At 44.6% G+C, this 72,089-nt stretch overlaps 1 protein-coding gene across 1 annotated transcript; it reads right to left on the minus strand.

Moving 5' to 3' along the window:
• Positions 1-14,304: 14,304 nt before the first annotated feature.
• Positions 14,305-43,770, minus strand: Hapstr1 (HUWE1 associated protein modifying stress responses). Its single transcript, XM_051167241.1, has 4 exons — positions 43,372-43,770; positions 42,629-42,709; positions 31,113-31,388; positions 14,305-16,688 (listed from the first exon to the last, which is right to left on the minus strand). The coding sequence occupies exons 1-4, from the start codon at positions 43,595-43,597 to the stop codon at positions 16,444-16,446; spliced, it is 828 nt and encodes a 275-aa protein (XP_051023198.1). The 5' UTR covers positions 43,598-43,770; the 3' UTR covers positions 14,305-16,443.
• Positions 43,771-72,089: the final 28,319 nt, after the last annotated feature.

Consider the following 72,089-nt stretch of genomic DNA (forward strand, 5'->3'; position numbering starts at 1 on the left):
TGGGGACATGGCTCTGGGGAGAAAGTGTGTGCCAGACACGTACAAGGATAAGAATTTTAATCCCTAGAACCTAAATAAACAAGGCAGACCTGGTGGCCCACCTGTAATTACAACACTCAGAAGGACACAGGGGTCTCCAGAGCAAGTTGACTAGCCAGACCAGCCCTATTACCAAGCAAAGGTTCATTTAAAGACCCTGCCTCAGGGCCAGAGAGATGGTTCAGCAGTTAGGAGCACTGGCTGGCTGTTCTTCCAGAGGACCTGGGTTCAATTCCCGGCACCCACATGGCAGTTCACACCTGGCTGTAACTTCAGTTGCAGGGGATCTGATATCCTCACATAGACATACATGCAGATAAAACACTGCTGTGCATAAAATAATAAATAAATAAATCTTTAAGGGGAAAAAAGGCCCTGCCCCAACGAGTAAGATAAAGAGCAATTAAGGAAGACTACTACCTCTCTACATGCATGCACAGATACCTGCACATGTGTGTGCCCACACTCCCACCCCCACCCCATGCAGACACAAATCACTGCAAAAGAAGCCCAAAACTCCAGTTGAAAAAGAAAGAAAAGAGAAATGACACTTGCTTTCCACACTGCATCTGTGGGTTGCGTTATGAGCCTCTGCATGGCTCAGGGAGACCAGCCCTACAGAACTAGCTCATTCAGACTTCAACTGTCTTAACACTCAAATCCCTGCTAGTTTTCTCAAGTTGGAATAGTCAAAGAGCACCCATCCCTGCGGCAAGAAAGAGGATGCAGAGTGAGCTGGAGACAGCTCTGCTCATGCTCAGAGTGTATGTGCGTGAGTCTCCCACCCCCAGGGGCTCACTGGGGCTCTGGGTGTAGTGCTGCTGTCCTCTGCAACCACCTGGAACCCAGACACAGGAGGCCAGAGGGAACTGGAATATCACAGCAAGTATCTCCCCTTACAGAAGCCAGTGAGCGTAGGCAGTTATTACAGCTTTAAAACTGCAATTTATCCTAAGAGGCAACAGTCTGCAAAGACAGTTGGGTTAACATCCTAAAAGCTCTGTCTTCCATCTTATCTCCAGCTGGCAGGTGACAGGGGCAGAAAGGAAAGAGACAAGGGCCATCGGCCATTATTGCAGAGCTCAGTCCTACCTGTCTGCTTCAGTCACATTCTCGCGCCTAGCCTTGTGATCGCTGTGTCACTCCTTTGCATCTTCCCTCATTCAGTAGGTGTTAGGACTTGGGCATTTCTGGAAACACTGAGTCTAGTTAGTTCCTTCTGGTACCAACTTTGAACTCCTCCAGGGGCATCTGGCTGGGAGGGGGCTAACTCAGAACAAAGCAACCATGAACAGGTATGCTCCTTAAGCTGTTGATAACTTGTGTGTGCCCGCAGATTGCTTTTCATACCAAGAAATACAAGAATGTCTTTATAATAGAGAATAGGAAAGTGCCGCTATCGCAACCACAGCCATGTCTGCACCAGGGCCCCAGAAATAAGTCTTTCATCTCCACTCTGCCCAGTATACTGGGCAAGAGTGCACTAGGTGGAGGGATGGAGAGAGGGAGGGAGGCAGGGAGGGAGGGAGGGAGGGAGGGAAGGAGGGAGGGAGGGAGGCGAATGGAGATCTTGTCTGATCCTGGAGGTCAGAGGAGCATGTGCACTTGCAGGCTACCTGCTCTGCATGACAATAAGCACTATCCCCCTCAGTCCCCTGCTCTGGCAGACCCCAGAACCCCATTTATTCACCAGTACCAGCCAACCCCTCTCATATGGAGTACTGTGTGGGGTATGGAGGATGAAGTAAAGAAGAGAGTGGGTTAGCCCCCACCCTCCAAAAAGAGGTAAATAGACAAGAAACAAAAACATCCAAGAAAGAAAGGGATAACAAATTTGGACAGGAGGAAGACAAGCAGGAAAGATGTGGAAACTGAAGCCGGCCACAGCGGCTCAGGCCTGTAATGCCAGCACTCAGAGAGGCAGAAGCAAGTGGATCTCTGTGAGTTCGAGGCCAGCCTGGTCTACAAAGTGAGTCCAGGACAGCCAGGCCTACACAGAGAGACCCTGTCTCGAAAAACCAAAAAAAAAAAAAAAAGGCCTCTGCACAGGCAGGAAGCGAGAAAGGCAAAGGGAGCCCCAAGACTGAATCAACAACCGTCACAAACGGTGAAAACTTAAAAATAAAAGTGGGGCAGGGTGGATACACAGCTCATGCCTTTGAGTGGCCAGTACACAGTGGACATGCCGAGTGTTCACAGGGAGGGCCCCACTCAGACTCTTGTTGTATTTGTTACATGTTTCATTGCTGTGATAAAACACTTGACAAACGCACCACAGGGAAGGAAAAGGGAGCGAGGGCTGATTTCGGCTCACAGTTTGAGTCCACTGTAGTGGGAAGTCAGGGCAGCAGGAGCGTGAGGTGGCTGGTCACACTGGGTCCACAGTCAGTAAGCAGAGAGATGAATGCGGGTGCTCAGCCACAGTCTCCTTCCTGTTCCACGTGGGGCTCCATCTGGTGGACTGGCACGGCTCACGTTTAGGGTGGTGCATCTCACCTCGATTCACCTCATCTAGACAACTCCTCACATGCAAACCCAGAAATCTGTTTCCATGGCGACTCTAAAGCCCACCAAGTTGACAGTCTGGGGTTAACCATCACAGTGACATTAGTTTAGGGTTATTCTAACCCTAGCTTGGATTTAAGTAACTTTGCTCACTACATTTTTTTTTTTTTCAGGCATCCTCAAGGAATCCAGGCTAGCCTCAAATGCCATACATACCCAAGGAGTCTCTTGAATTCCTGATCTACCTCCGCTTCTCCAGTGCAGCCCAAAGAGACTCCATACCTCAGATCCACCTGAGGTGTAACCCCTCTAGGCCCGTGCAAGCGTTGCTCTTCCAGCTGTCAGCCTGCCTTAGGCCATTGACCTCCACAGCCATAGCAGCCACACCCTGGCCCCTCCATCCTATGTTCATTGTGTCCCCAGGCACAGTGTGTAGGCCATAATAAGAGGTCAATTAGGACTTGACACTCCTCCTTTGATCCTGGAGTTCAATGGAGCACAGACCTGGCTCAGTGAATACAGAGTGAGTGTGAGAGACTCAAGCTAGCTCCTGCGGTGTGTCTGTAAGTTTCCAGGGAAGCCTGAGCCAAAACCACCACCAGACAGTGTTGTCTCACTGGCCTAGAGCTGTGATTAACAAACTTCGGTGCTTCAAAAATCACACAAAAAACTTAGGACCACTGAGACATTCAGAACCTTTCTACCCTGCAAGGTCTGATTAGGGGGGTGCTGAGGAGGGCACCAGGTGGTCTCTAAAATAATTTCCCACCTGACAGTTATTTCAAAGAACCACAGATTGAGAACTCTCTTTTTCTTTCTTTTCTTTTCTTTTCTTTTTTCTTTTTTTTGTTTTTTGTTTGTTTTGGTTTTTTGGTTTTTTGGTTTTCTGGGACAGGGTCTCTCTGTGTCAGCCTTGGCTGTCCTGGACTCGCTTTGTAGACCAGGCTGGCCTCGAACTCACAGCGATCTGCCTGCCTTTGCCTCCCAAGGGCTGGGATTACAGGTGTGCGCCACCATGCCCAGCTATAGAGAAACACTACTCTCAACATGGACACCACACCTCAAAGGAACTTTCTAGTACTGGCTTTTTCAGAGGCGTCTAGAAAGCAAGCAACCCTCCAACAGGTCATTCCTGTAATGCCAGCCCCCACCCCCCCCCCCCCCCCCCCCCCCCCCCCCACTGAGGCTGCCGATCAGTGAACAGCGAGGGATGGCAAGGGTCAGATGCCATGCACCCCAGAAGCCTCTAGATGGCAGTGCTCAGCCAAAATCAGAACCCAGAGCTGTTCAAAGATCCGGAAGAGGCCACCAGGGAGCCGGCCTGCACCCACTAATGAACCCAGTGAGGGGAGGAGGAGAGTTTGAATTGTCCATCAGATACTAAGGGGCATTTATTGAGGCCCTGCTCACAGGCACCATCAGACAGGAAGTCCACACTGTTCAGTTCTTAGCCTACTTTGAATACTTCCCCACCTCGTGAGGTTTTCTTCCATAGCATAAAGGAACTGATACATTTAGTTGGTCCTTTGGTAGAAAGCACTTACGGTCGCTAGTCCCATCCCTACACCACGAGCTACACCTGATACCACTGCGTAAGAATCAGCTTCCACCATTATTTCTTTGAAATGTAGAGGTAGAAATTAGATGAGAGGATCAAAGGCTAAGGTCCTCTTGTTTTCCTTTGAGTTTTTGAGTCAGGGTATCAGTAAGTAAGCAAGAATCGCTGACGATGATGCTCCTGCCTCGGCCTCCCCATCAGGTGTGTTGGCTGGTTGGTTGGAAACAGTCTCACTATGTAGGAAGCCTGTCTGGCCTCAAAGTCCCAGCAACCTTCCCACATCTACCTTCCAAGAGCTCTGCTAATAAATGTCTAGTGACCAACAAGATAGAGCAGGAACCTTCTCATCTACAGATTGTCTGTTTGTGTTTCTAGTTCTGCGCCCCCATCCACAGCCTTGTAGTCACTGGGCTGACTCACTTTCTTACTCACGTACAGGAACTAGTGTCTGTGTTTGAGGACTAGGGAAATACATTTCTCGTTCTTTGTGTGTATGTGTGTGTGTGTGTGTGTGTGTGTGTGTGTGTGTGTGTGTGTGTAGGTTGTCGTGCCCACTGAGCTCTGAGAATCTGGCAAGTGCTTTCCCACAAAGGCCATTTCCTTGCCCCAAACCAGCCCTTGTCATAACTCCATTCCCCTCAGTTTTTGTTTGGTTGATTGGTTTGGTTTTTTGTTTTTCGAGACAGGGTTTCTCTGCGTAGCCTTGGCTGTCCTGGGATTAAAGGGGTGCACCACCATGTCCGGCCCCCTGAATTTTATATTGTGCACAAAACTTTACATTCATGCTGTATTTCAGAAAACTATTGTCTATTTCCCCCTAAGTTTATAAATATTTACATATTTATTTCCTGGGCTCAGCAGTTAAGAGCACTGGGTGCTCTTTCACAGGCCCCAGGTTCAATTCCCAGCACCCACATGGCAGCTCCCACCTGTCTGTAACTCCAGTGCCAGGGGATCAAATGTACTCTCCTCTCCTCTCTAAGCAGCGGGCAAACACATGGCACACAGACATACACACACTTACACACATAAGACAATAAGCTAGAAAGGTGTCTATACACATTTCTATCATTGCCCTTATTTTATTTTAGACAAGCATCGTGCAGTCCAGATTGTCCTTTACTTCCTAGGTGGGGATTACATGCCCATGGCACTGCCCCAGGCTCAGTGTCCCACGGCGCTGCTGCCAACTGAGCTACGTCCCCAGCTCATGAGTTCTACTGTGACACTGAAGCTGTTAAGTTCACATGAGCCTCAAAAGAACTTGAAAGAGATGCCATTAGTACATTGTACAGACACAGAAGCCGAGGCAGGAAGTTAACTAGGTTTGCTCACGGTCACACCACTCATTAAATGCTGAGCCAGGATTCAAACCCTGCAGTTTGTCTTCAGAGACTGAATCTCAGCATTTAGTCCTGTCCGGTTCATGTTTCTGATCTACATAATGGTGCTTAATACTCCGCCTGATAAGTTTGTTTGGTTGGGTTTTTGTTTTTGTTTTTTGTTCTGTTTTGTTTTGTTTTTGACTCAACCTTGGCTTATCACTTTAGGCTTCAGCAAACCTTGACTCTCAGTCTCTAAGGTACACACAGAGTGTGATCCCTTTTCACCCCTCTGATGCTCGGTGGTAGGAGCCACCAGTATCCCTTACTTCCAAATACACCTCTATGCTTTTCTCTCCCACCCCCACAGCCTGATCTCCAACCGCCGTCAAGACCATCCTTCTGAAAATGAGGTTGGGGCTGGAGAGATGGCTCAGTGGCTAAGAGCACGTCCTCCTCTTGTAGAGGACCTACCTTCAATTCCGGGCATCCACTTCGGGCAGCTCACAACTGCCTTGTAACTAACTCTAGCACTTCTAGCCTCCATACATTCAAATATACAAAAAAGTTAAAATTAAGCAAATAAAAATTTCCCCGATCAATTCTTTCCAATGATTCTTTACCTCACTCAAAAGCATATATATATATATATATATATATACACACACATATAATTTATGAGCACTCTATCTGCATGTACACCTGCATCCAGAAGAAGGCAGTATAGATGGTTGCGAGCCACCACGTGGGTACTGGGAATTGAACTCAGAACCTCTGGAAGAGCAGATAATGCTCTTATCCGCTAAGCCATCTCTCCAGCCCACTATCTGATAAATTTTTATCTTTATGTGTGTAAGTGTACCCCTTCACAAGTTGAGGGGGGTGGGGGTTGGGTCAGAGAGCAGCCTTGATGTCAGCACTCATCTACCAATTTGTTTGAAATGGGCCCTTTTTTTTCCCTCCTGTTGCATACATACCAGGGTCTCTCAAGCTTCTAAGCACTCTCCAGTATTCCTACTATAGTCATCTGAATGAGAATGACTCTCTTAGTCGGGGCTTTATTGCTGTAAAGAGATACCATGACCACAGCAACTCTTACAAAGGAAAACATTTAATTGGGGGCTGGCTTACAGTTCCAGAGGGTTAGTCCATTATCATCATGGCAGGAAGCGTGGCAGCAGACAGGCAGACATGGTGTTGGAGAAGGAGCTGAGTTCTACATCTTGACCCACAGGCAGCAGAAGGAAACTGTGTGCCACACTGGGTGTAGCTTAAGCATGAGACCTAAAAGCTCACTCCCATAGTGACACACTTCCTCCAGCAAGTCCTCACCTACTCCAACAAGGCTACACCTCCTAAGAGTGTCACTCCCTATGGCCCTGTAGGGTCCAATTACATTCAAACTACCACAACGACCCCCACAGGTTCATATGTTTGACTGCTTGGTCCCCAGTTAGTGGAAATTTTTGGAAGGTTTAGGAAATATGGTCTTGCTGGAGGAAGTTCGTCACTGGGTGGGCTTCGAGGTTTCAAAAGCACATACCAAGGCCAGGGTGTGTCTGTCTCCTCTTTGTGAGCTAAACAGGTGCACATTCTTGCCTCCGGGGTTACCAGATATTGTGTGTGTGTTCAAAGCACCCAAGAGGGTTCAGGTAACTGGTAACTGGAACCTCTGCACCTCCTGGCTGCTGACAGACACTCTTGCTTCCTGTTTGTTTCTGCCCCAACCTACAGAGCCCAGAGACCACGGAGCCTGTTTTGCTTAGGACGCTGTGAGTTTGTTCTGGCCAATAGTTAACAGGTTTGTAATTATAGCTGGGATCTCTGGAGGGACTTCCTAAACAGAAGCTCTGGAAATAGCCCGAGGGCACCAACACCTCCCTCATCCAGGAATGAGAAGTTAGAGACCAGAAGCAGGACCTCAACCTGAAAATCAGTACCTGAGGTAACAGCACACTCGCTCAGGAGTGGGCTGCCAGCCCAAATCCAGGAAGGGAGGCGGGAAGGGGTGGGGCTTAAAAGCCAAGTGGCTTCCTGAAACTTCCAGCACCAATCCTCTCTCCAGGTTCCTCCAAGCCAAGAGGGACCCAAAACAGAACCTCCCCATATTACTTTTTTTTGTTTTTTGTTTTTGTTTTTGTTTTTCGAGACAGGGTTTCTCTGTGTAGCCTTGGCCATCCTGGACTCACTTTGTAGACCAGGCTGGACTCGAACTCACAGCGATCCGCCTGCCTCTGCCTCCCGAGAGCTGGGATTAAAGGCGTGCGCCACCACGCCTGGCCTCCCCATATTTCTTGAGTCAAGGTGCTATGAACACTCACATGAGCATGGAATTGAGACACATATCAGGAATCTCCGATGAGCCTAACTACAGTCTGAGTCTCAAAATGCTGTGTGTGTGTGTGTGTGTGTGTGTGTGTGTGTGTGTGTGTGTGTGTACATACACATATAGGTGTGTGCTTTCCTCTGGCCAAATAGCAGAGACAGGAACAGGACAAATCCACCTCCCCCGAAACGTTGTCTCAAAACATGATAAACGGGCAAGTGCGTCACCCATTTGTGCCACTTACCTGCTCACACCCCCTCTCCCCTTGGCTTAGTACTTGATAGACCTAAGACTACATAGCTTTTCGTGTCAGAGTACTGAGATCCAGTTTGAGATAAAATGCAACGAAGGACAAGGTGAGACCACCAGTGCAGATTCTTCTGGCGAGGATCCTGGCAATTCCTTGGGCTCTGGGAGTTGGAAAACAGTGTAGCCTCAGAGAACCAAGTCTTAATGAAGTAACGGGAAGCACCTGGACCGTGGGTTCTGCCAACAGTCCCACTGGATTCAAACCATGCCTCTTCCAAGCTTTTACCATGCCTCTTCCAAGCTTCATTACCGCCGAGGCAGCGTGCCTGGAAGGACTATTGCTTTAAGGCCCTGGTGGGCGGGCCCCACTGTTTCCCTGAAAGCTGCCCAGAGATGTTTTTATCACCGCATGCCTCCGCCCAAACAGGAAGTGAGTCACAGATGAAGAATGTAGGGTTCCAGGCTGTAGGGGGATTCAGGCGGACCTTGGACGTCTCTGGTGGCGAATCGGGCCATTGTAGGGGCTCCTGGTTCCTGGACGAGAAGAGCTCCAGCATCCGCTTGCCTCCCTGAGTGGTATGTAGCTTCCGGAAAGGTCTAAGACTCATCCAGGTGCAACACACCCAAGATGTCCGGGGTCATGTTTGTGCTCAGGTCCCTGTCACTTAGCGGTGAGGCACTGAGGCACCCCACACTCCCCAGTGATGAAGCCCTGACACGATCCCAAACTTAATACAACCATCCAAAAGTACTTTCTTAACAGACCAGAAATTGGATAGACCTAGGTTCTGATGATTCAGCCGTTCCCTTAACCCTTCAGTACCTCATTCTTTCCCTTAACCCTTCAGTACCTCATTCTTATCTGTAAGATGGGAATCCCACCATTAACAAATACTATACGAGTCCAGGCCTACCAGGCTTATGCATATACATTAAAACTGAACCGGTAAGTAAAACCACCACAAAACAATTCAAAATCCAGGAATCAGAATTTTGCACTACGCCTTGCAACTGGGATGAGGGAAGACTCCAATGGATCATTAAGACATCTCCAGTCACCCAGAGGGAACTCAGCCGTTACCCTCATGCCTCAGAAAGGTCAGCTGGACTCCAGGGGGATAGAAATATCCCATAGCTTACTTTTTAAGGGGCCTCCACCCCCAGAGACTGGACCCCTCAGTACCCTGTGCAAGCAGGTTAATCAAGTCCTCAGAGACAAAGTAGAGGCTTCAAGAAGCAGGTTTAAAAATACTAGATGCACTGGCTGTAGTGACTGTGCCACCCACTCCACCGTGCTAGCAGTGTCCTGAAGGCAGAGGCAGTGCTGGAAACGAAGTCCACAGGACAGAGCTTTAAGCAACCTGTTCATGGTCGTACCCCATCAGGCTTCCCCCAGACAGCTCTAAACAAGCCAGGACTCTCATCTGGGAACATGCTCCACCTCAACTTCTCTTGGAGAAATGTGCCAGGGCCATCTTAGGGGTGGTACTCGACTAGGACTCTCATCCCTCAGAAGCACATTCCATCCTCCTCTACAGATGGGAAAACCTGAAGCATGGGACTTTTGGATACCCACCAGCAAGAACAGCTATTTGTATATGGTCAGTAAGTCGATCCAGCCCATAACTGAGGAGGATGTGGGGCCTGATGAGCATTAACTTCTTCTGTATCAGGACTCCTGCTGAGTTTAATGTAATGGCTGGTACACTTGAGAAGCAAGTCTTCTCCGCTTATCAGGCAAGTGCTTAATCCAGTTTCCCTCAGCTGCTGTGGCTCCAGGTGCACTCACACTAGATGAACTGCAGAGATCTCACCTGTACCTGGCCGTACACACCTCCAAGTGTAAGGTCATTTAAGAACTTTTAACACATAAATGACAGGACTCAAAATTTTCTTTTACTTAATTTCTTTATGGGGAATGCCTAATCATAGGCAATGAGTCCAGGAACTGTTTTAAACTCCAAGGTGACACAGCATTGCCAGGTCAAGTCAGGTCAGGTAAGTCTTGACTCATCACATCTCTGTGCCAGTCCCAACTTCCTCCTGCCCAACCCAAAGATTAAATCTGCCCCCAGAGGAATGCAATGGTCACACCGGCTTCCTCAAGCCTGGGGCCTGAGGAGCCAGCCTAGTGCTGCTGGTCAACCTGGAAAGGGGACAACCCAACATTCTTCTACAGAACATTTCTGCAGCTCCTGAGTGGTGGTTTTCTGACAGCACTTAGTGCTGTAGTATTTTGGGGGCACAGTTTGAGAAAGGCTGGCTCTAATATGCAAAGTTAAAAACAGGAAATTGGAGAGAAGAGGGTTCTGTAAGAGTTGGAGGCTTGGAACTGAAACAGAATCCAAGAAAGCCCCCAGAGCCCAAGGAAACTTCAAAAAGCAAGAAGGGATGCCCACACCTATGAGATGGGGTCCAAATGTCTGTAGCCATCTTCCCCCATGTAACAGTATCTAAGTAGGGCTGAAAGATAGGCAGCTAGGAGCAAAACTGAATTCTCATCCACACCCTACAAGCCCAAGCCCACACTTGTAGCACCCTCACTGTTTTTCTTCATAATCTAAAGGCCCAAGAAGGAACAGATTTTGTCAATCTTGGGTTTGGGGGAAGTGTTTTGGTTTTGTTTTGTTTTTTGGCTTTTTGTGTTTTGTTTTTAGATAGGATTTCTCCATGTAGCCTTGGCTGTCCTAGACCAGGCCGGCCTTGAACTTAGAGAGAATCACCTGCCTCTGTCTCCTGAATGCTGGGAAACGTGTTTTTTGTTTTTTATTTATAGTATTCTGACCGCTTGTGTGCCTGCACACCAGAAGAAGGCACTGGATCTCACTATAGATGGTTGTGAGCCACCATGTGGTTACTGGGAATTGAACTCAGGACCTCTGGAAGAACAGTGCTTTTAACCTGAAAACTTAAGTTTTTAGAAAAAAACTTTTCAATCTACTTACTCATCCAGGAAATATCCATACCTACCCTCTTCTGGATGCTGCTAGTTCATGGTCCAGGTTCTCACAATGATGGTGCTATAGTATCAGGCAACATGTTCAGTAAAGTAACCAGGAAACTACACATAGGTGAATGCTGATGTCTAGGGTTTATCAGTAGACCATGTGTACACATACCTATGTATTCTCGGCAGTCTTGGAGGAGATACTATTTTCACTTGAGGTCATTGGTCCAAAATGTGAAAAATGGAGATGAACAAGAGGCAAGCAAGCCTTCATGTACTCAGTGTAATGTGTAACCCATAGTTCTATGCAACCTTAAAACACTTGGCAGTTAACACAATTCTAGTGCACCTTGAAATCCAAATGTTCCTGCGGCTCATCACAGTAAAGAGCAATCCATCTCTTACCTTTACAAGCCAGGACTTTAACAGGGGATCCCTTTCTGCCAGGATTTCAGCCCTGACACCTCTACCCCAAAGACAGAGGGCAATGGTCTGAGAATTTCCTCAAAGCTTAACTACAGTGGCCCATTCCTGGGTGGACTTAGGGACATGTGCATTCTCAGTGCACAAGTAAATACTGAGGCTACTGGGTCCCAGCCGCTGAGGCAGCCTAAGTAACTTTAAGACCTTCCTGGGGCAGGATTTAAAACACCCCTCTGAGTAGGGCGGTGGTGGCACATGCCCAGCACTTGGGAGACAGAGGCAGGTGGATCACTGTGAGTTCGAGGCCAGCCTGGTCTACAAAGCAAGCCCAGGACAGCCAGGAGTACAGAGAGAAAACCTGTCAAAAACAAACAAAACAAAAAACCAAAAAACACTCCTCTGTGCCTGCACTATGCTGGAACTCTCCAAGCAGTTGCAGATAATCTGAGTTCAGGAGTTCCTGTGCCAGCCAGACCCGGAGTACAGGAATGCACCACCACCACCAACAGCTTCATCTGTGGTGCTATAAACTGTCCACGTGTCCTGTTCAAGGCACACAGGACTCTAATCTCCTACACCTGGGTCAGAGGCATGTCCTTCCACCTGAAGGTGAGTACTAAAGTGAGGCAGCCTGTACCAGCTCACCCTTGGCACCTTCCTATAATGGCATCCAGTCCCTAAAACTACTTAATATATGGGGGCAAGCCCTTGTTCTGAAGACCAACTCTCCACAGCACACAGTACCCCCTGCTGCCTGCCCCCCTCCTCTTTCCAATTGCCCCCGGGGCAGGATAAAGTAAAAATCACCCAATTGGAGTTACTTCAATGGCTATACACACAGGAGTGATTTATAAATAACCCAGGAGTGGTAGCTCTACAGTGAAGCCTAGATCCCTAACGCTGCCTGATACAGGGCCACAGATACTGTGACAGTATCAAGATTAACCTGTTGGGAGTTTCCTTTTGTGGTGGTTTTTATTTTATTGAGCAATGGTTTAACTTCCTAGCTCAGGTTAGATTGAAACCCACTACTACAGACTAGGCTGGTTTCAAATTCATGGTGATTCTCCTTCTGCCTCAGTGTCCCCAATACTGGGATTACAGGTGTGAGCCCATCCCTGGCCTGAATGATTTCCTCTGCAGAAAATCTTGATAAAGATTAACCAGAGTATATTATGCACATAGTAGCTACTATGCTATGACTAATTATGAAAAGCTGGGACTTGCATAAAAAAACACTCAAAAGATTTCCGCTATGCTGATAGAAGACATGACAAACTACATTCTGTAGCTTCCCACCTTTACTGAAGCACTCAAACAACGTAAGCAAAGCTACCAGAGACCTGGAAGAGCAGCCATGAAACTACAGCACCCACACTGGAACCTCACCGTCCACAGAGCACAAGCTGCTGTCTACTGATTTCACAAATAGTAAGCAGATCACAACCATGCCAGCCACACAGGCCTCAAGCCTGCTCCTCCCTCGTGTCATGTTCCCGCATAGACCTCACCCACCTCAACTATTCTAGACTGCAGTGCAGGAGCTCCCTTTGCCAGGTAAGGCACCTGAACTCAAAGTTTTAACAGCTTTCCAAACTGTAAGAAATCTCTATACATGTGTAACAAGGCTTTCCTTTGTCCAGAACCTCCTTTAACTAAGCAGATGGACATTTAATTTTAAACAGGATGCCCATGACTGAATTCCAAACGGCATCAGCTCTGAAGATTCCCAAACTCTGTAAAATAAAATCCAAGTAATGTCCTTCACAGTGGCACAGGCCTGTTACCCCAGAACTCAGGAGGTAAAGCCAAGAAAACCAGGAATTCAAGGTCGTCTGCAGCTCCATGAGAACCTGCCTCAAATAAGTAAATAAATAAACGAAAATACTAACCAGGCTGCCCACATCTCCAACTAGAGGGTAGCATGAACCCGAATACATTCGCACCTTTGGTCACATGTTTAGCCATCCCTTCTCACCTCTAAATTTTATGTGATTATATCAAAGTTACTGTGACATGATGACCAAAACAAAACTGCAGACAAGCCCATTGTCTTTTTGGTATTTTCAATGATTTATTCATTTTGATTTAAGGTGTATGTCACTACTTTAGTGAGGTAAACTCCACTGATGGTATTTAGATTTAGCCAAATATTCTATTAATTCTTTTCTATAAAATACTAAGCACTATAATAAAGTTCTTGAACCCCTCAGCCATGTTCAGACTGCTGGCCTATTCCTATCAGGTTAGTGACAGAATTCAGGAGCTACGCTGTCTAAAGAATCAGACTCTGGCTGGGCGTGGTGGCGCACGCCTTTAATCCCAGCACTCAGGAGGCAGAGGCAGGCGATCACTGTGAGTACAAGGCCAGCCTGGTCTACAAAGTGAGTCCAGGACAACCAAGGCTAACAGAGAGACCCTGTCTCGAAAAGCCAAAACAAAACAAAAAACAAAGCAAAAACAAAAAATCAGACTCTGACTCATGACTAAGATCCCCTCCCCCATATTCAAGCGCTTAGCTTCAAGAGCAGCCTATTCTGTTCTTGTGTCAGCTGAAAAGGCCAGACAAGCACCATGCCAGTAAACCACAGCACTCAGGCAACTGAAGCAGGAGGATCGAGTGCTCAAAGTCAGCCTGAACTACCCAGAAAGACGTGTATTTCAAAAAAGAATAAGAGCCAAAACCCGTCAGTGTCCTTTTAAAATACTGCACGAGTATATAGTCCTCTTTCATGTTCTACATCTAATGAAAACTTCCAAAATATTCTGAATTACATCAGTCTAACTTTGTACTGGTGTGTCTCAGGGTTATTCTACTCTGGTAGAATCTAGAAAGAAAGGGACAGAAGAGCAAGCAAAATTGCTACTAAGGTGTGTGTGTGGTGGTGGGGGGGGGGTACTAATATTGAATGTAATAGAAAAAAGTAACAAATGCTAAAGTTTTTAAAAAGTTTAATGGAGCCAATAATTCGGCATATAAATTGTGTTCTGGCAGACATTAGACCTGCTTTCTCTTACCAAAGAAAATGGCACGTTTTATCAAAATTTGACAACTGAGAGTAAAGGGCACTGAGATTCAGCTTCAGAGCACCAACTTAAAACCAAACAACCGAGAACATCGTTATTCAACTTGGACAGAGGAAACAGAACCAAGGCAGGAAGGGAGATGAAACGTTTTCCTTGGTCTCAAGTCCCTTAGGAATGGGAGTTCTGGCTTCTTATCAGCAGCTGTCAGACCATCAAGCCCCAATTCCATAATCTATATTCACAACCACAGAAAAGCAAAAGTGAACTCCATGCCTTGGTATACCCCAAGGGAAGCCTGGAAGTACTTGTGATGCACAGGCTTGTCCATTTAAGGTAAAATGGCAGATTGCTGTAATTCTTCCTGCTTTTCAAACAAAAGAAAGCTCCACTTTTGTAAAAATTGAGAAATATCTTACTTTCATTCCTAGTTTGAGTATGGATTTCACTGTTTTAAATAAGGGCTATATCTATAATGAATACAGAACTTCAATTCACACAACATTTCTAACATTTCCATTCACATCCCACTCAGTCAGTAATGGTTAACTTAGCAAGGTTTCTTCACAGAAAGATATTAAATGGCTGACAAAATTGCAAACTTTTAACAAAGTGCTGTAATTACCAGAAAAACCCTTACACTGATTTGCAATGGTTATTAAGGATAAAAATAGAATTAACTGAAACTGGACTACAAGTTTGCAAGGAAACATTTTCACTGTCCTACTTGATATATAATATAATAGGATAGAATGAATTACAGTACCTGGCAGGCTGACATCAGTCTTCTAAAAAAAAAAGACTACCATTCAGTTCAAGGTAGTAAAAATGCAGATGAAACATGCTCTAAGTGTTATAGCTACAAGAGGTCTTATATTTACCCAAAGAGAACTCTTGAGAGCTGTTGTTTGGGTCTACCTAACATCTAGAGAACCTCCACGCGATTTCATCCTTTCCAGAATGAAATCCCAAACTGCACATCTGAGAGGAATGAAGGGACAGGAAAAGTTGGGTTTTGTTACTTAAGTTATGTTCACATTAGTAGCAGATAAAATATATTTATCATCTTCTGCCCACTGTGACAACTACACACAGTAGGGCATCCATAAAAATCAAAGAAAAACAAAACAAAAAATTAAAGAATAAATACCTATTCCCACCATCCATTTCCTCTCACCGCTACTAAACCAAAAAGGAAGCCCACTCTCAAAAATCATGACCCGCTCTTCAGGTCATTTTGAATGCAGTCTCTGTTTAACCATAAGTAAAGTACCCGGCATAGGAAGTAGTACTTGTTTTAAAACTGAGTATCTGAAGCCTACAGGGTTATTCTGGGGACAGTTTAATAATAATATTGCTATTTTCAGAGCACTAACACACACAAAGTGAATCCAGTAAGTTCTGTGTATTGATTCAATATTAAGTATTACTTGCATGACCATCATAGCACCTCTTTACATCTCACAATCACCAGAGTTAAAAACTGTTTTGAGAACTGAAAAACTGGGCATAATCTGATAATCAGAAATTGCACACTATCACTATGGAAACCAGGTGTGTGGTTCAGTGTGGCTGCAAAACTGGAAGCCTGCAGATCTGGCTTACAAGCCAAATCAAAGTTTTAAACAATTGTAGGAAACTGGCAATACTGTTTAAGCAAAAATACTCAACACAGCAGGAAATGGACCAAAAAATAAAAATAAGAAAGCATTCTATAACCAAATAAACATCTGATATTTCCTTTCCCTTTGAGAATAAATACAGTTAAGGTCACTTTTAGCCTTGGAACGGGTATATGCCTATGATGATCTTGCTAATGACTACACAGTATCTCATGTCCTCTGCTAGGATTATAGTTTGAGAAAGCCATAGTTACAGGAGGCATCTACTGTAAATACCTAGAACTTCCTTTTATGGCAACCACTAGAGAATTCACTTGTATTAAACAGTGAACAAGGGAAGATGGCCTCATGTTTCCTTTGCAATAATAGTATATGTTGAGGATCGAGTGGCTTTCAAGCAGCATGGTGGATGTGAAAATGTCTGCAGCTTAGAGCATTCTGTTGCGTTTATGGGTTGGTGAGTCTGTAATGACATCGCCACATTGGGCTGAGGTACGCTTTCTAGTTCCACCATTGTCCAAGTGGAGTGCCATTTCTTCTGTTATGAAAGTGTTCAAATCGACATCATGGAGTCCATTTCTCCTTCGACTAGCATTCGGTCCACTGCTTACATGTGTAGGAGAGCCTGGGGTGCTCGAGCGCACGCTTATACTAGCCATTGCACCACTAAGACCTAGGAAGAAGAAAAGAGGTTTTAGACTTGCTCCATTATTTGACCCCTTTGAAAGCAACCCACTCTACTTTCCATGATGCCACAGTGTCAAGCGGTGCCTGCCGGTTTTCTTTGTAAGTTTATTCTGCAAGGACCAACCACACGCTTTGACCTACACTCTATTGGCAATATAACCATTATCATAATGGCGACTTGTGACAGTGGAAAGCTAAATGTACCAAACATTGTACTAGGAATGGAAAGATAGGATATTCTCCCATTTATTCTATTAGGCAAGTGCTACATACAGTTCACAGACCAGGACAGATGCTTGCTTCTTAGAATTCTCTGATGTGTCTGCCAGTGATATAGGTAGAGAAAGCAAGAAAGCATTTCCAGGTCTGAGTAGGCTTACAACCCTTAGGTTGTATATAATGTAGCACCCCAAATACTCCATTATTACGCCTGAAAAATCACTGTTAAAAATGCTGGACCACTGGTGGGTGTGTCCTGGACAAACAGCTCTATCATCATCTGAGGTGTATCTGGCAGACACCCTTTAAGATAAGAGAGTCCAAGTCAATACCATGTCTAATCCTTCAAAGAGCAAGTAAGGGATAGGGCAATCCTGCTTCATGTTTCAGTTCTTAAATCCAGGGTATGTCCTAGCACTGACTTCTGAACCCTCGTTGCTTAGAATAGTACCAGTTATGAAACGTACATTTCACTCTGAATGTTCAGGATAAGCCAGTGAAAGGGGTGTATCTGGCCAGGTCACAAACTGCCATTTCCCACCTCATGAAATTCTCCCTCGCTAGATTTGGCCACTGCCTGACTAAAGAGAATGATTTAGTATCACTGGTGTTTCCAAGAGTAGGAATTCTACCTGATCTTTTAAAACAAAACTTTAAGGTTTGATCTGGTGGGGGCCACACTCATTTTGAACTTTTAAAAAAATGCTTCTAAGGAAAAACTCTGCACCTACCAAATCAAATCTACTAAATCCCAAAGTTGTTCTTACTGTATAAAAGCAGTTCTTGCAGACAACATGCTCTACCCTCAGCCACTTCCCACTCTCCAACCAGGTCCCCTCACGGTTCTACCCCATCAAAATGCACCCTTTTTACAATGGTGGTCCAGGGGAAATAAGTGCCCCTCTTTACCTCTCCACCTTTCAAAAACCATCACCTGTTTGGTTTTGGTTTTCTTTGGGGGTGCGTGTGGGAAGAATGCGTCCCAGATCAGGCATTGTTACTCCTCAAAATAACGCTGTGATATACAGCTTTGTGACTTCATTCTGCAAGCTAGGACTATAATACAAAAGTTAAATATCCCCCTCCCTGCCCAAGGTCACCAGGTAGTAAGCAAGAGCTGAGTTTCCAGAAGGCAAGGAGTCGAAACACTGCCTTCTCTTAAATATACAACTGTTAGGAGGCTGAAACAGGAAAACCGCCATTGTTTTCCAGCCAACTTGAGCTAGAAAGACCCTATTCTCAAAAATCCACACATTTTTTAAAAGTAGTTTTAGAGTTCAAGGCCAGCCTGCCTCTTAGGCCTCGCCCTGACAGCTGCTCGTCCTGTTCTAGCCAAACAGTGGTGGCACAAGCAGGCGATTCTGTCAGTTCGAGGCTAACCTGGTCTACAGAGTGACAGCCAGGGCTACACAGAAACCTGTGTAAATGAGAAGCCCTGTCTCAAACAACTTCAAAAAACAAAAAATCTTACTCTAAAACAAAAACAAAACAAAACAAACAAAAAACCTTACTCTATATCACTAATATCAATGATTAGTGGTTCTTCTCAAAGTCAGACTGTACTTTTTGCACTTTGCTCAGCCTGAGCGCGTAAGACTCACAACTCTGTTACTAGTTGTACTTTTCCCCTTTTGCCTAGTGATGGTGCTTCCCTCCCACTTAACTTTCTACTCCTTCCTGTCCAGTCCACCCGCTACTTCCTTAGCAGCCTATGTGGGCTGCTTCTTCTTCTGCCCTTTTGACAGACAAGTGTCAAGTGGGAGCCCTTTCACCACTTAGCTTGTAATCTCTTATCTTGCACTCAAAGGCCCACCACTCCTGTTTCTAACTACTTTCTGCATAGCTCAGACTTAATAGCTACAAAGAGGAACACTTCTTTGTCTTCAACACATAGGCTTAAACAAACAATGCTCTGCCCACTTTTTGTAAGTAGACCAGGCCGCCCCAAACCCCACTGCAATTGAAGACATGCAAGGACATAACCTCGAAAAGTGTGTGTGTGTGTGTGTGTGTGTGTGTGTGTGTGTGTGTGTGTGTGTGTAAGTAAACAGGGTTCTATTGTGTAGCTCAGACTAGCCTCAAACAGCAATTCTCCTACTTCAACCTCCCAAATTACAGTCAAAAACTGCACTGACAGCACGCTTTTAATCCCAGCACTTGGAAGGAAGAGGTAGGCAGATCTCTATGAGTTCTATGCCAGCCTGGTCCACAAAGCTGGCCAAGGACAGCCAGGGCTACATAGAGAAACCCTGTCTTGAAAAATCATAACAAAAAACACACTGACCAGTTAACATCATTTTTATACTTGTCCAGGTTGCAGAGGTTCTTCAGTAATTATACTGTAAAACCTGAGAGCTAAGCAATAAACAGGGCTACTTTTATAATTCAGGATCGCTTTTGCAAATGAAACTATAAGGGGATTTTAATTAGCCCAACCAACCCATGTCCTTCATAAATGTTCATAGTGGTAGTGACAACTACCAAAAGACCCAAAGCACTCCATTAGGAAGTGAACTGGTCACTTCCATCAATGTTTTTTATTGATTCAACTTCTCCATGAAAAACAAAATACATTATGAAGCAATTTGGCCAATCTGAAAACCCCCATAACACCTGAGAAATCATCTTTTTCTACAGAGCACTAGGTTTTAACTTTATGGTACAGGGAACCTAGTCTCAGCCATAAGAATCTTTTCAAAGTCTGACTCACTAATCTTTCCCAAAGAATTTTCACAAGTGTCAAAAACAAAAATTAAGATTACAACCATCAAAAAAAAAAAAAAAAAAAAAAGAACAAACCAAAAAACCCACACTTTAAACAGCCCAAATTTTATTTTGAAAAACCAGAGACAGCTGCTGAAGCTGCTTTAGAAATCCTTACTAAAGCCACATGAGGACAATCAGGCTACACAAGTACAAAAACTCTAAACATGCTTCAGAATTTAAAAATTAAGTTGTACATCCTTAGGACATGCAACTTAATTTCTACCAAAAACATGTTTTCAAAAAAAAAAAAAATGGAAATATTTGACAAAAAGCAACTTAATTTCTACTAAAAACATGTTTTCCAAAAAAAAAAGTATGGAAATATTATTTGACAAAAAGCAACTTAATTTCTATCAAAATCATGTTTTCAAGAAAAAAGTATGGAAATATTATTTGACAAAAGCGGAATATGTAGCACTAGACAAAGTCTCAATTGCTTAACATAAGATAAACTCACGTCTTAATGTTTCTGCATCCATTTGAAATAGTGTAGATTTTTCATGAAGCTCAAAATGATTGAAAACTCCCAGTGGAATTAAAACAGGCTTACAGTCCAGGTTACAGGAATCCAAGTTACATGGAAATAATTAAAAATAGCACACCTCTATTGTTGGCAAACTGTGTTCATCACGTCATGCTTGCTGTAATAGGAAAATGCTGTTGCATATTCAATTACCTAACACTCCAGTTTCCCAGCATTAAGTCACACAAAGAGAAAGAGCAAATCCTACCCAGGAAACTGCACAGAGAGAGACCGGAGGCTGCCATCTACGCTCTCCTAGCTTTCAGCACCTCAGGTCCCCCTGAAGAAAGCCAGGCCTAGGGATGCACAAGGTGATCCACCAGCACAGCTTTCAGGTCCCTTTTCAGACTGCTCAGCTAGCACTATCTTGTGGGGGGCAGAGGCTTTGAAATCCCCTACACTTGGAAAAAAAGTGGTTATCACTCTGCCTGGGAGCCCTAAGAAGTTGGCGTTTTTTTCTTTCTTGAAAATGAGTTGTGCCAGGTGTGGTGGCGCGCGCCTTTAATCCCAGCACTCGGTAGGCAAAGGCAAGGTGGATCGCTGTGAGTTCGAGGCCAGCCTGGTCTACAAAGTGAGTCCAGGACAGCCAAGGCTACACAGAGAAACCTGTCTTAAAAAAAGAAAAGAAAATGAATTGTACACTCAAGTATGAATGCTTCCAGTGTAGTGTGCTGTGTGAGGTGTAAGGTGTCAAGTTTTAGGGTTCAATCATTTTTAAAAAAATCTACTAAGAAGGTCTGGTCATTTAAAGTAGATACCACTCCCCACCCCAATGTGTAAATTGTAATACTGAATTTTTATTGAAGTAAAGCACACTAAATCAAGCCAATTACAAAGGTACATGTGTCACACCAAGAAAACATTTTCAGTTATACTGACAGCCCAAAATGCTTTCCATTTATCAAAAACATCCATTTTTCAAACAGTTTTTATGCCACAAGAAAGGTTCACGACATTGAGAAAAGCAAGATACAGTACCATATATGCAGTATGAACTCAACTGTGAAATAGTATTTATACATTAAAAAAAAGGGTCGAAGGAAAAAAATGCATCGTTTAACTGCATTTGTTTCTATAGAGTGAAATCACAAGATACTGAACCTTCTTGTTCTTATGAAAGTTCTCCAAATTGAAACTCAGATAATCCAACTGTTTAATAGCTACCAACAGATTACTAAGTAAGTATGAGGGTAAGTAGACTGGCTTTGAAACCAACATAGCCTTTTAATTTTTCTACTGTTAATATCAAATAAAATGTTATTATAAGGTCCAAGAAAAATCTGTGTTAACTAATATTGGAAGGTTAATCTATCTCCAGTACCTTTGGTTATTAACATCTAACCTTAATGTACAGAAAATACGAACTTTTCATGTTAAATTAATGCTATTGTTAAGTGCCCTGCTGTAATTTTCTTGGTCTCAGGGGCTGGTTTGAAGGAAAGCCAATGATGTAAAAGTTCCTTCAAAAAGAATGTAAAGGCATTAATATGCCTAATAAGCATAAAGATGCTATAATCACATATAAGTGATTAAAAGAGTGCCTTGGCTGTGAAATCTCTTATATCAACTTCTAAGTATGTTTTTCAGACTGTTGAATAGCTATTAGCAGTTCTTCAAGACTTTAAGAAAGTTGGGCTTGGTGGCGCAAGCCTTTAATCCCAGCACTCGGGAGACAGGGGCAGGCAGATCGCTTTGAGTTGAAGGCCAGCCTGGTCTACAAAGAGAATTCCAAGAGAGCCAGGGCTATTACACAGAGAAAGCCTGTCTCAGAAAATCAATCAAACAAACAAAAAACCACAACAAAACCAAAAGACTTTAAGAAGATGCACTGAACTTCAATATTCAACAAGCATTACAATATTCCACACACCTAGGCCTCTGCCATCAAGTTGCAAGCAGCTTCTTCTATACTATCTCATCACACTTTAAGAACGTTTAAGCAAGCCAGGCACAGTGCTGCACGCCTATAATCCCAGCATTCAGGGAGGCAGAGGCAGGCTGTGAGTTCAAGGTCAACCTGTCTTGGCTACACAAAGGAAAGAAAGAAAAAAACTTTGAAGCACTCGTGTTAGCTCTCAAGATAGTTCTCATGTTTTTCCTAAATCATAAGAAGGGATGGTAGAATGAGGCAAGAAAATAAGAGAACTAAACAAAATATCAAGTTCCAGTGGCTACATTTTTTTAAAAACAGGCCCCACACCCAGATTTTCTAGATTCAAGGAGCTGCCAAGGAACCTGACTGACTTAAGCTAAGGATGTGGCTAGAGATGGAGCTCAGTGCTAGAGTGCTTCCCCAGCACATACAAGGCCCAGATTCATTCAGAAACAGCAAGAAAAATAAAGTAAATATCACAAGGCTCAGACTCACCACCACCACCACCAAACATATGAAAAACACACATGACTCTGTGCCTCAGACTGATTACTTAGGCTTACATGCTTCAGGATGGCGGTACCAAGCTAGGCATTCCTTAAAATTAGTCATCTTTATAGTCACCTGTTCCTGTTTGCAAAATAGCACCTGGTATTCACTGTGAGTAAATACCATCTATAGGAAGTACTAAACTACAGAAAGGCAGTGTGTGTGTGTGTGTGTGTGTGTGTGTGTGTGTGTACACGTACGTGCATACATACATACACCTGGGTTTGATCTTACGCACCCACGCACACAGGCAGGAGAAGGGCGAGGCAGGAGACTCTGAACTAGAGAAGACCAAGACCATTCTGGTCTACACAACAAATTCCAGGACAGCCAAGTATGTACAGTAAGACCATGTATCCAGAAAAGAAAAAAGGGAAATATAAAAATTGCCCCCCCCAAAAAAAGGGAATCTGTTTGTTTCTCTCTTTTAATTTTCCAGTGTATCATAAAGGGCTACTGTCTGGGTTTACCCAAGTCCTTCTCCCAAAGCTCACACTGACTTTTCAACACAAAAAGAACCTAAGAACATGTTATCTTAAAGCTAAATGCTGATTAAGAGCAGTAATTTTCACTGTGCCAAACAAACATCAGACCCGGCATGTATAGGCCTGGATCTGTAATAGCAAATACTTTTATAACAACTTAAGCCCTGTGGGTTTAAGTCTAGCCCAAAAGTCAACAATGTCATCAAAATAATTTTTGGAATGAAAGTATCTTTGGTTTAAGAGTCAGTGTGGATCAGAGTTAGCAACCGACAAAAAACACTTGTACTGTAGGATGACAAAATTAACAATTAGCAGATGAGTGAAGTTTGTGTTGGCAACAAGCCTTGCCTCTGCAATGTATGTCCCTTCCTACTCTGCCCCTGCACCTATCTCCATCACTGAAGAACAGAGCTCAGCCTAAGGCTCTTTAAACAGCACTAGCTTGAACAGGGTATCTCAGAACCAACTTCTCTACCTTGTCTACAAGAACCAAGCTCAAGATTTTAACAAGTAATAATATACGAGGGTGGGGTGGTTGGGGGGGTGGAGACACACAATAGAGGAGAGGCTGGAGAGATGGCTCAGGGGTCAAGAGCACTGGCTGCTCTTCTAAAGGGCCCGTTTGATTCCCAGCAACTACATGGTAGCTAACAACCATCTGTAACTCCAATTCCATTAAATCCAATGTCTTTTCCTCCACAGACAATACACACAAACAATACACAACCATACACAAAGGTAAAGTACCCATATATGTGTGCATGTATAATATTTACAAAAAGTAAAAAATAAAGCTTCAAATTAACTCTATGGAGTGCTAGGTATAACTTACTATAGGCAAGGAAAAAGTTCTGTCAGAAGCAAGAACGGTTTACACAGGATCATGGAGGGATAGGTAAGCAATCTGGTTGGTTCTCATATACTATCTCATATAATAAAAGGAGATCACTTTTACAAAGACAGTATTAGAGATCTTTAGCACACTGCCCAAGATTACATAGGACATTGTAGCCTACACATAAAAACTTCCTAACACAGTAAGCCAAAGATATATAAAGCTGGCCACCAAGCATCCATCTTCAAAGATAGTCATCCAGATCCATTGATATAAGAAACCCAGACACAAGCCGGGCATGGTGGCACATGCCTGCAACCCCAGCACTTGGGAGTCAGAGGCAGGGGCAGGCAGATCACTGTGAGTTCGAGGCCAGCCTGGTCTACAAGGTGAGTCCAGGATAGCCAAGGCTACACAAAGAAACCCGGTCTCAAAGCAAAGCAAAGCAAAACAAAACAAAACAAAACCAAACCAAAAAAAAAAAAAAAAAAAAAAAGAAACTCAGACATATAATATCAAATGTTTTCTGAAATTGTTTCAAGATCTTTCCAAGCCACCCAAGCCCTGGAGGGGGGAAAAGTGTGTGTGTGTGTGTGTGTGTGTGTGTGTGTGTGTGTGTGTGTGTGTGTGTGTGTGTGTGTGTGTGTGTGTGTAGGGGAGTGGGGGCAGAAAAAGACAGTACCCTAAAACTATAAATAGAGGCACAGTGGGCAGGAGAACAAATTTTAGAGCCAGAAAGATCTCAAATAACCTACTCTATCACTTACTAACCCATTCTAGCCTTTCTTCATCAATGAAGAATGAAGATGACACACAGTAGGTGAACATTAAATGATACACACAGTACAATACAAAGGCCCTGGCCCACAACCCCAGCACTTGAGAGGTGGCAGAAGGATCACTAGCTAAAAATGTGAAATACAGTCTTGTCTACACAGCAAGCTCCAGATGAATCCAGGCTCCACAGTGAGGCCAAACCTCAAAAGACAAACATCTTTTTAAAAGTATACACAAAATAAAGAAACCCTCAGCCCCGACCCTGAGACAGGGTTTCTTTGTGCAGCCTTGGCTGTCCCCTAGACTTACTTTATAGACCAGGCTGGCCTCGAACTCACAGAGATCCACCTGCCACTGTCCCCTGAGTGCTGGGGAAAATCTTATTTTTTTAAAGTATACACCAAAGACTAGTTAACAAGGCCTGCACAGTAATACTACCAGTTGACATTCCATGGTAGGTCAAGGAAATCTCGTAAGGACTAAGCTCTATATAAAAAGCTACAGGTAGGTAGTCAATTGCTGCTGAAAGGAGAATCAAATTTTCAATCTGAAGTAGTCAGCCCTATATACATACACCACCACCAAATGAACTCAACAGGATACAACTGTATATACACACATAAAATAGTAACTAAAGAAGTTAAATTCGAGACGGAAGATATGGAAGGAGCCGAGGGGAAAGAGAGTAGGTTTTATACAGTACTCATGTATAAAACTCTCAAAAAAAAAAAAAAGTTTTAAAAATAAAAGACTAGCAAGGTGGTGGTGGCAGCACACACCTTTAATCCCAGCATTGGAAGGCAGAAGCAGGTGGATCTCTCTTTAAGTCCAAGGCCAATCTGGTCTACAGAACAAGTTCCAAACACATCCAAGGCTTCCCAGAAAAACCCTATTTGAAAAAAGCCAAAAAGTAATTTAAAAAAATAGAATTTAAAAAAAATGACTAGTTCTCGTGGTTTTGTTCTCGGGCCCAGCAAATTACCAGTTGTTCTAATGTGAGATTCTTCCCAGAAATTAAATAGGTTCACAGGCTACTCTCTCCCACTTTCATAAGGTTCTCAATCCCGACAGTGCTGTTTACATCTACTTCTCAGACCTCTTTATTCATTCCTATGGTAAATTCACAACACAATTAAACCACATTCTTGGCTATGAAAGCCAAAAGGAATGGCACAATATGGGTTTCTATCATCAGGAAAGTACAGTATGCAAACACAGTGAGACCCTGTTCAAGAAAGCCAGGTATAATGACACATACTTAAAATCCCAGTACTACAGAGGCAGGAATATCACTCAGGAGTTCAAGACCACTTTCCTACAAATTGACATATTGAGTTGCAAGCCAACCAAGACTGTATCACTACAATAACTACATTTAAAGACAAACAAAACAAAAAGGCACATGTCTGTAAACCTAGAATTTGAGGTGGAAGCATAAAGATTAGGAATCTAAAGTTATTAAGAGTTCTAGGTTTGTATGGACAGCAAGAGATACTGTCACATAATTAAGAAAAGGGGGGAGAGGGGGAAGGAAGGAGAGAAGGGGCAATAGTCCAGATGTGGTAGTGTACCTCTATAATCCCAGCACTTAAGAGAATTAATCAGGAAGGTCATAAATTCTAATCCAGCCTGGATTAAAAATGATGAGGAAAATGGAAATGGAGAAAAGCCATGTAACAAGTTGGCCTTACAATATAAAGAGGTGAATGGGGGAGATCTGTGAAAAGCACAAGAGATTCAAGACATTACCAGTAGGGCTGGGATACTGATTCCAGACCAAAACCAGACTACAATGGATTTCTGTTTGCCTTGTAGGACCAGACAAGGTCAGAAGGGTAGAGAGAGGAAGAAAATGGTTTTATAAAAGCAGCCTCTGGTACCTAAATCACTTTTAAAAGTAAGTGCAGTAAGCCAGGCATGTTGGTGCACGCCTTTAATCCCAGCACTCTGGAGGCAGAGGCAGGCAGATCCCTATGAGTTGGAGGCCAGCCTGGTCTACAAAGTGAGTACAGGACAGCCAAGGCTACACAGAGAAATCCTGCCTCGAAAAAAAACCAAAAAGAAAAATTAAAAAGAGCAATAACAAATCACCCCAAGAACAAACACACCTACTCCAGAGACCTTTCCTCAAACCCACAGACAGGTTAAACTGAGATATCCCTTTTGTCCCCCGCAAAATCTTCACTACATCCAAACATCAAATCATCCAATTTTTTTGTCTCCACAGAAAGTGGAAATACTCTCTTCACATGACTACACAGGCTGCCGAATAGCTACATGGAGATAGTAGTGTTTGGTGTGAAATGTTACCTGATGTACAGTTGTACAGCACTTGCCTAGCATGCACAAGGCCCTAGGTACAAACCCTAGTACTGAGGAAGGGGGGAGGGAGGAATGTCATCTGTGACAAATGCTCATAAGACACAATGAGGAATGTGCAGAAACAAAACAAAAACAACACTTGGGAGGCAGAGGCACGCGGTTCTCCCTGAGTTTGAGGCCAACCTGGACTACAGAGCAAGTTCCAGGACAGCCAGAGCTGTTACACAGAGAAACTCTGTCTCAAAAAAGCAAAACAAAAACAAACAAACAAAAAAAAACTATGAATATCTAAAGAGTTCTAAATGAGGGCCAGGCACGTGCCTTTAGTCCCAAAACTTGGGGTGCAGAGGCAGGAAGGTAGCTGTGAGTTCAAGGCCAGCCAAGGCTACACAGAGAGACCTTGTCTCTAAAATAAAATAAAGAGTTCTAAATGAGAAGTAGAGGACTTCAAGCTAAGAGTAAGAGCCTGCAGAAAGTGATAGCCAGAGTTAGAGATCCTATAAAATATAATTCAGGTCAGTCAAGGAACCCGGGAAAAAAAAGTCAGAGGCTCAAGTAGCAGAAGAGAAGGAGATGCCCTAAAAGAGAAAGGTAGGCAGAGCATAAATCAAAGTACTCTGGGTATTTTGGGTCTACATGAATAATTGTTTATATAAAAAGGAGAACGTGGTAGAAATCTCAGTAGATTTTCAATGTTATTTTGAGATAGGAATTAATTAAACAAGACAGAGAAAGAATTAATTTAGCATGAGCCCATCTATTTTATTTTCTGTGATTATAACATCTAGAAACTAAGTCCTACAGTACACAGAAAATAAGCAATATGCTACAGTAATGGGACCAAATAAAGTACAGATTAGTCTTACAAGTCTTACGTATCGCTAACCACCATTACTTATAGTTCTGATGAGGCTGCTTGATGAGCAAGTCCAGGACAAGGCTACACAGAGAAATCCTGTGTCGAGGAGGAAAAAAAAAAAAAAATTTTTTTTTTTTTTTGACAAAAAGTATCACTCTGTGTGCACTGCAGCATGCTCCTTGGTTCTTTCAGTAGTTATGTGACAAAAGAAACCATACACTTCACACCTACTTCTACCTGGGTCAAGTGGCCATTCTTCCATTCAAATCTGGTTAAAAGCCTGACGCTGTCAAATAGCCAGCGATCCACCATTAATAAGGTATGTATCCTTAAGTTCCCAATACCAGAGACTGAAATCTTCAGCCTTGTATTCCGTACAGGAAAGACATCATCCTCTATAACAGTTTGTAAAATGGCTTGTGTACATTTATTTCCTATTTCATACTCCTGTGCACCAGAGTCTGTCTTAGTCCATTCCCTTAAAAAAAACACAACAAAAACAACCAAATCTGTTGGAAATGCTGAAATAGGATCCATGTCCCCTCTCAGAGCATCTTCTTGGCATTCCCTGTCTATATGAAACTCTGCTTACATGTCCGCTATCAACTCAAAAGTTCCTGCTGTGTTTCTCCCAATAAAGACATGTATTTTATTTGCTTCCACTGCAAAGCAAAACTGCCTCTCAACACATTTTCCATGCCTCCTTGCCCTAAAATTTCATGGACTTAGACTCACTCATCAATGCAGAACTCTAAAAACTCTAACTTGACTTTGTATTTCAAAACTGTGCTAATTATACATAAAAAACAAAACAACAAAACCCTCAGCCAGGGGGTGGTGGCTCACGCCTTTAATCCCAGCACTCAGGAGGCAGAGGCAGATAGTTTGATGTAAATTCAAGGCCATCCTGGTCTACAAAGCAAGTCCAGGACAGCCAAGGCTACACAGAGAAACCCTATCTTGAAAAAAAAATTTTAAAAGAAAAAAGAAAGAAAAAAATGCCTCTGGCATAGTGTATCTCTACCCTAATTAAGATGTTTCCAAATACATCTTTTAATTACCTTATATTACAAATCAGATAAAGATACCATATACTCATTTGTCTACCTTACCATTTAATTAACAATGCCCTCTTATTAATGTAATTACCCTCATTTAAACCCTCAAATCAGACTAGCATTCTCCTCAGTACACTGACAGCCATTAGAACACAACATTCAATTATAATTCTTTCTAAAAATTCTTTGAAAAGGGCCTAAAACTTAAGAACTTGTCAAATTAGAGTACACTCTGCTCAAAAATGTATTGAATAAGTTCACCATGGGCAAAATTTATTTTGATTTTATTATATATGCTTATTAATGCCATCTTAACTTAAACATAAGTAATAGTCCTTTGTACAACTCTAACAAAACTCTCAAAGTTCAATTAATAATAATTCAAGGTCCAACAGATATGATCTGATAAAATGCAATGGCAGATCAGAGCAGTGGTTACCCTTTTACTATATACACCATGGCATGGGCATGGTTATCTAGTAGGCGTGGCTTTTGTTTTGTAAACTGTCTCTGCAGGATACTAGTATGCAGGGAACTATTTAAGTATGAATTCTATCATAAACCACACTTGAAAAAAATGACAATATTTAAGAAAGAAGACTATATTGCATGTGGGATTCACTAAATCAATCTGGTGGTTTTTTTTAAGATGGAGAAGTTTATTAAATGACCATGGGGAGAAAAGGAAAGGGGGAAGGGGTACCCCAGAGAAAGACAGAAACAGAGGACGAGAGCAAGGAGGGAGATGAGAAGTGAGAGAGAAAGGGGGGTAAGAGAGAAGACAGAGCTCAACCTGACATATTTACACACCTCTTATAATAGTTTTTCCAAATTTAAGGAGAAATATCTGATACACTAATACAATGCCGGGGACAGGACACCACCTCATTTTTGCCTGAGTTTCAAAAGTTCTGAAAAATGTAAATATCAGACATAGTATGCAGTATGAATTGGATTCATACACATTTCTCCTTGAAGTAAGTGCTTTAAGTTATAGGTAAATCTGAAATGAGGTGGAAGGAGGTGGCACTTGTCTAGCTTCCACCTCTTCATGAGGGAAATAAGAAAATAAGTTAAGAGCCGGGCGTGGTGGCGCACGCCTTTAATCCCAGCACTCGGGAGGCAGAGGCAGGCGGATCACTGTGAGTTCGAGGCCAGCCTGGTCTACAAAGTGAGTCTAGGATGGCCAAGGCTACACAGAGAAACCCTGTCTTGAAAAACCAAAAAGAAAAAAGAAAAAAAAGAAAATAAATTAAGATTGGCTGCCTAAGAGAGAATGGTCTCTGTAGACATTAAAGTTTCCATGATATAGAAGCCATTTATACATATTCCACTGTTTATTAGCACACTACCCTTATTTTAAATGACCTATGACCTAAAAATGTTAGCTGTTAATAACTCATTCATTCCTACCTGTTCAGTCACCTGTTTGATCGTGTATCCATCTTGATTTCAACCAAGTCTTACTTGGTTGCTGTTTTCACAGCAGTCTAACATGTCACACAGAAAGTAACAGGCTCTCTTTCGTATGAAAGTCTGAAGTGCAACAACAGTAGACAGCAACAACAGCTTGGTCTCTGAGGACATTCTCTGACTCTAAGAATACCAGATCCTCTGAGCCAAGAACACATTTGCATACAGATCTGGGCCTGGAAAACAGTGATGACTTGGCCATTGGGTCTATTTCTCACGATCCTATCCACCTAACAATGAGGGTCTAAGGGACAGCAAACAGAAGGAGTATGACTCCAGCCTCCTTCCCCTTGGTTATCAACTCTCACTCTCTATAGCAGATAATCAAAGGAGTTAAAGGCTATCATGGACCAAGCACTCCAACCTAATTCTTAAGACACAGGATTTGCCCTTTGACTCAAGACAACTAAGTAAACATGTACAACATGTGAATGAAACACAATGAATTCAATTAGTGTTGTAGAAATTATCATAATACTAAAACTCAAACTAACCTTTCGGTGGGCTGCCAATGTATGCTCTTAGCTTGCATTCAATTTCAACACTTCTAGAACAAGTATTTACTATATAGACAAAACCAGACAATATATCTGGACCTAACCCTAAACATAAAAATGGGTCCACAGGCACTCTTAACCATTTTCCAAATAAGTATGTTTAAAGGGCTTTACCATGTAGAGCTATGGCTTCCCGGAAGGGTTGCAAATCAGTCTCTACAGATGAGCTAGTTTCCGTTGAAGTAGCTCGGTTAGGGGACACTACAGTCAGTCTTGGGGGAGCTCTAGAGTTTCGTGGCGGAGGAACCTTTCCACACAGGAAGCTGATCAAATCTTCTCTACGAATAGTTCTTCTGCGCTTTTTAACCCAGGCCAGCACATCTTTATTACGCCGCTGATAGCCAATCTGAATTCCAATATCAAAACTCCGCTGATGGGTATCCACACTTTCTATTAGGAAAAAAGAAAAGGAAAACAATGATCATTACAGCCACGCTGCATTTGCTCCTAAAGAAAACCACTTTATGATAACCAAAATGAATTATAAACTACAAGCATTTTAAACCAACAAGTAATTTAATCATCTAATACGTACCTTAATCATGTTTAAAATTAAAAGTCTAAATTCAGAGTTCAAACCATAATTTGAAAGCTTATTTCCCAACCTCTGCCAAAAAGATAAAAATTATACACACAAAATGGAGGGACTACTTTCCTTTGACCGAAGTAACTTGTCAAACCTTAGCCTATTTTAGAGTTTTGGGTGTTACTTGAATGGGTAACTACTGTGCCCTTACTGTAAGTGAACCAAAAAACCTCACGCACTGACTGACACCCTTGCATATGTGTATTCTGCTTCCAACCAGCAGCTTTTTGTAAGTCACGCCCACCCCCTTTCCCCAGACTAGTCTCCTAGTGCACACTGAAACTCAGTTCAGCAGCATGTCCCCTGCCCTTCAGTGATTCTACCTGACAGTATCTCAAAGCGCCAAAGTCACTCCAACTTCTTTTCAAGTTAGCTACTGTGTTAGCAGAACACATGGAGTATTTTTATTTCATTTTAGGAAACAAGGTCTCACACTATGTACTCATGGCTGGTCTCAAACTCAGAGTAGACTCTAAAGGGAAAAACAGTCATATGATAAATGAAGAGGTGTGCCCAACTAAGACAAATCGAAGCAGAGATGTGACTTTTTTCTTTTTCTTTTCTTTTTTTAAGTAGTAATAGTAGTTAAATAGGACACAGACTATCTTAGCATGAATAAAGTTCTGGACTCAATCACCAGTGCTCTCAGCCCCAAAAGCAAGATGACCTGAGTACAGATGTACAAGCAAGACTCTGCAACAAGACTCCTTAGTAGTTGGCAAGTCTTTATTCAAGAATCAAAAGGCTGGATGGGCTGGGCGTGGTGGCGCATGCCTTTAATTCCAGCACTCAGGAGGCAGAGACAGTCAGAATGATGTGAGTTCGAGGCCAGCCTGGTCTACAAAACGAGTCCAGGACAGCCAAGACTACACAGAAAAACTCTGTCTTTGGGGGGGGGGGGGGGCTGGATATAGTAGCACACCCTTAATCACAGCATTCTGGAAGCAAAGGCCAAGTGTACCTCTGTGATTTTTGAGGTCAGACTAGTCTACAAAATGAATTCCAAGACCATCAAGGCTACAGAAAGACAAAAGAAAGAAAGAAAAAGAAAGGGAGGGAAAGAAAGAAGAAAGAAGGGGGGGAGGAAGGAAGTTAAAAAAGAAAGGTCAAAAGTGAGATAACCATGAAATGGGTCTATTCTCTTAAAAAGTAAGTTCAAAAAGAACTAACCATTCTTGCTGAGAACACCTGCTCAATTCCTAGTTCCAACATGGTAGTTCACAACCCTCGTCTCAGCACAGGGAGGCAGAGGCAAGAGGATCACTGTGAGTTGGAAGCCATCCAGGTCTACAGAGCAAGCTCTAGGACAGTCAGGACTACATAGAGTGAGACCTTGTTTTTAAAAACCAAAAATTCAAACCATAATGTACAATGAGTTTAATTTCACAAAAAGCCAAGAGCGAGGGGCTGGAGAGGTGGCTCAGAGGTTAAGAGCACTGACTGCTCTTCCAGAGGTCCTGAGTTCAATTCCCAGCAACCACATGGTGGCTCACAGCTATCTATAATGGTGCCCTCTACTGGCCTGCAGGCGTACATGCAGACAGAACACTGTATACATAATAATAAATAAATCTGTATATGTGTGTGTGCGTATGTGTGTGTGTGTGTGTGTGTTTGTGTGTGTGTGTGTATATATATATATATAAAAATCAAGAGTTGTTAGACTCCGGCTTTCCTAGCATAGTAGTGGCATGCACTAGGAACATTCTGTGCAGAACCTTTGTGCATAATTCAGAGCCAAAATTGGTCAGTTTTTTTTGTTTTGTTGGTTTTTTGAGACAGGGTTTCTCTGTGTAACCTTGGCTGTCCTGGACTCACTTTGTAGATCAGCCTGGCCTCAAACTCACAGCAATCCTCCTGCCTCTGCCTCCCAGTGCAGAGTGCTGGGATTAAGACAGGGTCTCTCTGTGTTAGCCTTGGCTGTCCTGGACTCACTTTGTAGACCAGGCTGGCCTCGAATTCACACCAATCCGCCCGCCTCTGCCTCCCGAGTGCTAGGATTAAAGGCGCGCGCCACCACACCCAGCGTTGGCAGGATATTTTTTTATTGTTGTTGGTTTTTTGTTGTTTAGAGTTCTTTTTGTTTTGGTTTGGTTTGTTTTGGTTTGGTTATTTTGGTGTAGCGTTCAAACTTTATATGTGCTACACTCATATTCCGCCACTAGGTACATCTTCAGTCCTTTAAATATTTTTTAATACAAAACTCCGTAAATCAGCAGAACAGGTATCCCAACTGGGAAACTGAGACTCAAAGGGCCTTGTGCAAAGCTAGGTTAGGTTAAGAAGCAGAGTTTCGTAAGCAGAAACCTACTTTAAAAACAAACAAACAAAAACAAAAAATTCAGTCTTCTTTACAAGCCAAGGACACAATACTAGATCAAAGCAACCACTTCTAAGAACAATTACTATCCACAAATTTAAACTGACCACCTACAATCTGATGAGGAAAAACTATGCCTAGTTTATATGGTGCTGTATTTGATCCAGGACCTCACTGAGCATCCCAGGCAAGCACTCAATCAACTGAACTACATCAATCCAAAAGGATTTTTTTTTCTTGTTTTTGTTTTTTTTTCGAGACAGGGTTTCTCTGTGTCGCCCTGGCTGTCCTAGACTCGTACTGTAGACTAGGCTGTCCTCGAACTCAGAGATCCGCCTGCCTCTGCCTCCTCAAGTGCTGGGATTAAAGGCATGTGCCACATCACTGGGCCAAAAGTAATGGTTTTATTAGGAACAGAAGGATCTGAGCCAAAATGAAACTTTTTTCAATTAATTTAGTAACAAAAATGCCCTGCAGTCCCTAAGAAGTTAGAACCTGAAACTTAGTATTAGTTTTTCACTTCCTATGTATTTTCCTAATCTTTAGCCAGAGCAAATGATGGGAACCAGAAGAGAATCACAGTAGCTACTGGCTGTAGCCTCCCTGACCTCTAATTCATATCCTCCTCTTCCTAAAGTTACAAGTTGTTTTGGTTTGGCTTTTTTTTTGGGGGGGGGCAGTTTTTGTTTGTTTTTTGTTTTGTTTTTGTTTTTCGAGACAGGGTTTCTCTGTGTTAGCCTTGGCTGTCCTCGCTTAGATTTGTAGACCAGGCTGGCCTCGAGCTCACAGTGATCCTCTTGCCTCTGCTTCCCAAGTGCTGAGATTAAAGGAGTGCTCCACCACGCCTGGCCTAGTTTTTTTCTTTTCTAGACAGCGTTTCTCTGTGTAGCCCTGACTGTCCAGGACCAGGCTGGCCTTGAACTCAGAGATCCGCCTGTCTCTGTCTCCAGGGGTGTGTCTACAAGCCTGGGGCACAAGTTTTTGTTAAGATAACTAACCATGTGGTAAACAAAGTTCTCTCCACATTTGATTTAGGATAGAACTTGTAACTTAATCCTAAATAAGAAACTTGCATATTCTGGACAAGAACTCTGTAGCAAATTAGCATGGGCTCTTCTAAGTTTCAGGGTAGCACTAACATAAAACTAAACTGAACACAAACTGTAGATACAGACATAAGACACGTACACATGCAACAAGGAGATAAATGCACTCCTATGTACAGCCTGCAACTTAGAAGGGAACCAATTGGTACACACCAAAAAGAAAAAAAAAAAAAAACTAACAACATACATCTATTTGTCTGTTTACATATATGGGCACATGCTCAGCGGTCAGAACCTACTGGATCTACCTTGTGAATCCTTAGGTCCTCACACTTGGGAACAAGCAAGTCTTCACCAACTGAGTCATCTCACTGGCCTGAAAATTTATGTATCCTATAAATTACAGACAGAATAAACTAGACATGGTAGAAATGCCTGCAATCCTACCATTTAGAAAGCTGAGGGCAGAAGGACTGCAGGAAGTCCAAGGCCAGCCTGGGCTGCAGGAGCTCCAAGAAAGTCTAGGTTATTTACTACAAAGCAAGATCTTGTCTCAAACGAAAGGTCACAAATAAGAAAAAGCTCCAAAACTTGGTGCTTTTTGCAATAAGGAATCACAAATCTTTACCATCTACCTCAAGGCAGAACACACTTTGACTATTGCTATAGGTGCTCCCAAGTTGTAACAGACTTTGCTTATGTTCAGTTCACCTTTAGAGTACAGATAACAGGTTAAGTCCAGTTTGGCCACATGGAACTGAAATGATTGTTAAGAGATTGGATATGAGCCGGCCAGGGATGGCAAGGCATACACCTTTAATCCCAGCACTCAGGGAGGCAGAGGCAGGTGAATAGCTGTGAGTTCAAGGCCATCCTGGTCCACAAAGCGAGGCCAGGAAAACCAAGGGCTCTGTTGCACATTGTCCAAAGCTTATTGTAATACATATACAATTTTAGAAGACAAAAGTAATATTTCCTTTAATGTTAAGCACTTCCCACTGTGCAAAAGAATTGAAACAACAGTTAAAACCTGATCCTCAGCACTATCAGCATTTGAATACTCCCTAATTGCCCACACAAAGCTAAAAATTTGTATCATATCTGTGGCCTTGTTAAAGCAAATGAAGAGATCAGCAGTGAAATGTGGGCCTCTGATCACCTCTAGAACCACATAGCAAACAAGAAACAGAAGACACTTTTTAAAAGTAGAAGTAGGGGGCTAAAGCGGTGGCCCAGTATTTTAAAGCACTTGTTGCTCTTACAAAGAGGCCAGATTTGGTTCTCAGCACACACATGGTAGCTCAAAAATCATCCACACCTCCAGTTCCTAAAGTTCTGATGCCCTCTTCCAACTTCCACAGGTACCAGGCACACACACGGTGCATATATATGCAGCAAAACACTCATACATATATATTTTAATTTTAAAACTTTAAGTAAAAGTTGAGAGGTAAAACAAGTTGCTGGGCGGTGGTGGCGCACAGCTTTAATCCCAGCACTCAGGAGGCAGAGGCAGGTGCATCTCTGTGAGTTCGAGGCCAGCTTGGTCTACAGTGCAAGTCCAGGACAGCCAAGGCTACCCAGAGAAACCCTGACTCGAAAAACCCAAAACAAAAAACAAAAAACAAAAACGAAGAGGTAAAACAAAACCAAAGAGGTAAAACAAATTAAGAGGCAGAGGCACACCAAACTTACAAACCCAAGCAGGACCATCATAATTTTGAAGACAGGCTAAGACCAGATAGCACAAAACCAGTGTAATAAAAAAGAAAAGCATAGTTCTACAAGGGGGAAAAAAAAAAAACAAGCCAGATAAGGTAGCTCACACCTTTAATCTCAGCACTCTGGAGGTAGAGGCAGGAGGATTTCTGTGAGCTTCAAGCTAGCCTAAACAGTTATCTCCATGCCAGGCAAATTACATGGCAGGAAGGAAAGAAGGGAGGGTAGGAGGGAGGGAAGGAGGGAGGGAGGAAGGAAGGGAGTAGGTATATGTCTTTAACACTTGGGAGGCAGAAGCAGGTGGGTTTCTGCAAGTTAGCGGCCAAGCCTGGTCTACAAAATGAGTCCAGGACAGTCAAGACTGTTACACAGAGAAACTCTGGGGGTGGGGGTGGGATTAAAAATAAATAAAACAAAACTAGGGTACCGGCTCCCCCTAGCCTAACTTTGTGTCCTATGGACTATCCAGGTTAACCTTGTCCTGAATGACAACCACCAGGATAAGCACCCCAAGCAAAAGAAAGAATTCAGAGAAAGACATAGTAGCATACCCATAATCCAAAGTACTCAGGAAGCTGAAGTAGGACCATTGCATGTTGCAGACCAGCTATAACATTGTCTCAAAAAATTTTTTTCAGGATTATATGCAATACTTTCCTAATGAAGAACCAAGACAAAAATGGAAACAAGTTGCCCAAAGAAATGAGGTGGATAAGAAGTAAACACATGTCTGGTGGTACAGCTCTATGGCATGCTGTATTCCATCCCTAGCACCTTCACCCCAAGAATGACAAAATAAGTCAAAAACCTTATCACCTCCCTCCTCCTCTGAAGGGAGGGTGGGGGGGGAGCCGGTTTGACAGATCTGCATAGAAGCTCAAGGTTCTATATTCATCAAGCTATATTCCCAGCCCTTTCTAAGACAGGATCTTACTGTGCAGCACAGGCAGACAGGGAACTTGCCATCTTCGTTCCTCAAATGCCAACTAGGATTTACAAGCCTGTATCACCAGGGCCTCACCAGGGCCTGCCCAAGCACTCCATTTTTGCTGAGTTCTGTCCTCAATAGAGACAACACCAACTTGTTTTCTCTTGCAAATCCTTCTAGCTGCATCCCAACTAAATATAAGTGAATGCTTACTGGCAATTGGAAGACCCCAAAGGTCTAGGAATGGGTTCAGTGGGTAAATGACCTTCTCATGAAGACTGATGACCCAACTTTGATGCATGTTTAAAAGAACCAACTCTGGGCTGGAGAGATGGCTCAGCAGTTAAAAGCACTGACTGCTCTTCCAAAGGACCTGGGTTCAATTCCCAGCACCCACATCGCAGTTCACACCTATAACTCTAAGATCTGACACCCTCACACATGCAAGCAAAACACCAAAATAAAATAAAAATAAATAAAAAAGAACCAACTCCTTTGATTTCTGCATACTCATGCAACGTATACAAAAAGTATTAACTTTTTTTTACTTCTTTCCTCTGCATTCATGACCATATTCTCCTAACTCTGCTGCTCACCATGTCTTCTCGTAAGACTTTCAGAATCAAGCTATTCCTAGCCCAAAAAAAAAGCAAACACATTCCATTCCTCAGTGGATTTAGATTAAAACTGAGAACAAAATCAGATACAACTCCAAGAGAACACACTAGAGGAGAGCAAAGCTGGGTTCACACAGTGTCAAGACTGTGGGTTTATTATGAATTATGGTCATGGATCAATAATACCTTTAATCCCAGCACTTAGGAGACAGAGGCAGGCGGATCGCCCTGAGTTTGAGGCCAGCCTGGTCTACAAAGCGAGTCTAGGACAGCCAAGGCTACACAGAAGAAACCTGTCTCAAAAAACCAAAAAATTGGGGGTATGGTTTGTACAGTAAAAATATAAACCAGGCAGTGGTGGCACAACTTTAATCCTAACACTCAGGAGGCAGAGGCAAGTGAATCTCTAAATTCGAAGACAGCCTTGTCTACAGTGAGTTCCAGGACACCAGAAGCACACAGAGAAACTCTCTCAAAAAAGAAAAAGAAAATATAGCATCTTTAAAACAAAGCAAAACAAAAAAACATGTTATTTTTAAAAGAGGATCAGGGAGGCTGGTCAGTGGTGGCCCACGCCTTTAGTCCCAACACTCAGAAGGCAGAGGCAGGCGGATCTCTGAGTTTGAGGCCAGCCTGGTCCACAAAGCTACTCCTGGACAGCCAGAGCTACACAGAGAAACCCTGTCTCGAAAAACCAAAGAGGATCACTCCAAAGTCTTTCTCCCTGTTTAAGCATTTCACCAGAACTGTGAACAATTTGACTTAAATTTACCTTTAACTAATGCTGAACTCACTTGTGACACTACACTTTATTAATTTTACTGCTTCTATGTAAGTCAAATACTCTTTTGTTTGGTTTTCAAGACATTTCTCTGGGTAGCTTTGGCTGTCCTGGTCTTGCTTTGTAGACCAGGCAGGCCTCAAACTCACAGAGGTCAGCCTGCCTCTGCCGCCTGAGTGCTCAGATTAAAGGTGGGCACTACTATGCCTGGCCAACCAAATACTCTTCAAGCTGTATGTCTGTTCTATATTGGCCACACTGAAAAGGTAGAAAAGTATGAAAGTAGAATATTATTTGTCCTCCATACAACAAAAATAAGGTGTTGCTAAACTATCCAATTCCATACAAAATTTATCTATTCCTATCATGTTTTTTTTAAACAGGACACGTAGAATCAACACACACTGACAATCCAAGAACTACATGTCCTATTCAAACAAAAGCAATGTTCCCAAGTTTTCTAAACAAAGAAAACATAAAATTATTTGTGATTGTTATTTTGTTCTGTTTTTAATCATGGTCTCAGTACATTGCCCAGGCTGGCCTTGAAATCAGTGATCCTCAATCTCCCAAGCAGTTAGATTACAGACACTTGCCACCATGTACAGCAATAAGGAGCATTTTCAAATGAAGTAAGCAAACTATGAATTATTTCAGAAACTGGGCATGGTAGCACAGGCCTTTAATCCCAGCACTTGGGAGGCAGAGGCAGGTGGGTTTCTGTGAGTTCCAGGCCAGCCTGGTCTACAAAGGGCGTCTCGGACAGCCAGGGCTCTGTTACACAGAGAAACCCTGTCAGGAAAACAAAACCTAAAATAGAATTATTTCAGAATTCAACCCATCATTTTTCTTCTTCTTCTTTTGTTTTTGTTTTTGTTTTTGTTTTTGTTTTTGTTTTTCAAGACAAGGGTTTTTCTGTGTAGCCGTGGCTGTCCTGGAACTTTCTCTGTAAACCAGGCTGGCCTTAAACTCAAAGATCCACCTGCCTCTGCCTTTTAAGTACTGGGACTAAAACGTGCGCCACTACCACCCAGCTCAACCCATCTCATTAAGGAGTTAACACTAAGAAAACAACTAGCTTTAGTCCTAGAGGGATCCATCCCTGTAAGTATGCACCAGCACCAAAACCATAGGGCATTGGCATCAGTAATTATACGGCTTAGGCTAGGAACCTAGCATCCCAAAAAATGTTTAAAGTTTGCTGTCTCTCTCTCTCTTTTTTAATGTATTTATTTATTACATCCACAGTTCTCTGCTTGCATGCCTACACACCAGTAGAGGGCATCAGATCATATCATAGATGGTTGTGAGCCACCATGTGGTTGCTGGGAATTGAACTCAGGACCTCTGGAAGAGCAGCCAGTGCCCTTAACCTCTGAGCCATCTCTCCAGCCCCTGCTGTCTCTCTTTCAAACAAAGACTACAAAAGCAAAAAAGGATACTATATCAAGATAACAAATTGTGATGTAAAAATAGAGCTGGGTGGTGGTGGTGCAGGCCTTTAATCCCAGCACTCGGGAGGCAGAGGTAGGCGGATCACTGTGAGTTTGAGGCCAGCCTGGTCTACAAAATGAGTCCAGGACAGCCAAGGCTACACAGAGAACCCCTGTCTCAAAAAAGATTGACAATGTGAACCCAGTGAAGCCATTTCATAAGGATATAACAATTAGGTAAGTGGTTACCAGGGAGTGGAGTGGGGAGATACATTCTATTTGTTAATGGTATGTGTATCAAAATGAAGCTGCTCTGTGTAGCCCTGGCTGTCTTGGATTCTCTTTGTAGACCAGGCTGGCCTTGAACACAGAGATCCGCCTGCCTCTGCTTCCCGAGTGCTAGGATTACAGACAGGCACAGCTTCAAGGTTGTTTTTATTATATGTAAACTATAAATTAGGAATTAAAATTACTTACAACTTTATTTCTACAGAAAACCAAGAGCTATTATTCCAAAGAGAATGCTTAAGATAGTCAATCACTGGTAATCGTTCACTAGTCAAAACTTATGCTGCTTGGGCTAGGGCTGTGACTCGGCAGTCATCTGACTAACTACCTAACATTTTTGAGGACCCTGGATTCCATCCCCAACACCTTCTACCAAAATCTTTAAAATCCAACTATATAAAATCAAAACTGATCAGTAACCACTTAAACTATGTTTCTAACAGGGCACGGTGGCGTTTGATGCCAGCCTTTGTATTCTACAAAGTGAGACCCTGTCTCACAAAAGCAAAGAAAAAGTCAATATGCTTAAATAAGACTGGACTCTGAGTTGCTCATTCTCTAAAATAACATTTTTTATTAACAGTTCTCAAAAGTACTGTCCCCTCAAACTACCAAGTGTACTCTAGAATTCTTACAGAACGCTGACATCAAGAATCTGACACTTAGCCAGGGTGGTGGCTTTAATCCCAGCACTTGGGAGGCAGAGGTAGGTGAATCTTATTAAGTTTGAGGCCAGCCTGGTCTACAAAGGGAGTTCCTGGACAGCTAGGGCTATTACACAGAAACAAACAAACAAAAAGAAATCTGACATTCAAGAAGCTACTCCATAATCTTTCAACCTAAAATTGTTATTTCCTAAAGTGCACAAAATTCCATTACCATTACCAGTTTAACATTTGAAAGCCTTTTACTTAGTAACATGTGTACTACCAATCAAATCTTTTTTTTTTTCCAAGAAAGGGTTTCTCTGTGTAGCCTTGGCTGTCCTGGACTCGCTTTGTAGACCAGGCTGGCCTCTCGAACTCTGTTCCACCTGCCTCTGCCTCCTGGGTGCTGGGATTAAAGGCATGCGCCACCACACCCTGCCTTTTTTTAATCCAAATTATTTTATCACAAGAAAATTTCCAAAGATGTAGTAATGCCAAGAGTACAGTAGCAAAACCTTACACCTACACACCTTCAACCATCAGATCTGAAAAATGAGGCCCCCAAAAGCGCCACCGTCAAACACAAAGCTCATTCAAAACACTTATTACAGATGGCAGCAATTTACAGGCAATTACAAAGTAGTTTTGAAAGAAAAGATCTGATAAACTTGCTAGGGACAGGACAACACAAACCATTCCAATCCAATCAACAAAAGTTCAGAGCACTTCAACGCTAGCAAACTACGTGCTCCAAGAGACCAGATTAAGAATCTTCCAAATGTTGGTGATCCCACCTCTGTGCTACAAAAAAGGGAAAAAACAAACAAAAACAAAAACAAACAAACACAAAACCACTTTTCTTTCTTCCCTTGAAGCCTTTTCCAAAAGGAAATAAGGCTCACCAGTCTTCCACTGCAGAGCTTCTCGGTCTCAGCACTTTGGAGACTAGTTATGTGGGCTAAAGGGTAGGAGCTGGGGGATGTCTCAGGCACTGAATGACCACCATATGCCAACAGCAGCCCCCTCTTAAGAATGACAACCAAGTGTCTCCCAGACACTGTCATATGTCCCCGAGGGAGGAGTCGGAGGAGTGTCAAAAATCAACGCAGGGTATGTAGCTAGAACACCACCGATATTCTCAAGTTGCAAGGCATTCAAGGTTAGCAAGAAGCTGGACGTGAGAGCAGAAAACACACCCAGAACATCCATGGCCTGCCCTTCCTCCGTTCCCCCTTAACCTAGCAATACAGCAAGGTTGTCATTACCTTTGTAGAGGTTGGTGACAGCGGTGGCTGCGTTTTGGAAGGGGACCCAGAGAGATAGTCCTGGTTGCTGACATACTCGGTCTGGAAACAAAAAGGGAAAAAACAAAACAAAACAAACAAACAAAAAATAGGGGGATAGAGAGACACACAAGGACACAGAGAAAGAAAAGAATGTTATTTGGGCGTCAGTCAGTCCGGACCGGCCATATTAGGTTTCGCCATTTTGTTTAGGGTTTGGGGATCCCAAAGGGAGCATGAAACCGGAGTTACTGGGTCGAGGAAGGGGAACCTGACAACAGCTCAGCCCGAGCTGCAAAAGCGGCCTGGCAGGCGCAGGGAGGCGCCCCTCGCAGTCTCCGCCCCGAGGCCGACTCGGGGCACAATAGGGCCGCCCCACCACCTCCTTCGCCATTTTGTGACAGGGACTCCTCCCCTACCCCCGCGATCCGGCCGGGGACAGGCGAACCGGTATACGGGGACCCTCCAGGGATACCCCAAATCGGGGGTCTCCCCACCCTTTATCGCAGTTCCCCCCCTCCCTCCCTCCCTCCCAGGGCAGCTCCTCCGTCGGCGTCTTGCGGGTGGGATGGCAAAGGGTCCGCGGCGCTGCCGTCCCCTCCCCGCCGCCCGGCTGTCCCCGCAGGGTGCGGACAGCCACCGGGCCCAAGGGAACCGAGCCGGTAGCCGGGCGGAAGGGCAGCTCCGCAGGCCGGGGCGGCGCCAAGATGGCGGCGCGGCCTCACCTTTGTAGAGCTGAGCCACGGCAGTGGCCGAGTTCTGGAAGAGATGCCACAGCTTCTGCTGCTTGTGCTCGGGCTGCGCGGCGGCCGCCGCCTCCTCCTGCAGCTCGGGGGACAGCTGCTCGTCCTGCTCCGCCTCGGCCAGGCACTGCCGCTCCCACTTGGAGAACCAGTGCTCCGGCCCGTGCTCCTGGATCTCCGCCTCGCCCTCCTCCTTCCGCTCCTCCATCCTCCGCGGCCTCCCGCGGCCCGGCCGCCGCCGCCGCGTCCTCCTCAAGCGGGGCCCCCGCGGGAGCGTCGTCGTCAACAGGCCCGGGGACAAGGGGCCCGGCGGCCGGCCCAGGCCTCCCTCTGCCGCTGCAAGCCCGCCGAGCCGGCGCCCACCCCCGCACGCCCCGGGCCCTCTCTGCCCACCGACCCCCTGCCCTGGCCTCGCCCGCACAACCCCTTTTCACCGCCCGCCCACGGCACCGCGGCCCCGCCGCTCCGACCGCCGCCGCTCTCCGCCCGGCTTCCCCTGCCCGGCCTGCGCCGCCGAGCCCACCCCGAAGACTGAAGAACGTCGTCGACGGCGGCGGCGTCGACGCCTCTGCGGCGGCCGGGCCCCGCCCTCCCCCGCCCACATGCTGACTGGAAAGCACCGCCCACTTGGCCTGGGGCGCCCCCCGGGAGGAGGCGGTTGGGGCGTGCCCGTCATCAGCGTTCCCCATTGGTCCGCTGCAACGGGTTCCGCGTGCCGGCCCTGGGACGAGGCGTTCTGATTGGCTTGCCCGCCTGTCGACCTGATGTCATCAATGGGCGGGGGATGGTGGGAGGGGGAGAGTTAAATGTCAGGGAACATGAACACTGTCGAGCAAGGAGTTGACAGTGTTTGCGAGCAGCCAAGCAAAGCGGAAAAAAAAAAAGTAAGCCTTAGCCGAGGGGCCGCGCATGCGTAGCGCTGGGCCCCCCCCCTTGGTTTTTGAATCACGTGACTCCGCCGGGTGACCGCACCCGGCGGGGGCCTTTCTGGGGTTTGCAAGTCGAATGATCACGGAGTGTTTATGTGCTGACTCTTCCTGAGAAGTGTAGGCTACATCTGTTTGTAAAGCACTTTCCATGTTTTAATGCCAGAGTTCCCAATCTTAGTGGGGCTAGGAAAGCGTTTTGAGTCCAAAGGAAAATCTCCCCGAGGTGCGACCGTCCCAGGGGCGCCCACCGAGCCTTCTTGGAGAACCTGCCCGAGCCAGACATCAGTCCTGCTGGCACTGTGTGCGCCTAGCGCTAGAAGCGGCCGGCACCTGTCCTGTGCACGCTCCCGGGACACGTGCGATCTCCGCGTCCCTCCCCCGCCCCCCCATGTGCATTTGCTGACACCCGGGCGCCTGCGCAGCTCTATCCAAGTGGGCAGTCCTGCAAAAGGGATCTCTCGGGGTCTGGGAAGAGGAGGGTAGTAGGGATGACAGGACCTCCCAGCCTCGGAGCTGACAGCCTGGGCAGAGGTCCCTACGACATCTGCACTGCCTGAAAGACCCTACATGATATGATCCTGCCTGCTCTGGCTTCTCCCAAAATCACCTCCGTTCTGTCCCATCAACCCTGAGCTCCTAGTCTCTGGTCTATCTGAAAATTCATACTCCTTTTTCCTCAAGCTGGGTATAATGGCGCTTTTTGTTTGTTTTGTTTTGTTTTTGAAACAGATTTGGGTTTTTTTGTTTTGTAGTCCTGGAGCTCCCTATGTATACCAGGATTGTCATGAACTCAGAAAGATCCTCCTGCCTCTGCCTCCTGAGCGCTGAGCTTAAAGGCCTGCACCACACACCTGGTGAAGTTTGTTGTTTTGTTTTATATATAATGTATTTATTTTTATATTATGTAATATATTGTTATATTTTATTTATTTTCTTGTTTTGCTTCATATATAGCTCATTTTTATTCTATATTCATAGGTGTTTTTGCTTGCATGTATATCTGTGTGAGGGTACCAGAAGCTCCAGAGGGAGCGGAAGTTACAGACAGCTGTGAGCTGCCATGGGAGTGCTGGGGATTTAACCTAGGTTCTGTGGAAGACCCGCAGCCTGTACTCTTAACCGCTGAGCCATCTCTCCAGCTCCTTGTTTTGTTGTTTTAAATCCTAACTTGTCCCCAATGAGGCTTAAGGAATATTATCACAAATCAATGCCCGGACCCTTCAGGTGCCTAACACACACACACACACACACACACACACACACACACACACACACCCGGACCCTTCAGGTGCCTAAAACCAGCCTGTAAAAAGCAACCTATGCTTCAGCCCGGCATGCTGGAACACACACACACACACACACACACACACACACACACACACACACACACAGGCAGCGAATCCCAGCACTCAACAGAGCCATCTCTGGCGGGCGATGGCGGTGCACACCTTTAATCCCAGCACTGGGAGGTGGGGGGGCAGAGGCAGGAGGCTTTTTGTGAGTTTGAGGCCAGCCTGGTCTACAAAGAGGCAAAGGACAGCCAGGGCTACACAGAGAACCCCTGGGGAGAGAGAGAGAGAGGGAGGGAGGGAGGGAGGGAGGGCGGGAGGGAGGGCGGGCCGTGTAAACTAGGACGTTGGGGGCAGAACTAGTCTTTTAAAAAAACAGCCTGTACAAAAGCCACAGGGCATGAAGTCAAACTTGGGAAGGGGACAGAAAGATAGTCCGAGCGTGGGACTAGAGGACAATCAAAAGAAAGGAGTTTCTCTACCTTGGGAGTGAGGTACAGATAAATTCCTATTGGACCCAAGAAGATAGAAAGAAAAATGTAAGTCATTCATTCTGCCTATCTCGGCTAGATCCTCCCCAGTCCTGTTCCCGAGAAATACCATGTAATTGTTGAGAACTGAGTCATAGGAGTATGTCCAGTGTGTGTGTGTGTGTCTGTGTCTGTGTCTGTGTCTGTGTCTGTGTCTGTGTCTGTGTCTGTGTCTGTGTCTGTGTGTGTGTGTGTATTTAGGCCAGCCCTAGGGTACAAAGCGATTTCCAGGCCAGTTCAGGGTATGAGTCCCTGATTCAGCTAAACCCAGGATGAAGGTATTTGCCATGAAGGCCTGCTGATCTGAGTTCAATCCCCTGAACTGATACAGAGGCAGAAAGAGAGAACAGACACCATAAAGTTACCCTCTGCCCCACACGTACACCATAGCATGCAGGCATCATGCACACATGTACACATGCTCATAATAAGTAAAATACAGTGGAAAAAAGGAGAGAGGTTGGTTTTTGGGGGGTTTTGTTGTTGTTGTTTTGGTTTTTCAAGCCAGAGTTTCTCTTGTAGTCCTGGCTGTCCTGGACTCACTTTGTAGACCAGGCTGGCCTCTGCATCCAAAGTGCTGGGATTAAAGGCATGCGCCACCATGCCTGGCCTGTTTTGCTTTTGATTTGGGCTTTGAGACAGGATCTCACTCCATAGGCCAGGGCTCACCTAGAACTCATTACATGCCCACATTGGGCTTGAATTTGGGCAATTCCCATTTCTCTCAAGTGCTGAGATGACAGGCATGTGCTGCCGTGCCCCGGTGAGGCAATTATTTTATGTTACTATTCTTCAAACCTTTCCCTCCTTGCATACTTTGGACACTTCAAGCACTACAGAGCAGCACTGAGGTCCATGCCTCCCGCCAGAGAGCTTGGATTGCCAGCATGCCTCCCTACGTAAGGCCAATGTAAAGATTGATTGATTGATTATGTATACAGTGCTGTCTGCATGTACACCTGCAGGCCAGAAGAGGACACCAGATCTCATTATAGACGGTTGTGAGCCACCACGTGGTTGCTGGGAATTGAACTCAGGACCATTTGGAAGAGCGAGCACTCAGTGCTCTTAATCTCTGAGCCATCGCTCCAGCCCCTATGAGATCAATTTATATGCTGCTTAGATTAGAACTCAGGGCCTTGTGCATTCAGGGCAAGCACTCTACCAGCTGAGATACATGCCCAGCCCTCCTCCTTTTTGGTTTTCTTGTTATGCACATCTGGGCCAGATGTATGTATAGGCACACCCGCAAGGTCACACATGTAGGGATCACAGGCATGTCAACTTCCCATGCCCTTTCTCACTGAACCAGCTCCCTAGCCCCACCCACTCTTTTGAGAAAGGTTCTTGCTATAGCCAAGATTGGTCTCCAACTGGAGCTCCTAATTCTTGGGTCTCCCCAGTTATGAGATTATAGACATGTGTCATTACAATGAGCCAAGAGGAGGGGGGAGGAATGTCCTTCTTTTTCTTTTCTTTTTTTTTGGGGGGGGGGGTTGAGACAAGCTTTCCTCTGTGTAGCCCTGGCTATCCTGGAACTCGCTCTGTAGACTAGGGGAATGTCTTTCTAATAACCTGAAAATCAGCAAGAATTGGGGGGCAGGGAGGGGGGATAATTAGATTGGGTTTTTGTCTTCTGAGACAGAGACTCACTGTGTCATTCAGGCTGGCCTGGAATTCATAACAAGTGTCCTGATTCGTTCTCTTGGGTACTGGGGTTAGATATGTGACCCCACACCCAGTTTGCAAACATTCAGATAAGAGTGTTGCTGTCTTAGTTGGGGTTGCTATTGCTATAATAAAACACCATACCCAAAAGCCATTTGGGGAAGAATGGATTTATTTGGTTTATGCTCCCATATCAATGTTCATCACCAAAGGAAGTCAGCACAGGAACTCAGACAGGGCAGGAACCTGGAAACAAAAACTAATGCAGAGGCCATGCAGGGGTGCTGCTTACTGGCTTGCTCACCGGGCTTTCTTATGACCGCCAGCGCAGGAGTGGCTCCACCTACAATGGGCTGGGCCCTCCCCATCAATCACTTATTAAGAAAATCACCACAGGCTTGCCTGATCTTATGGAGGCATTTTCTCAATTGAGTCTCCCCCTTTTGGGGGGTACTCTAGCTTGTGTCAAGATGACATAAGAACTCGCCAGGACGGGTGTTTTGTTTCAGTGCATTAGCCACTCAGGTTTAATACCAAAATAACCAAACAAAATTCCAGGAGTCCTACACTTTCTGTTGTAGTGGACTGTGAGACATGCAGCCCCAAACCTGGCCTTTTCACAGAGGAAAGAACACAACCTACCCATCTTACTCAAGTGAAAGTCATAACCAAGCCAAGCCTTGTGGTTCGTGCCTTCACTCCCAGCATTCAGATGAATCTCTTGAGTTCCAAGGCAACCAGGGCTACCTAGACCCTGTCTCAAAATCTCAAAACAAACAACAACAAAGTGTTTTTACGTTACAACCAATGTCTGATGTTCTGTGTAAGATAATTATACACTGCCTCATCTTTGAAAAAAATCAAGTTTGGCCAGGCGTGGTGGCGCACGCCTTTAATCCCAGCACTCAGGAGGCAGAGGCAGGTAGATTGCTGTAAGTTCAAGGCCAGCCTGGTCTACAAAGTGAGTCTAGGACAGCCAAGGCTACACAGTGAAATCCTGTCTCAAAATAAATAAATAAATAAATAAATAAATAAATAAATAAATAAATAAAAGAAAAGAAAAGAATCAAGTTTGGAATTTGGGTGCTAATTTTTGTTTTCATTGGGATTTCTTCTTTGAGATAGGGCTTATTGTGTAGGTCCAGCGGGCCACCTACTATATAGCTCAGGCTAGCCTGCTACTCACTGTGTAGCTTAGGCTGCCCTCACCCTCTTGCCTCGCTCTTCTCAATGCTGGACTGCCAGGCATTGGCCACCATGCCAGGATCATGTTGGAAGGTATTTTGATTTTTCAGACAAGGTCTCACTACATAGCCTTGGCTGGCCTGGAGCTCAATATTAAATTAGCTGGCCTTGAACTCAGAAATCTGCCTGAATGCTGGGATTAAAGGCATCCACCAAAGCTGGACTTGGCAGTGCATGCCTTTAATTCCAGCACTCGAGAGGCAGACGCAGGTGGATAGCTGTGAGTTCGAGGCCAGCCTGGTCTACAAAGTGAGTCTAGAACAGCCAAGGCTACACAGAGAAACCCTGTCTTGAAAAACCAAAAAGAAAAAAAAAAAAAAAAAAGCATGCACCAGTACACCTGGCTCTTGTTGAGTTTTAAGTGATGAGACTATATTTGTTCTCATAATTCAGACTCAATGAGAAGCTTTGACCCTGACCTTTCCTTGTGAAGACATCTATTTTCAGCCATAGATCCAAGAAGGAATGTGATTACATTACACAAATACTAGATCTCTAATAAACTCAGGAGGACAGCAGCCATCTGTTTTGTTATCAAGACTTGCAACCAGCAGGGGCAGGCCTTTATTTTCACCTCTCTTGAAACTACTTTGTTTTCTTTTGTTTCAGGAATGCACCCTGTCCCTAACTATTTTAGTTTCTTTCTTCTCCTGATCCAAGTCCCCCTCCCCAACTAAGAAAGGGTTTCTCTGTGTAGTCATAACTGTCCCGGAACTATAGACCAGGCTGGCCTCAAACAGGGATCCACCTGCCCCCCTCCTCCACACCCCCCTCCCCTATCTCTTTCACATGTTTTGATTAAAGACATGCACCACCATGCCTGGCTCTTTTTGTTTGTTTTGTTTGGGAGACAGGGTCTCTCTGTGTAGCCCTGGATGTCCTGGACTCACACTTCGTAGCCGAGGCTGGCCTTGAACACTCAGAGGTCTATCTGCCTTTGCCTATGAATACTGGGATTAAAGGTGTGCGCTATCACCACCTGGCTGACTTTTCCCTTTTCTTTCTTTTTGGCTTAGCATTTACTTGTGGTTTTTTTGTGCACGCCCACAACAAACTTAGATTGTCATCAAGCACCTTTACCTCAGAAGCAGCAGCCCGGATATTCTGAATCCTGATATTGTCATTGAGTCAAAATAATAAAAATAATAGTCTTTGCAGTTTTTGTTTGTTTTAAGACAAGGTTTCTCTGAAGCTCTAACAGTCCCAGAACTCACTCTGTAGACCAGGCTGGTTTCAAACTCAGAGATCTGCCTGCCTCTGCTTCCTAAGTGCTGGGATTAAAGGCCTGTTCCACCACTGCCCAGCTCCTTGGGGTTTTTTGTTTGTTTGTTTGTTTGTTTGTTTGTTTGTTTTTTGAGACAGGGTCTCTGTGTAGACTTGGCTGTCCTAGACTCACTTTGTAGACCAGGCTGGCCTCGAACTCCCAGTGATCTTCCTGCCTCTGCCTTCCGAGTGCTGGGATTAAAGGTGTGCACCACCACACCCGGCCTATTTTTGCTTTTTCAAGACAGGGTTTCTTTGTGTAACCTTGGCTGTCCTGGAACTCAGAAGTAGACCAGGCTAAACTTGAACTTAGAGATCTGCCTGCTTCTGCCTCCCAAGGGTTAGGATTAAAGGTGTGCACCTCCACCACCACCCTGCTTATTTTTAACTGTATATGCATTGGTGTTTCTGCCGTATATATGCCAGTTGTGAGGGTGTCAGATCCCTTGTAACTGGAGTTAAGACAGTTATGAGCTGCCATTTGGATGCTGGGAATTGAAGCCAGGTCCTCTGGAAGAGCAGCCAGTGCTCTTAAGTACTAAGCTCTCCCTCCAGCTGCCAGAGTCAGGCTTGTATAACTGATTACCTTGGTCTCTACACCTATCTATTTACCTATGACAAGTGGAACAGAGTATTGTAAAAATAACAGTGACAGGCCTTCATGAAAGGCTGGAGAGGTAGCTCAGCAGTTAGGAACACTTGTTCTTGCAGAGGACCCAGGTTCTAGTCCCAGCACCCATATAGCTGTTCATAATGGTCCATAACACCAGCTCCAGAAGATCCAAAGCCCTCTTCTGACTTTGACAGGTACTAGGCATGCACTCTGCATGCATACATTAGTGCAAACAAAACATTCATACGTATAAAAATAAAATAAATCTAAAAACAAAATTTAAAACACTAAATAAGACACACACACATACTCACACCTGCCCACAGCAGAATTTCCAGTCTTATGTGAGAAATGGGGGTTGTTCCTCAAGAATGTCTCAAAACTTTGCATGTGATGTCCAGTTGGCACAAATGTCCATGTCACCGTTAGTCTTTGTGTTTGATTTCAAGACTACAGTCGGAGGCTAGAGATGGCTCATCAGACAAGAGCATTTACTGCTCTTGTAGAGAACCTGGCATTGTTTCCTAGCACCCACATGGCAGATCACAGCTACTTTAACTACAGTTCCAGGGGCTCCAACTTCCTCTTCTGGCCCCATGGGCGCCAGGCACACCTGTAGTAACACACATGCATTCAGGAAAAAACACAAAATAAAAATATTTTCAAAAGACTACATTTAGCAGGTCAGTTGCGGTAGTGCACGCCTGTAATTCCAGCACTGTGGAGGCAGAGGCAGGTTGATCTCTGTGAGTTCCAGGACAGCCTGGTCTACAAAGTGAGTCCAGGACAGCCAAGGCTACAACAGAAAAACCTGGTCTTAAAAAAGAAGGGGGGGGGTCAAAAAGACTACATTTCCCAGCCTCCCTTGCAGCTAATAGAGGCTGATGAAATAATAAGAGGAAGTCCTTGGGTGGAGCTTCCAGGAAAACTATTTTAAAAGAACTGTCTTAGCCTGCCCTCTTGCCCCTGCCCTTTCTTCCTTACTGCTTCCTAGGACACAAACAAGATATGCTGGGTTGTAACAGCCATTTTGAATCATGAGGTAACCCTTACGTAGGAAGAAGGGAGTCTCTGAGAAGGATCTGTGGGCACCATAGAGTACCTACCTCGAGACTTTTTAAATAGAGGAAAATAAACCTCTATGTAATACAGAAATACACCTAACTCTGGACAGGTCTTTGTTTAAACACAATTCATTACTCTCTTTTTCTTGTTTTCTGGAACAGAGTTTCACTGTGTAGCTAGCCCTGGCTAAGCTGGACCTTGCTATGTGGACCAGTCTAGCCTTGAATTCACAGAGATATGCCAGCCTCACCTAGGCCATTAATATTTTTGAAAATATTTTATTGTTTTTGTTTTTTGAGACAGGGTTTCTCTGTGTAGCCTTGGCTATCCTGGACTAGATTTGTATGTCAGGCTGGCCTCGAATTCACAGCGATCCACCTGCCTCTGCCTCCCGAGTGCTGGGATTAAAGGAGTGCGCCGCCACTGCTCGGCTTTGAAAATATTTTAAACATTTTTAAAAATGTGTGTGTGTGAGAGAGGCAGTATTCACATGAATGCAGTACCTGCAGAGGCCTGAAGAGGGCTCTGTAACCTCTAGAGCTGCAATTAGGGTAGTGAGTTGTGCATTGCCTTTACTGGGAATCAAACTTCTAAACAATAGAACTCTTTTTTTTTTTTTTTTTTCTTTTTCTTTTTTCTTTGTGTTGCTGATTGTTTGTTTTTTGAGACAAGGTTTCTCTGTGTAGCCTTGGCTGTCCTGAACTTGCTATGTAGACCAGGATGGCCTTAAACTCACAGAGGTCTGCCTGCCTCTGCCTCTCAGAGTGCTGGGATAAAAGGCGTGCGCCTGGCTGCAATATAGAACTCTTAACTGCTGAGCCATCTCTTCATTTCTCACATAAGGTTCTTTGAAAATTGCTCCCCAGGGGTTCAGGGGTTAGGGATGTTATTAGCATGCTTGAGGCTCTGGATTTTGCTTGCTATGTATGAGCCTGAAAAAATGTTTGTTTTATTTACTTATTTTGTTGTTTTGACACAGGGTGCTATTATGTGCCTTGGCTGGCCAGAAACTTAATATGTAAACCAGACTGGCCTCAGAACTCATAGAATTCAGTCTGTTTATGCCTCCCAAGAGTTAGAGTTAAAAGCATGTGCCACCATACCCAGCTCCCATGTAATTTTTTTTTTTTTTTAAATAGATTTTATTATGTAACCCATCTGGTCTCAAACTTCATTGCTCTTTTTTTTTTTTTTTTTTTCCTAGACAGGATTTCTCTGTGTAGCCTTAGCTGTCCTGGACTCACTTTGTGAATCATGCTGGCCTTGAACTCACAGTGATCCACCTGCCTCTGCCTCCCGAGTGCTGGGCTTAAAGGTGTGCGCCACCACACCCGGCCTGAACTTCCTTACTCTTACATTGTTATAGAAGTAATGTGCTCTCCCAGTGAAAAACCTTCATCGCCTTAGAGATGAAGGAAAGCTCTTGACTAACATTCAGGCTTTGGCTGGCTGTAGCAACCAAATAAAGTCATCCTTAAGAATAAGAATTTGAGCCGGGCGTGGTGGTGCACACCTTTAATCCCAGCACCCAGGAGGCAGAGGCAGGTGGATCGTTGTGAGTTTGAGGCCAGCCTGGTCTACAAAGTGAGTCTAGGACAGCCAAGGCTACACAGAGAAACCCTGTCTCGGGGGGTGGGGGGGAGAAGAATAAGAATTTGTCTGGGTGTGGTGGCACACACCTTTAATCCCAGCACTCAGGAGGCAGAGGCAGGCAGCTTGCTATTAGTTCAAGGCCAGCCTGGTCTACAAAGTGAGTCTAAGATAATCATGACTACAGAGAAACCCTGCCTCGAAAAAACAACAACAACAACAAAAAAGAATAAGAACCAGGCATGGTGGCACATGCCTTTAATCTGAGCACCCAAGAGGCAGAGGCAGGTGGATCATTGTGAGTTTGAGGCCAGTCTGGTCTACAAAGTGAGTTAAGGGCAGCCAGGGCTATCACACAGAGAAACCCTGTCTCGGGGTGGGGTGGGGGGAACGATTTTATTAATGTGTATATGACTTAGATTTATGGATTCCACAAACACTATCATCCTTAGATCTTTTTCAGGGTATAGCCCCAGATCTACTTCCAGTGTTTTAAACAGACAAGAGCCTGTAAGTCTGGCCACTTGGGCAGATGGGATATTTGCACAACAAAGATACTGCATATTGGCAGAAGAATTATTTTAAGTACATCAGTGTTGTTCTTTTCAAATAGTTGTTACCCAGGTTTATCTTGGGGGCAGAGGAGGCTTGAGCTGCCTGTTAGAGGTATTTGTTGTGGAAAAGGGGGCCTAACAGCTGTCAGTGCTTTTTCCTTTCTTGTGGAATAAAGTCTGTCCTGATCACTATTCTATTGTTCTGAAGAGACACCATGACCTAGGCAACTCTTATAAATGAAACACTTAGCCGGCCATGGTGGCATACAGCTTTAGTCCCAGTACTAGGAGGCAGAGGCAGGTGGATCTCTGTGAGTTCAAGGCCAGCCTGGTCTACAAAGTGAATCCAGGACATCCAGGGCAGATATACAGAGAAAACCCTGTCTATAAAAAAAAAAGAGAGAGAAGCTGAGCGTGGTGGTGCACGCCTCTAATCCCAGCACTCAGGAGGCAGAGGCAGGTGGATCTCTGTGAGTTTGAGGACAGTTTGGTCTACAAAGAGAGTCCAGGACAGCCAGGGCTACACAGGGAAACCCTCTCTTCAGAAACCAATACTTAGTATCGATTAACTAAAACAAGAGCACTATCTAGGCTTCACAACAGTCAAATTGAATGGTTGTCTTAGTATTCATTACATTGTTACGGTTATATTAGTTACTTCCGGAATTGTGAACTGGCTGGCAAAAGCAATTTAATACGGAAGGGTTTATTCTAGGTCACAGTTTGAGGTTACAGTAGCCAGGGAGGAAAGTCATGGCAGCAGGACAGGAGGTGAGGCAGCTGGTCACATTGTGTCCACAGTCTGGATAGAGTGGATGAATGCTGACCAGCAACTTTCTCTGGTAGCCTTGGCTGTCCTGGACTGGCGCTGTAGCTCACAGAGATCGGCCTGCCTCTGCTTCCCTGGGTGCTGGGCTTAAAGGTGTGCGGCTCTGGAGATTGCGCTCGCTCTCTCTCTCTCTCTCTCTCTCTCTCTCTCTCTCTCTCTCTCTCTCTCTCTCTCTCTCTCTCTCTCTCTCTCTCTCTCTCTCTCTCTCTCTCTCTCTCTCTCCGGTTTTTCAAGACAGGGTTTTTCTGTGTAGTCTTGGCTATCCTAGACTAGCTTTGTAGACCAGGCTGGCCTTGAACTCACAGCGATCTGCCTGCCTCTGCCTCCCGAGTGCTGGGATTAAAGGCGTGCGCCACCACGCCCGGTTTCTCTCTCTCTCTTTTTGAACAGGGTTTCTGTGTGTAGCCTTGGCTATCCTGTACTCGCTTTGTAGACCAGGATGGCCTCAAACTCAGCGATCCGCCTGCCTCTGCCTCTGGGATTAAAGGCCTGCACCACCACACCAAGCTCATGATGAGTCTTTTCATCTCAATTAAACCAATGTAGACACTTCCTCACACATACACCCCCAGAGGTATGTTGCCATGATGAGTCTAAATCCAATTACCAGTGTCAGAAACCTGTTCCTTTAGCAGGCTCCATTGCTTAGGATTTAAAGAAACTCATCTTCTGAGAGGACCGGATATTGCTAAAGCGCCCTTAGCTTGAGTCCTGTAGCTTGGCCTTCCTCCACAGGTACCGGCCAATCCCACTTAGAGTCACCTAGCCACAGATAGGATGTCTCTAGAAGCCTTTAAAAGAGCCTGTGAGCTCTCCTTCGGGGTCCCCGCCATTTTGTGTGGATGGTTAACCCCTGTATGTAGGCAATTCCTGTAAAATAAACACTCTTTGTTTTTACATACTATTTGAGTCTAGGATCTTTCTTCAGTGGTTTTCTGACCCTTACATTTGGGGACCCGTCCGGGATCGCTGGGGACCCCCAAACTCAAAAGCTGAGCGTTTCCAGGAAAGTGTTTAGTTCTCTGCTGATTGGTGTGAGTCCCCACCGTTTCTGTTTAGTCTTTGTCTTTGTTTCTCTGTGTCTAAATCTGGTGTCTGGACACAATCTGGAAGCCACTAATGGATGGGCAGATCTGCCAACTTCCTCCCGGCCTGGGGCTTCCAAAGATGCTCCAGAACTGGAAGGGGGCAGGAGCAGGGTTTCCAGGCTATGTTTTTCTATGCAGCCTTGGCTGTCCTGGACTTGCTTTGTAGACCAGGCTGGCCTTGAACTCACAGAGATCTGCCTGCCTCTGCCTGCCAGAGTGCTAGTTTCTTTTTTGGTCCCCGAGGAGCCTGGATTTGTCTCTGTGTATCTGTGGTCTGTTTGTCTTTGTACCTTATTTTTGACATCATCATGAATCCGATGGCGTGCTCAAAGCTCCGCAAGGCTCTGTGTAAGTCACCCTGGGCTCCTCTGCACGCTGCGCTGGCAAAGTTTCCATGCCCAGGGGTTGAAGCAGCCAACACTGAGCTTTCACCCTCCCCCGTTGGGGCTGCTGTTCAACATGGTGGCTACCTCCCAGACACCAATGGGCTGGCTTCAGTTAGCTTGTGGGCTCCACATGTTTATGCTGACTGGTCTTAAATGTAAAGTTTACTATGATCTGTATGTGTTGGTTATAAATTGTTGGTTATTGAGTATAGCTAAAGATCTGTAACAAAAAGTTAGCTTAAAACAAGTAACTCAGGATCGGAGCCATTCTGGGCAATAACACATGGCATAAGGGGGCCAAGAAAACAGGTCTCCAAAGATACTTTAAATTGAATAATATCTTTATGTAATTCTTGTCCTGTGTTAAAAACTAGACTTATCCTCTACCCAGATCTAGCCAATGGACAGGACATTCTTCACAGTTGAGTGGAGAGTGAGGTCTGACTTTCACACAAACTCTGATGCCCCATATTTGACCATGTCCCCTAGATGGGGAGGCCCGGTGGCACTCAGAGGAAGAATAGCAGGCTACCAAGAAGAGACTGGATACCCTATGAGCATATACAGGGGGAAGAGGTCCTCCTCAGTCACAGTCATAGGGGAGGGGAATAAGGGGAAAATGGGAGGGAGGGAGGAATGGGAAGATACAAGGGATGGGATAACAATTGAGATGTAATATGAATAAATTAATAAAATATATTTTTAAAAAACTAGACTTATAGCCAGACATAGTGGCACACATCTTTAATCCCAGCACAAGCAGAAGTAGGTGGATCTCTGTGAACTCAAGGCCAGCCTGGTATACAAAGTGAGTCCAGGACAGTTAAGGATACACAGAGAAACCCTGTCTTGAAAAACAAGAAAACAAAAAACTACACTTATAAAAGAGAGGATTTAAAGCAATGTTTTTTTAAAAATTAGGTATTAAAGCTGCACCTCCAGCCTATATGTCTTAAGGTATGTGTGTATATGCATTTGTTTTTTTTTTTAATTTTGTTTGTTTTTATTTTATGGAATTGGTGTTTTGCCTGCATGTATGTCTGTGTGAGGGTGTCAGATCTTGGAGTTACAGACAGTTGTGAGCTGCCATGTGCATGCTGGGACTTGAACCTGGGTCCTTTGGAAGAGCAGTCAGTGCTCTTAACCACTGAGCGATCTCTCCAGTCCCATGTGTGTATATGCATTTGTAACACAGATGTTCTAAGTAGCAACGGTGTGGCCCACATGGTCTGCAGCCTGCCATGGTCTGAATCTACCATCTTGAGAGAGTTACTTAGAATAGGGCAACAGTTATAGAGCCCTTGGTCCTAATGAGCTCTCTGCTTGCTGTTGTATCCCCCCCCCCCCCTTTGGACTAAGAAAACAAGTCTTATTTCAAATTGGTATGGATCTTTAGAGAAATTCAAAGTTATATTCTTTTTTGTTGTTGTTGTTGTTGTTGTTTTTTCGAGATAGGGTTTTTCTGTTGTAGCCTTGGCTGTCCTGGACTCTCTTTGTAGACCAGGCTGGCCTCAAACTCACAGAGATCCACCTGCCTCAGCCTCCCGAGTGCTGGGATTAGAGGCGTGCACCACCATGCCTGGCTCAAAGTTATATTCTTACAACATACTGTATATATGATTCAATCTTGGTTAAAAATATTCTCTATATGATGATATAAACAGTTGGGATATATTAGTTTTAGAGACATTGACTTGTGTATAATGATTAGAATTGGCGATTCTACTCTACTTTCCCTTTCTAAAAGGATAAAAATCACTGCCTTGGGAATATGTTTAGCCTTGCTTTCTGAATATGGCTATATTTTTAAATTGTTCACTCCGGCCTCTAACAACACATGGCTATCCACTATGTCGATTTTGGGATAAGAAGGGTGAAGCCATAGCTTCACCTCCATCTTGGCTAAGGGCAGTCACATGACTGGCAGCTGTCTTCGTTGTGGGAGACTCCTGGCTTCCCCCACCATCTTTATTGAGGGCTGCCAATTGCGTTCAGTACCCTGCTTAGCACCAAGTGCAACCTCTGTCTTTTAACCTTTTGCTGTTCAGTCTTTTTTGTTTGTTTGTTTGTTTGTTTTTTGGTTTTTTGAGACAGGGTTTCTCTGTGTAGCCTTGGCCATCCTGGACTCACTTTGTAGACCAGGCTGGCCTCGAACTCACAGAGATCCGCCTGCCTCTGCCTCCCAAGTGCTGGGATTAAAGGCGTGCGCCACCACGCCCGGCTGCTGTTCAGTCTTAATGATAAAATGTGACAGCACCAGCAAGATTGCCAGTCCCTCTGTGGACTGTATCTATGATTGAAAATTTTCCGCTCGCGTGAACTTCACAGAGTTGAAAGAACTGAAGCACCATGAGAGTGAACCAGCTAATGTTGACGAAGCGACTAATGGCTCAATTGTAATATAGTGACAATATATCACATTCCCCAAAGATCAATAAATTGAGTGCTTCACACAAAAAGAAAAAAGAAAATTTTCCTTTGATACTAGTTCAGAAATATATTTAAAGTTATACTAATAACTGATACAGTTGATGGCCAGCTATATCAGGCAATCAGTTGCCTGATGGTTAACGAAGCAATTTGAAAAGAACGATGCCCCATTCCCAAGGTGGGGAGAATGGTTTTTGGTTGCTCAACTCTTTGTTTTATGTGAAGTCTGGGTGTCCAGTAGTATTTGAGACCTACATAGCCTTTGAGTGTTTGAGTCTTCCGTAGCTATGTACATATCCCTATCCAGCTACCTCAGTGACATGCTGAACATCCTCAGCCACCAAGCAAATAGTTATAGTGTGGACATAAATACATACTGCAAATCCTAGCATTCATCAGAGGTAGAATAAATGCCAAAAGTTCAAGACCAACCTGGGCCACATAGCAAGTAACAGGCAAACAGGGACAACAAGATTATCTCAAAACACAAACAAACAAAAAGCACATGAGAAAGACTGGCCTGAGGAGACAACAGGTTTCCCCCTCCATTTGCCTGTCAGTAATTTAATACCTCCCTCTAGCATAGAGGGAGCATCTTCCTTGGAAATACAGACACATTATATAATTAAATGTGTAAGCACAATGATTACAAGTGACAGGATATGAAGGAAATTCTAGGAAACAAGTGTGTTCTGGAATGCAGTTTTTAAAATTATGTGTATATGGGCATGCATCCCTGTGCCTATGTATGTCACTTCCTTCAAAGACCAAAAGAGGGTGTCAGATCCCTGGAGGTGGCATTACAGGCAGCTTCCTGCCTTCTCACCTACGCACTAAGAACTGACCTCCAGCCAGCTGAGAGAGCAGCAAGTGTTCCTAACTGCTCAACCATGTCTCCAGCCCCCGGAATGGGCTTTCTTTGCCACATTACCTCATGACTATTTCCCAAGGTTTATTTTTTAGTTATAACGATGACAGTTGTTTGGTTTTCTGGTTGCTTTGGTGTTTTTGTTGGTTTTGTTCTGTTTTGTTTTTTTCCAAGACAGGGTTTCTCTGTGTAGCCATGGTTGTCTTGGACTCACTTTATAGACCAGGCTGGCCTTGAACAAAGTTGGGGCTGGAGTGATGGCTTAGCAGTTAAGAGCACTGTCTTTTCTTCCAGAGGTCCTGAGTTCAATTCCCAGCAACCACATGGTGGCTCACAACCATCTATACTTGGATCTGATGCCCTCTTCTTTTTTTGGGGGGGGGGTATGTTTCAAAACAGGGGTTTTCTGTGTGATAGACCTTGCTGTCCTAGACTCACTTTGTAGATCAGGCTGGCTTCGAACTCACAGAGATCCACCTGCCTCTGCCTCCCAAGTGCTGAGATTAAAGGTATGCACCACCCTGCCAGGCTCTGATGCCCTCTTCTGGCATGCAGGTGTACATGCAGATAGAATACTCATATACATAAAAAACAACAAAAAGAGGACCTGTTGCTCTTCTAAATGACCTAGGTTCAATTCCCAGCATACAAATGGCAGCTCATGAGTGTGTGTGTGTGTGTGTGTGTGTGTGTGTGTGTGTGTGTGTGTATGTAAGTATGTGTGTGTGTGTGTGTGTGTGTGTGTGTGTGTGTGTGTGTGTGTGTGTATATATCTCCAGCTTCATAGGATCTGATGCCCTCTTCTGGCCTCTGCAGGTACCAGGCACATGTGACAAACATATATATGCAGGCAAAACATCCATACACATAAAATAATAATTGTTTTTAAAACTACTTATTATAATGTGTGTGCTTGGGTCTGTGTGCACACGTCTACAGGTACCCATGGAATCCAAAGGATCTGGGGTTACAGGTGGCTGTGAGCTGGTACCAAACTCAAGTCCTCTGTGAGAGTGCTCTGCTCTCTTTCTTAAGCACCGGGCCATCTCCAGCCCCATTCTGCACGGCTGCCTTCTTTGTGAACAACACTTGTCTTGAACTTGTGACACTTCTCTTTCCTCCACAACCCAGTGGCTGGGATACCGCTTTAATCCTTACTGGAGTGTCACCCAAGAAGACCACGATGCCTGAGGGTCAGTAAAGAGTGCAGGGAAGACCCACTGCAGAACTGACTACAGGGAACAGTGTCTGCTTTACTGCGGGCAAGCAGCTCTTATCCTGGGAGCCTATCAACTGTGACTGGTCAGTACATTAACTCAGAGTGGACAATGAGCTCCAAAGCCACCAGGGCCTCTATGTGGAAGAAGCGCAGAAAAGGAGATGTGGGGAGCACAGAGCCCTCTGCAGGTCAGCTACGGGCTACGCATGCTACCTCAGAATTGAGGGTTCTGACTTCCGGGAGCACGCCTTACTTAATCGCAGTGTGCCAGGTGGGCTAACCACTGGGCCATACAGGCATTTTCTTCTACCCTGGTATTCATGCCTAGCCCTTAGCAGTCTTCAAAATGACAAAGCAGAACAAACAAACAAATAAAAAAGTATGGGAGATGGTGTCACACACTTTTAATTCCAGCATTCAGGAGGCAGAGGCAGGTGGGTCTCTGAGATCAAGGCCAGCCTGGTCTGCAAAGCTAGTTCTAGGACAGCCAAGGCTACACAGAGAAACCCTGTCTCAAAAAGCCTAAATAAATAAATATGAAATGACAAACCAGATGGTGAAGGCACACACCTTTAATCCCAGCACTCCTGAGCAGAGGTAGGTGGATCTCTAAATTCAAGGAAGGTCAGCCTAGTCTATAAAGCAAGTTAGAGGACAGACAGGGCTACACAGAGAAACCCTGTGTTGGGGGTTGGTCTGGTGCTAATTATTGTCCCCCAAGATCTGGTTGCTGCCCAAATGAGCAGACACTCACTCACCCCAAAATGATGTTTGTAACCTCGCCTCCCTGTCTGACCAATAAAAAGCTGACACCTGGGAAGGGCATGGCTAAGGTTCCAGGACTCGGGGAGTGAGAGATCTTGGGAAGGAGAAGGGTGAAACAGTGGAGGAAGAGGAGAAGGCAGGCCTCCGCCATGGGTGAGGTGGAGAAGAAGCACTTGGCCGGCTGATTAATAATCCACTGTTTTACATTGTCATATTCAAACAATTAAAGATCAAAATTACTAAAAATAAAAGTAAAATAATAAATACTTGCAAAAGCTTCATGGGAGATGGAGTCAGGAGGATCAGAAGTTCAAAGTCATCCTCAGCTACATAGTTTGCGGCCAGCCTGGACAACTTAGGGTGACCCTATCTCAGAATGAGAGATAACAAGAGGGCCTGAGCTCAGTGACAGAGCAATTGCTCAGCAGGTACGAGGTTGTAGAATCCAGGAAAGAAAGGCATGAAAACTCTCAAGGACCTGCGGATCCACAGAGCCAGACTCTCTAAGGAAGGGTAACCTGCTTTTTAACAAGCCCCTCAGGGACCCTGATGCAGACTTTCAGTTTGTGCCTGCAACTCTGGAGGCTTGAAAAGCAGACTGTAGCAATCACTCCTGTGTGGAGCCCGCCAGGTCCTGCGGTGGGGGTGGGGCTGGGGCTGCCCCGTGGTGAGCCTTTCCCTACTGGCTAATCTGCCAGCAGGAGATTAGTGCAAATTAGCTGGGTTCAGGTGCTCTTCCTCCTTAAATACCACCTATCTGCCCCGGATTACCAAACACCGCTTATTTTTACCCCAGAGAGAGGCTCTGGGCCAGAGAGAAAGTTAAGAATAGAACACTCACAGGCCAGCTGACTGTATTTTAACCACCACCTTGTGGTTCACAGTGGCATGGAAACCCTGCTTCCTTAAATTAAAAAAAATAATAATAATAAAGATAAAAAGAATTGCTCTCTTCAGAAACTGATAAGCTACAAATTGCCCGGCTGAGGCAAGCATTACCACTGACAGCTGAGCTAATAGGCATTCAGTGCAGAATATAGATTCTTGTTGGGTGTGGTGGCTTGAACACCTTTACTCCAAGCACTTGGGTGTCAGAGGAAGATAGATCTCTATGAGTTCAAGGCTAATCCATTCACCTACGGTGTTCCAGGGTCAACCAAGGCTACATGGTTAAACCTTGTCTCAAATAATAATAGTAAAGCTGGGCATGGCTGGGCACGGCGGCGCACGCCTGTAATCCCAGCACTTTGGGAGGCAGAGGCAGGTGGATCACTGTGAGTTTGAGGCCAGCATGGTCTACAAAGAGAATTCCAGAACAGCCAAGGATATTATACAGAGAAACTCTATCTCAAAAAGCAAAACAAAACAAAAGAATGTTTTGCCCACAGGCATATATGCGTGCATCGCGTACCACTTGCGCCTGAGTTGGTCAGAACATTCTGTCAGATTCCCTGGAGCTGGAGTCACAAGAGGCTGTGAGCCACTGTGTGGGTGCTGAGTACAAAACCTAGATGTCCTAAGCCACTGACCTCCCCCCTCTCTCCACCCCCTCTCTTTGAGACAGGGCTTCTCTGTGTAGCCTTGGCTGTCTTACACTCGCTTTGTAGACCAGACTGGCCTTGAACTTACATGGATGCCTCTGCCTCCCTGGTGCTGGGATTAAAGGTGTGCTCCACCACACCCGGCCGAGCATCTCTTTTTGAGACAAGATTTTATGTCACCTAGGCTGGCTCCCACCTCACTTTATGGCAAAGGATGACCTTGAACTTCTGACCCTTCTGCCTTCACCTCCCAGCTACTGAGATGGAGGGCCACTACATCTGGCGAAAATTATTTTTTATTATTTTTTTCTTTGCTGCTTTCTTTTATATGTTTAGGCTTTCGATTGTTTTTAATAAATGTAGCCATGGTTGGCCTGAAACTCAGTGTGTATTCCAAGCCAGCCTGGAACTCACAGAGATCTACCTGCCTCTACCTCCCAAATGCTGGGGTTAAAGGCATGCTCCTCCCAACACCCCCCTTTCCCCTGAGACTACAGGGAGTCTCAAGTAGCTCCTCCCCTCAGGAAATGTAGCGCTACAAGTTTCAAAACCTACTCTGAGAAATGACGTCCATCACTTCTGCTGTGTCCTGTGAGTTTGGTTCACCTGCCCTACCCCTACTCCCCCTTACCCTGTTTCAGTGAGTCCAGCCCTCATGGGCTTCTCTTAAAGGCTGCCCATCAGGTACCAGCACACACACACACACACACACACACACACACACACACACACACACACACACACTTGTTCAGAGCAACTTCCAGGATAGCCAGAACTACACAAAGAAACCCTACCTTAAAAACAAAACCTTCAACAATTTCTTTTTCTTCTTCTTTTTGTTTTTGTTTTTCGAGACAAGGTTCCTCTGTGTAGCCTTGGCTGTCCTGGATTCACTTTGTAGACCAGGCTGGCCTCGAACTCACAGCGATCTGCCTGCCTCTGCCTCCGGAGTGCTGGGATTAAAGGCATGTGTCACCACGCCCGGTTAACCTCAGTTTCTTAACTACTTTATAGCTGGGCAGTGGTGGCACATGCCTTTAATCCCAGCACTTGGGAGGCAGAGGCAGGTGGATCTCTTGTGAGTTCGAGGCCTGCCAGGGCTGTTACACAGAGAAACCCTGTCTAGAAAAAACCAAAAGAAAAAAGAAAAAGAAAGGAAAAGAAAAACCAAAAATTAGTTAGTTAGTTAATTAAAAAGAAGGAAAGAAAGAAAGAAAGAAAAAGCTTTGAGATAGACTCCCACTAAGTTGTCCAGGCTGGTCCCACTCTGCAGTGCCAGCAAATTGTGACCTGTGATCACCTGCCTCAGCCTCCTCAGGAACCAGAGCACATCTGTCACCAGGCTTGCAAGACTTCCTTTCTGGCATCTTTCAAGCGTCTCCTGGGCACTTCTCCCATGTGATAATGCGGTGTGACTCAGCGATCCATGCGATCTAGGCAGCTCCTGTCTTCTGTCTGTGAACTGCCCTTCCCACCCAAGGCTTCCCGTTCCCAGGGAGAGTGCAGCCTGGGCACTCCTGCCTGAGCTTTTTGGGGACAGAGGTGACACTGTCACATTGGACAGGATGAGTCACATGGCCCTGCCCAACTCCACGAGTCAGGAACCAGCACTTTTTTTTTTTTTTTTTTGGTTTTCTTCGAGACAGGGTTTCTCTGTGTAGCCTTGGCCATCCTGGACTCACTTTGTAGACCAGGCTGGCCTCGAACTCACAGCAATCTGCCTGCCTCTGCCTCCCGAGTGCTGGGATAAAGGTGTGTGGCACCACGCCCGGCTTAAGGACCAGCATTTCTATATACCCTAATTTTAGGGTCTGAAAGGTAAGGAAACCTGGACACTGGAGAGAGTGTGACTCAATTACATATGATAAGAGGAACTATAGGGGTGGAAAAGTGGCTCAGTAGGAAGAGCTGTGCTGCTCTTGCTTAAGAGCCAAGTTCAGTTCCTGGCACCCAAGTCTGCTCCCAGCCATGTGTCACCCCACCTCCAGCATCCAGGACCGTCTTCTGTCCTCTGACGGCATCAGACACACATCTGGTGCACAGATACACATGGAGGCAAATCATTCACACACATAAAATAAAATAAGTTCATCTACACTTTTGGATAAAAACCTGAAACGCGTGGGACGTGAAGTGGGGGGAGGAGCCTTAGTGCAGCTGTGTGTGCCTTAGGTGAACACGGTCCTAAGCAGTGAGGGAAAGCTGGGGAAGGCTGCTCAAAAGCCGCTCTGTTAGGCTGCTGCCTCTCTTTCTCCCCGCCCCTCTAACAATCATATTGTTGTTGGATGTTTTTTTATTTGGGAGTGGCAGTGGGAACGTACTTAGCCACACCTGTCCACATGCAGAGATCGGAAAGAGGGCTTTGGGTCCCTCTGAGCTGGAGTTCCAAGCAGAGGTCCTCACGGTTTAGCAGCAAGCACTGGACTCCCTCCCGCCTGAGCAGTGACGTTTCAACAAAATGCCCCCATGTTGCTACAGGTACAATTCTATGTGTTATATTTATGGTGGGTAATCTTTCTGTTTTGTTTTGTTTTCTTTTTTTTTTTTTTTTTTTTTTTTTGATTTTTCGAGACAGGGTTTCTCTGTGTAGCCTTGGCTGTCCTGGACTCGCTTTTGTAGACCAGGCTGTCAAACTCAAACTCACAGTGATCTGCCTGTCTCTGCCTCCTGAGTGCTGGCGGGTAATCTTTCTAGTGAGCTCAAGTTTTTTGTTTTTTTTTTTTTTTTAAAGATGTATTTATTTATTATTATGTATATAGTGCTCTGCCTGCATGTACACCTGCAGGCCAGAAGAGGGCATCAGATCACATTATAGATGGTTGTGAGCCACCATGTGGTTGCTGGGAATTGAACTCAGGACCTCTGGGAGAGCAGTCATTGCTCTTAACCTCTGAGCCATCTCTCCAGCCCGTGAGCTCAAGTTTTATGTTGTGTTGTGTTATATTGATTTCTTGAATATGTGTATGTGCATATTCATGTGTGTACAGGCACATGAAGATATGCAGGTGTACATGTATACGGGGCCACAGGACCACTCCTCAGGGACCATCCACCTTTTTTTTCACATTCATGTATTTGTTATCATTTATGCCTGGGACTGCATGACACAGAGATGCCTAATGTCTGTTTCTAGCCACAGAACTCTTGAAGAGTTCAGAAGCAATGGAACTGGAGCACACGGCCATTGGGTCAGTGGTGAAAATAGCATAATGTCTTTTTTTCTCTATTTTACCCGTTCTAGTTCCCAAATAATGGACACAGACACCTATTAGTTTTATTCAACAAGCTTAAGCACTATAACTGGGCAGATATTCATCTATTCCAATCCAATTATGCTAGTCTGGCCACTTCTCAGCCATGTGCCGGTTCCTTGCCATCTCAGTCTCGCCTTGGCCTGCTGCCGTATCTCTCTGGCCTCATGGTGAACTCCTTTTCTCTCTACCTTTTCTTCCCTTTCTCTGCCTCTACCTGAGACCCTCTGACTGGGAACAGAAGTCTTGCCTCCTTTCCCCTCTGCCCAGTCTTTGGCTGTTGAGGTTTTTGTTAACCAATCAGAGATAATTGGGGAGCGTCCTTTACACAACATTGATACGGCGAGATTCTTCAATAACGATGACAACGCCCACGTCCAGACTGCAACCTGATCTCCCCACATCTTGTAGTGGATGTAAACATGTTTTTGCTTTGTTCCCAAGTGTGGGATGTGAAACAGACTTGTGCGAGGGTGTGTGGTGTTTTCTGCAGAAAGCAGACTTGTGGGGGAAAAGTGATGTTTGTCCACTGGAAGAGCGGACACCTCTTGTGAGGGGCGTGGTCTTTGCCAACTGACAAACATCCTAGTACAGACTCTGAGAGGAGCTACGTATATAAGCCCAAAACAAGAGGTGAGGCCTTTCGGTCTAGGCTGTTCAGCACTCCACTTCTAGACATTCTTAGAGAGAGCTGCTCCAGTGAACACTTCAAGGTTCCGGTTCCGTCTCCTGCTCCTGGTTCCGGGGGTTGTGGTTGTAGCCGCCTTCGCTGAACTGCTGGTTTATTGTTTAACTAGTCTTATTGGAATCCTGCTGACTACACCAGTAGAATCGCTTCAAGGAACTGAGTCTAAAAAGGTCTACTTCTTCTGTTCCCCTTAACCTCTTTTCTCTCCTATCTAGGGTAGGTGGGTTGGAAGGGAGCTATAAGCATTAAAGAACCCCAAATAGCCGGGCAGGGTGGCGCAAGCCTGTAATCCGAGCACTCTGGGAAGCAGAGGCAGGAGGATCTCTGTGAGTTCAAGGCCAGTCTGGTGTACAAAGTGAGTCCAGGACAGCCAAGGCTACTAGAGAAACCCTGTCTCAAAAAAACAAAAAACAACAAAAAAAAACCAAAACAAACAAACAAACAAAAAACAGAACAAAACAAAAAAAAATTTCAAAGCCTACAGCACCTGAATACATAGTGCACAAGATCATCCCCCAACAATCCGCTTTGATTGAGTCACTGAAAAAGCACTCCTCATGCTGGCCTTGAACTCACAGTGATCTGCCTGCCTCTGCTTGCCACGTGCTGGGATTGAAGGCGTGTTATTATTATTATTTTCAATACTGGTTATCAGACCCAGGACCTAGATCATGCTGGAGAAGTGGAGCTACCATGGAGCCCTCCAAATTAGCAATTGAACAACAGTAAAGGGGTGAGCACTTGAAGAAATGGTCAGCATCCTTTAGTCATCGGGGGGAAAAATGCAAATCACCACTAACCTGAGGTTCCACTGTTCAACAGTCAGAATGGCCAATATCAATCAAACAGATAACAGCTCCTGCTGGTTAGGATGTGGGGGAAGGCCTCTATGGAAATCAGTGTGGCAGTCCCTCAGGAAGCTGGCAGTAGATCTACCTCAAGATCCAGCTTCACCGCTCTTGGGCATGCGTCCACAGGACTCCACACACTGCTCCATAGATACTTGTTCATCCATGTTCATTGCTTCTCTGTTCATAATAACCAGGAATTGGAAGCTGCCCAGGTATCCCTCAACAGGTGAATGGATAAATAAAATGTAGTGCTTTTACACAGTGCCATATCACAGCAGTTAAAAAAAGGTAAAGTCATGAAATTTGAACATAAATGGATGGAATTAAATTAGAAAAAAAAAAAAGCCACCCTAAGTGCAGTAACCCCATACTCAGAAAGACAAATACGGTATGTATTCTCTTATATTTGGATATTAGTGGTTAAATCAATGATAACCAAGCTGCAATCCATAGGCCACAGAGGCTAGGTATAGAGTAAGGGACTAGGTGAGAGGGAAGGGTCTTCCAAGGAAGGGGAAATAGAATACATAATTATGGAAGACTGGGGCCAGGAGACTCCAGTAGGAGGGTTAGAAAGAGGGAAGGCATATGGGAAGGGACAGCTAACCACGTCATTTGAGGGGTTGTATGGAGACCCACTACTAGCAAGAAGCTTTTTAAAAAAGTATTTATTTGCCTTTTTAAAAAGATTTAGTCATTATTATTATGTATACAGTGCTCTGCCTGCATGTACAACTGCAGGCAGAGGAGGACATCAGATCACATTATAGATGGTTGTGAGCCACCATGTAGTTGCTGGGAATTAAACTCAGGACCTCTGGAAGAGCAGACAGTGCCCTTAACCGCTGAGCCATCTCTCCAGCCCTTATTTGCCTTTTTTCTTTATCTTTTTCTTTTTTTTTTTTTTTTTAGACTGGGTTTCTCTGTGTAGCCTTGGCTGTCCTGGAACTTATTCTGTAGACCAGGCTGTCCTCAAACTCACAGAGCTCTGACTACCTCTGCCTCCTTGAGTGCTGGGATTAAATGCAGGTACCACCATCCAGCTAAGAAGCATCTTAAAATATATACATATGTGAAAGAAATCTAAGTGGAATCACCAAATTACAGGGGAGTCAAACCCAAGCCAGATATCTCTCACCACCATATGAAACCCCCAGTGCCAGAAATGAATAATTGAGTTGTTGGCCGAAGGGGCCCCATGAAAACCTCCAAAGAACCCAGGATATTTTCAAGGCTCTTGGTTGTTTTCCACAAATTGCTGAGAAGGCCCTACTGCTGAAGCCAGCATCTATATAACTCACTGAACATGGAAAAGCCATACTGGTGTCTAACTAGAGCCTTCACCCCTACTGGCTAGTGTACATGGTCTGATCCTGGAATTTAGTCTGCACACCATCAGAGGAGAAAGGTAAACACCAAGCCAGCTACAAACCCTTCAGGCTACAGTGTCACCCTGTCTACATGATATGCTGGTGCAACAGTGGCACAGATTCCGAAAGTAACCAACCACTCTCTGATCAGATTTAAGGCCTACTCCATAAGATGGAACCTATGACTGACACTGCTTGGGTGGCCAAGGACCTGAGACTAGAGAGGCGTGACCTAGGGGAAAAAAACAAACCCGATTATTGTGCTAAAGAGACATAGCAATAAAACAACTCCTAGCCATATTCTCCCCCACCCATAGATCAGTGTCTCAGGCAGCATCAGGGAAGCTTCCTTCTGCAGGAGATGGGAACAAAATACAGAGACCCACAACTAGACAATAGGCAGAGAGTGAGAGACCTTGGATCACTCAGTCCTAGACAGGATGTCTTCATTAATCCCCTCCCCTCCCAGCTCAGGGAACTATGTGGAAGAGGAGGGGGCACTGACGGTAAGAGCCTGTGGGGATAGACACCAAGTCTTCCACACACAACAGGGCTGACGCACGTATGAACTCAGTGACTGTGGTAGCATGCACCTGGCCAGATGGTATTGCAGCACTGAGAGGGGAAAAGAGGACACAGGCTCACATTCCTAATCTAGAAGCTGTCTCTAACTGACAACCACTTACAAAGGAAAACTTAGTTTTCTCCGATGGAGACTCACTAAGTGTACAAATATTCTCAAGGTTAGCCCCCATGCTTGCAGTAGGTGGCCAACACCAAAGAAACTCAGTGATATATTTTGCGGTGCGTGCGTGTGTGTGTGTGTGTGTGTGTGTGTGTGTGTGTGTGTGCTTTGCCTGTGTTTTGTTTGTTTGTTTGTGGCCTTACTTATTGGTCTTTTGTTTATATATTATGGTTTCTGATTTTGTGTTTTTATAAGTTTTATGTGTGTGCCTGTTGTCTATGCATGCATGTCTTTGTGTGTTTCCCATGTTTCTTCTTTTTCTGTTTTGTTTTATTCTATTTTTGTTTGTTTGTTTGTTTGTTTGTTTTGGTTTTCTAGAGACAGAGGGAGAAATAAGGCATGGAGTTGGATAGATGGGGAAGTGGGGAGGATCTGGAAGTAAGGAAAAACCCTGATCCGAATAATAGTGTATGAAACTTAAAATTTTAAATAACTACACATATATAAATATAGATAGAGGTGTGTGTGTGTATGAGAGAGAGAGAGAGAGAGAGAGAGAGAGAGAGAGAGAGAGAGAGAGAGAAATGGGAGGCAGAGCCAGGAGAATGAGACTAAGCCAGCCTGTAGACCACAGCACAGCAGCAGGAAGAAGAGAGATATTGAGGGCCCAGGAGCAGGCTAAGTGGGTAGAGGGACTTGTAGCACAAGCCTGACAACCCAAGGTTCCAACCCAAAGGCAAGCAAGCCTGCAAATCGATCACTCCTTCTTGAAGTGTCCTCTGACTGTCTTACATGCGGAGTGGCATTAGTGTGCCCTCTCTCTCTTCCTAACTCTCTCTAATTTTTTAAGAATAAAAGCAATGAATACTAGGGTTTTTTTTTTTTTTTTTTTTGGTTTTGTTTTTGGTTTAACATGTAGGAATGCTGTATTTAGCTGGGTAGTGGTAATCTTAGGAACCTGGGGGAGAGTGTTCTCCAGAGGATAGCAGCTTTGACTGCTCTGTAAATGCTCCTGGGAAGACACAGTTTATTTCCTTCTCCTTTACTGTTTAAGAAGTGCCAAGCTAATGAGCGGTGGTGGTGCACATGCCTTTAATCCCAGCACCCAGGAGGCAGAGATGGCCAGATCTCTGTAAGTTCGAGGCCAGCTTGGCCTACAAAGTGAGTCCAGGACAGCCATGGCTACACAGAGAAGCCCTGTCTCGAAAAACAAAACAAAACAAACAAAAAGGTGTGCTATATTTGTTCTTTTCTCTAATTTCTAACAGAAACCCCTGTAACCTCTCTTCCCACAATATGGAGCATTGAGGCAGGAGAGTTCAACATAAACCCCCATTGGAGGCTTATCTCAAACCAATTCTAAAAAAAAAAGGAGAAAAGAAAAAGGCACTGTCTTGGCTTTGGTTTAACAGCTCCTAAATTTTGAAGGCCAAGGCTTTTGATTGGAAAGACTTACTAAAAAGAAACTGGGAATGGGCAGTATTTCTCTCTCTCTCTCTCTCTCTCTCTCTCTCTCTCTCTCTCTCTCTCTCTCTCTGTGTGTGTGTGTGTGTGTGTGTGTGTGTGTGTGTGTGTCTTTCTCTTTTGGTTTTGTTGTTGTTTGTTTGTTTGTTTTCTGTCTTGTCAATACTTTTGGAAGTTGCTTGCCTGCACTTCCTTCATATTAGATAGCTTTTCCTTCTGGTGTCTCTGATGGAGTTGAAGACTAGATAGCCACAGTATTAATATAATTTTAGTGAAAAAAAAAAAAACTTTAGACTTTAGGATAAGAATCAGTAGCATAGGATAGATAGTGGACTAATTTCTTAAAAATTGTTAACTACAAATGGACAGTCCTTGTAAATGTGACTTAATGTATAATTCTTATAATTATTTTGTTGTATATAGCTTATTTTATTTAATAGAAAGGGGGATATGAAGGAGAGATAAGCATGTTTTTTTGCTTAGATTACAAACGGGGCATGAGGAAAAGACTTGTGAGAG

This window comes from Acomys russatus, chromosome 25, assembly GCF_903995435.1.
Source record: "Acomys russatus chromosome 25, mAcoRus1.1, whole genome shotgun sequence".
In the NCBI taxonomy this organism is placed as follows: Eukaryota; Metazoa; Chordata; class Mammalia; order Rodentia; family Muridae; genus Acomys; species Acomys russatus.

Bases quoted from the DNA above. Each gene is read 5' to 3' on its own strand.
- Hapstr1 (XM_051167241.1), bottom strand. From the start codon at position 43,597: ATGGAGGAGCGGAAGGAGGAGGGCGAGGCGGAGATCCAGGAGCACGGG. The intron at 42,710-43,371 runs GTGAGGCCGCGC...TTTTGTTTCCAG, and splicing joins CGTGGCTCAGCTCTACAAAG to ACCGAGTATGTCAGCAACCA. The intron at 16,689-31,112 runs GTAAAGCCCTTT...TCTTCTTCCTAG, and splicing joins GGAAGCCATAGCTCTACATG to GTCTTAGTGGTGCAATGGCT.